The sequence below is a fragment of the Oncorhynchus tshawytscha genome, linkage group LG30 (assembly GCF_018296145.1).
Source record: "Oncorhynchus tshawytscha isolate Ot180627B linkage group LG30, Otsh_v2.0, whole genome shotgun sequence".
NCBI lineage: Eukaryota > Metazoa > Chordata > Actinopteri > Salmoniformes > Salmonidae > Oncorhynchus > Oncorhynchus tshawytscha.
In genome coordinates, this window is record NC_056458.1 from 17,741,708 (window position 1) to 17,802,655 (window position 60,948).

A 60,948-nucleotide genomic window follows, 5' to 3' on the forward strand; every position below is an offset into this window, starting at 1 on the left:
ACTGCAGTGGAGAAGTAAAGAAAAACTCAATGATAATGTTCCCACTCACGCTAGATAAGAACCCAGCAAACATGTATGTTTTTAGAGTGGCACGTGACACCCGCCTGCACGCAGTTACTGCATTTAGTTAGAATTTTACTACTTCGGCTTCAAAGTTTGAAATAAATGGTTAAAGTTATTTTATTTTTAAATGAGCAGTTCCGCATCTCATTATCTACAGGCTTTACAATGATGTCATGATCATCCTTTAATTGTACATTTAGGAATGCGTAGAGTCAATTTGACCAGGCGGAAATGTAGAATTTGTGAACAGATTTTAGCATAGCCTGTAATGCGCAATTTAAAGCTTCTGCCTCACCCGAGCATCAGTTAATAAGATTGGTTGCTGTTGTAACGATTTTCCTCTTCTTCTGACAAGGAGTAAGAGAGGTCGGACCAATGTGCAGCGTGGTAAGTGTCCATTGTAGTTTATTAAACTGAATACAAAGTGAATGATACAAACGGAAACAGTCCTGAAATGTGAAACAAACATTACAACAGGAAACAATCACCGACAACTCAAAAGTGAAACCAGGCTACATTAGTATGGTTCTCAATCAGGGACAACGATTGACAGCTGCCTCTGATTGAGAACCATACCAGGCCAAACACAGAAATCCCAAAACATAGAAAAAGGAACATAGACAACCCACCCAACTCACGCCATGACCATACTAAAACACAGACATAACAAAAGAACTAAGGTCAGAACGTGACAGCTGTCCAGTGCAAGGCTGTGCTGAAGCTCAGATGTGCCATTATGTGTGGTTTGAGCTTGTGTGAGCTCATGAAATTTTGCCTACATTATTATTTGTATTTATTAATTTCACTGAGTTTTATGCGCAATGTGTCTGGACATACAACCTGATCTCATAGACTAGACGAAACATAGTAAATGGTAAATCCCGGACACTTAAATGTGTATAATATGTTACATTTGGTATGGTTGCGTAAGACAAAAGGTTACTGAAGGGTGGATGGGTGGGCTTATAACGCAAACATCTAGCAACCTGAAGGTTGCATGTTCAAATCTCATCTTGCACAATTTTAGCTAATTAGCTACTTTGCAACTACTTATTATTTTTGAGCAACTTCTTAGCATGTTAGCTAACCCTTCCCCTTCCCCCAACCTTAATCCTTTTAGCTAACCCTTCCCCAAACCCTAAAGTTAATCCTTCATTCTAACTCCTAACCTTAACCCCTAGCCTACCTAACATTAGCAACAACAAATTGGAATTCGTAACATATCATACGTTTTTAATATTTGGAACATATTTTACATTTTGCAAATTTGTCACATACATCCACCAATGAATGCATGCCATACGAAACATAACATGTCATACTACAAGGAATTGCAAAAATCACTGAAGCTGGAGTCATATCTCCCTCACTAACTTTAAGCATCAGCTGTCAGAACAGCTTACCGATCATTGACACAGCCCATCTGTAAATAGCCCACCCAACTACCTCATCCCCATATTGTTATTTATTTATTTGCTCCTTTGCACCCCAGTATCTCTACTTTCACATTCATCTTCTGCACATCTATCACTCCAGTGTCAATGCTAAATTTTATTTATTTCGCCACTATGGCCTATTTATTGCCTTACCTCCCTAATCTTACTACATTTGCACACACTGTATATATATTTTTCTATTGTGTTATTGCCTGTATGTTTGTTTATCCCATGTTTAACTTTGTGTTGTTGGTGTCGCACTGCTTTGCTTTATCTTGGCCAGGTTGCAACTGTAAATGAGAACTTGTTCTCAACTGGCCTACATGGTTAAGTAAAGGTGAAATAAATTAAACAAATTAAATGGAGTGTATCAGATTTTTTTTATTTAACCTCTATTTAACTAGGCAAATCAGTTAAGAACAATTTCTTATTTACAACGACAGCCTACGTACATTTATGTACAGAATAATCTGAAATGCTCTGTGACCAGGTTGGGACATAAGGGTTGAGGCAGTGGAACTACACTATATATACAAAAGTATGTGGACACCCCTTCAAATGAGTGGATTTGGCTATTTCAGCCACACCCGTTGCTGACAGGTATATAAAATCGAGCACACAGCTATTCAATCTCCATAGACAAACATTGGCAGTAGAATGACCCATACTGGAAAGCTCAGTGACTTTCAAGGTGGCACCCTGCTAGAGCCCCCCCGGTCAACTGTAAATGTTGTTATTGCGAAGTAGAAACATCTATGAGTAACAACCGCACAGTCGTGAAGTGGTACGCCACACAAGCTCACAGAACGGGACCGCCGAGTGCTGAGGCACGTAGAGTGTAGAAATGGTCTGTTCTCGGTTGCAACACTCACTACCGAGCTCCAAACTGCCTCTGGAAGCAACGTCAGCACAAGAACTGTCAGCTGGAGTGGTGTAAAGCTCGCCACCATTTGACTCTGGAGCCGTGGAAACGCGTTCTCTGGAGTGATGAATCATTCTTCACCATCTGGCAGATGAATCTGGGTTTGGCGGATGCCAGGAGAACGCTTCCTGCCCAAATGCATAGTGACACCTGTAAAGTTTGGTGGAGGAGGAATATTGTCTGGGGCTGATTTTCATGGTCCGGGCTAGATTTTCTCTAGTTCCAGTGAAGGGAAATCTTAACGCTACAGCATACAATGACATTCTAGACAATTCTGTGTTTCCAACTTTGTGGCAACAGTTTGGCGAAGACCTTTTCCTGTTTCAGCATGACAATGCCCCCGTGCACAATGCGAGGTCCATACAGAAATGGTTTGTCGAGATCGGTCTGGAAGAACTTGACTGGCCTGCACAGAGCCCTGACCTCAACACCATCGAACACCTTTAGGATGAATTGGAACACCGACTGCGAGCCCAACATTAGTGCCCGACCTCACTAATCTGAATGGAAGCAAGTCCCTGCAGCAATGTTCCAACATCTAGTGGAAAGCCTTCCCAGAAGAGTGGAGGCTGTTATAGCAGCAAAGGGGGGACCAACTCCATATTAATGCCTATGAGGTGTCCACATACCTTTGGTCATGTAGTGTATTTTAAATTAAATTAATATGCCGTTGACCACCATTTAAAATACTATTCTCTGTTGTACTTTGTAAAGACTACAGTGGGCCTCTTGAGATTGAATACTCATTACTTTAACCTGTCTTCTGGTGCAGAGCGAGATTTGAGGGCCAGTTGCTACTTCAAATAGCCTCAGCATTGATAAGGCCTGTTATTAACCCAAAAAGGCTACACAAAACGCAAAAGTAGTGGGTTTGTGCTATTGATTTCAACTACATGCTATTAGGTTGCAATCAATATTACACAGCAGGTTTTGTTTCAGTGAAGAATTATTTTGATAAGAGAAATTATATCTGCTAAGTGTCAAGATCAGCACGATAATCTGCACAACCAAGATCTGCAATAATATATGGTAATGTATCTAACATGCGAGATTTCAAACGATGACCGCTACGTCATAAACACCCGACCTGAAGCTATTTCAAATGTTCATGAAAATAATTGTGCGCATATCAAGATTCAAGTTTTTAATTTCAAGTGCAGAAGTGTAGTGAAATGCATTTCTTTCTCCAAACCGAACAATGCAGTAATCAATATCAATGTAGTGCTGAACATAACATAAGGTAGAACAAACACACATGAAATAAAAATGAGAAATAAGAAGAACACGAGAAAGTAAGCACACTATATACAGAGTCAGTTCCAATACCATATCACTCAATACCATATCACTCTATATGTATAGGGGTAAGGTGACTAGGCATCAGGATATAGGATAAACAAAGTAGCAGCAGCCTAAATGATGATTGTATGTGAGTGTGTGTGCGTGTGTGTAGAGTCAGTGTCAGTGTGTGGAGTCCTGTGATTATGCATATAATTAAATACATTCTGTTAGCTATTTAGCAGTCTAATGGCATATGGCTCTTTTCTTCCAATTTTTTTTTACCCCCTTTTCACCCCAATTTCGTGGTATCCAATTGTTAGTAGTTACTATCTTGTCTCATCGCTACAACTCCCGTACGGGCTCGGGAGAGATGAAGGTCGAAAGCCATGCGTCCTCCGAAACACAACCCAACCAAGCCGCACTGCTTCTTAACACAGCGCGCATCCAACCCGGAAGCCAGCCGCACTAATGTGTCGGAGGAAACACCGTGCACCTGGCGACCTTGCGTGCACTGCGCCCGGCCTGCCACAGGAGTTGCTGGTTGATGAGTTGATGAGACAAGGATATCCCTACCAGACTAACCTGGACGACGCTAGGCCAATTGTGCATCGCCCCACGTACCTCCCGGTCACGGCTGGGAGGCTGCGACAGAGCCTGGGCGCAAACCCAGAGTCTCTGGTGGCACAGCAGGCGCTGCGATGCAGTACCCTAGACCACTGCGCCACCCAGGAGGCTCTGTTCATCTTTCCCTCAATCCTGACTAGTCTCCCAGTCCCTGCTGATGAAAAACATCCCCACAGCATGATGCTGCCACCACCATGCTTCCTCCAGGCGTGACTCTTGGCATTCAGGCCAAAGAGTTCAATCTTGGTTTCATCAGACCAGAGAATCATGTTTCTCATGGTCGGAATCCTTTAGGTGCCTTTTGGCAAACTCCAGGCGGGCAGTCATGTGCCTTTTACTGAATGTGTGTGTATGTGCACTCTGGACACGTGTGGTCAGAATGCAATTGAGTGAGTGAGACACAGAGGGGAAAGGGAATTTATGGAGAAGAACTGCGTGATGCCTGGCTTGTTTTTTTTTTTTTCTACGCAAATGCGCATGTAGGCCTACAAATGGAACACTAGAGTCAAAGCAATTCAACGTGTCTTGAAGACAATAAAAAATGTTTTTAAAATCGGGACAAAATGTCATTTGCCCATTCGGGTAGCCACAAATCAGATTCCACCAGATAGTTTCAGTATTTGAAACAAATGTGATCTCTGGTTAAAGATCACATGTTGAGGTCTGTCGAGACTCATGCCCATCCACACCTCCGACGTTAACTTTTTTTTTGTTAGAGGCTAAATGCTAACGATCAAAAACAAACATAAACTAATTGCAAAGAAAGACAAATCCGGGTCATTAAGTTAGACAAGCTAGTAGCTACCAAATCTAATTTATGGTAAGTGTAGACATATTCAGTGCATTTGGAAAGTATTCAGACCCCTCATGTTGTTACGTTATAGCCTTATTCTAAAATGTGTGTGTATATATATATATATATATATATATATATCTCTTAATTACATAAGTATTCAGACCCTTTGCTATGAGACTTAAATTGAGCTCAGGTACATCCTGTTTCCATTGATCATTATCCTTGAGATGTTTCTACAACTTGATTGGAGTCCACCTGTGGTAAATGCAATTGATTGGACATGATTTGTAAAGGCACACACCTGTCTATATAAGGTCCCATAGTTGACTGTGCATGTCAGAGTAAAAAACAAGCCATGAGGTCGAAGGAATTGTGCGTAGAGCTCCGACATGACTGTGTTGAGGCACAGATCTGGGGAAGGGTACCAAAAATGTGTGCAGGTCCCCAAGAACACAATGGCCTTCATCATTCTTAAATGGAAGAAGTTTGGAACCCACCAAGACTCCTCCTAGAGCTGGCCGCCTGGCCAAACTGAGCAATCGGGGAGAAGGGCCTTGGTCAAGGTGATGACCAAGAAGCCACTCCTCAGTAAAAGGCGCATGACAGCCTGCTTGGAGTTTGCCATAAGGCACCTAAAGGACTCTCAGACCATGAAAACAAGATTCTCTGGTCTGATCAAATCAAGATTGAATTCTTTGGTCTGAATGCCAAGCATCACATCTGGAGGAAACCTGGCACCATCCCTACAGTGAAGCATAGTGGTGGCAGCATTATGCTGTGGGGATGTTTTTCAGCGGCAGGGACTAGGAGACTAGTCAGGATCGAGGGATAGATGAATGGAGCAAAGTACAGAGATTCTTAATGAAAACCTGCTCTAGATAGCTCAGGACCTCAGATTAGGGCATAGGTTAATCTTCCAACAGGACAACGACCCTATGCACACTGTCACGTCCTGACCGTAGTTCCTTTTTTATGTCTCTATTTTAGTATGGTCAGGGCGTGAGTTGGGGTGGGCATTCTATGTTTTGTGTTCTATGTTTTCTATTTCTATGTGTTTGGCCTGGTATGGTTCCCAATCAGAGGCAGCTGGCAATCGTTGCCATACTTAGGCAGCCTGTTTTCCCACTATGGGTTGTGGGTAGTTATTTTCTGTTTAGTGTGTGTTGCACCTGCCGGAGCTGTTTCGGTTGTGCCTTTTGTTACTTTGTATTTAGTGTTCAGTTATATTTAATAAAATGCCGAACACGTACCATGCTGCACCTTGGTCCTCACCTTCTTCCACCAACGACCTTTACACACACCGCCAAGTCAACGCAGGAGTGGCTTCGGGACAAGTCTCTGAATGTCCTTGAGTGGCTCAGCCAGAGCCCGGACTTGAACCTGATCGAACATCTCTTGAGAGACCTGAAAATAGCTGTGCAGTGATGCTCCCCATCCAACCTGACAGAGCTTGAGAGGATCTGCAGAGAAGAATGGGAGAAACTCCCCAAATACAGGTGTACCAAGTTTGTAGCGTCATACCCAAGAATATTCGAGGCTGTTATCGCTGACAAACGTTTCTCCATTCCAGTGGGTCAGACGTTTACATACAGTAAGTTGACTGTGCCTTTAAACAGCTTGGAAAATTCCAGAAAATTATGTCATGGCTTTAGAAGATTCTGATAGGCTAATTGACATCATTTGAGTCAATTGGAGGTGCACCTGTGGATGTTTTTCAAGGCCTACCTTCAAAGTCAGTGCCTCTTTGCTTGACGTCATGGGAAAATCAAAAGAAATCATCCAAGACCTCATCCTTGGGAGCAATTTTCCAAATGCTTGAAGGTACCATGTTAATCTGTATAAACAATAGTACGCAAGTATAAACACCATGGGACCACGCAGCCTTCATACCGCTCAGGAAGGAAACACGTTCTGTCGCCTAGAGATGAACATACTTTGGTGCGAACAGTGCAAATCCATCCCAGAACAACAGCAAAGGACCCTGTGAAGATGCTGGAGGAAACAGGTACAAAAGTATCTATATCCACAGTAAAACGAGTCCTATATCGACATAACCTTAAAGGCCGCTCAGCAAGGAAGAAGCCACTGCTCCAAAACCGACATAAAAAAGCCAGACTACGGTTTGCAACTGCACATGGAGACAAAGATTTGTACTTTTTTGAGAAATGTCCTTTGGTCTGATGAAACAAAAATAGAACTGTTTGGCCATAATGACCATCGTTGTGTTTGGAAGAACACCATCCCAACCGTGAAGCACTGGGTGGCAGCATCATGTTGTGGAGGTGCTTTGCTGCAGGAGGGACTGGTGCACTTCACAAAATAGATGGCTTCATTATGTGGATATATTGAAGCAACATCTCAAGACATCAGTCAGGAAGTTGAAGCTTGGTCACAAATGGGTCTTCCAAAGGGACAATGACCCCAAGCATACTTCCAAAGTTGTGGCAAAATGGCTTAAGGACAGCAAAGTCAAGTTTTTGGAGTGGCAATCACAAAGCCCTTACCTCAATCCTATAGAAAATGTGTGGGCAGAACTGAAAAAGCGTGTGCGAGCAAGGAGGCTTACAAACCTGACTCAGTTATATCAGCTCTGTCAGGAGGAATGGGACAAAATTCACACAACTTATTGTGGGAAGCTTGTGGAAGGCTACCTGAAACTTTTGACCCAAGTAAAGCAATTTAAAGGCAATGATCCCAAATACTAATTGAGTGTACTGCCCCACTGGGAATGTGATGAAAGAAATAAAAGCTGAAATAAATAATTCTCTCTACTATTATTCTGACATTTCACATTCTTAAAACAAAGTGGTGATCCTAACTGACCTAAGACAGGGAATTTTTACTAGGATTAAATGTCAGGAATTGTGAAACTGAGTTTAAATGTATTTGGCTAAAGCGTTTGTTAACTTCCGACTTCAGCTTTATGTAATGAATTATGGTTTCAGTTTATTTTATTTTATGCATTTGCAAACATTTCCAAAAGCCTGTTTTTCTTTGTCATTATGGGGTATTGTGTGTAGATTGGTGAGGGGGAAAACCATTTAATCCATTTTAGAATAAGACTGTAACGTAACAGTGAAGGGGTCTGAATACTTTCCGAATGCACTGTACAAGTGAAAGTGAATGAGAGAAATTGACTAATCTCATGCACAAAGGACCTTAGTTCATGTAAATGTAATTTTTTCTATGATAGCGCACACTGCTGAAATTAGCTGGGGTAGAAATTCACTACTGTTCCTTGGGGAAATGCAAGTGTGTGTTTGTGTGTTGCACAATTATGGAAATAGTTCTTAGATCCCTTGGCAATTTCAGAAGTACATGAATATTAAAACAGCCACAGCACATACATATTATTTTATCCTTACCATGTTTTCCATTCACAGCCTCTGTTTGATAACCCAGATTCAAAGCAGCGTCCACAGTATTCATTGATGTTTGAATACTATCCTCTTTTCAAAGGCGTCCATGTTGCCATTGTAGGAGGGAAAGCACAGGACGCTGCCGGCCAATTCTGTACCACCATTATATTATTTGCTTTCAACTCTCCCTGTGATGGGGGATGAAAAGAGCAAAGCGGAGGAAGGGTGAAAAATAGAGGGACATGGTGATGAGAGGTCAGGCAGGATAGCTAGTAAACTGGATACCCTCCTGGTGTGGCCAGGGTAAAGGCGACCCTCTCTACACTCCTCCTGACCTGGGTCTGCACACAACACTCAGTCTGTCTCTGGGGGCGCCCACCATGACGCCCCATGAAGTCAAATAAATCATCTCCTACCTGATTGTAGTCCCTCACTGCATTGGTTAGACCAGAGCAATAGTCTCAGCCAGGGCTAGACGCAGGGCCTGTACACTATCTCTGATTACTCAGCAGGGTTTTTCCATCTTGCACTGTGTGCCACAGCAGCCCTTTCCATCTCGCCCCACAGGATGCCGCTCTGCACTCCTCTTTTTTCCTCTTACGCTCCTCTCTATGAGGTTACATTTCAACGTAGATTCCCCACCCTGGGGACTGGCAGACCGTCACACTCAACCATTTACTCTCACTCACCACGAAGGTCCAGTGTTTGTAACCATAACCTGTGGAGAAGCTTCTTCTTGGCATTTGGTTATGTCTGCCCATGGCCCTACGCAGCACTGGGCCTGCTGACAAAGGGAGCCCCCATGGTGTCGACAGGGCCCAGGGGAGGAGCTCCGCAAAGGGGCCCATCCAGCACAGACACAGCAAGCCTACGCTCCAGGACTGGCCTCAGTTGTCCATGCTGAGAGTGCAGAGGAAGGCAAGGAGGGCTATTGATAGGCTCAGTCAACTCACCTGCTTAATTAATTATATTTTACTCTAAATTGTATATCTCACTTGCTGTATGATCATATAACATTTAGCAGCTGAGGTGATTTTATGTTGTCAATCCAAAAGATGATTTAAACAATAGCCTTTCTGGCCTCCCAAGTGGCGCAGCGGTCTAAGGCACTGCATTGCAGTGCAGATCCGGGTGTCGCTACATATCCGGGTTTGATCCCAGGCTGTCACAACCAGCCGTGACCGGGAGTCCCATAGGGGGGTGTACAATTGGCCTGGGTTTGGCTGGGGTGGCTTTACATCACACAGTGACTCCTTGTGGCGGGCCAGGTGCCTGTAAGCTGACTACGGTCATCAGTTGAACGATGTTTCCTCCAACACATTGGTGTGGCTTAAGGAGAGTGGTTTGGTGGGTTATGTTTCAGAGGTTGTATCAATCAACCTTTGCCTCTCCCGAGCCCTTTGGGGAGTTGCAGCAATGAGACAAAATCGCAATTGGATATCACGAAATTGGGGAGAAAAAGGGGGGTAAAATACAACAACAAAAAATAAAAATAGCCTTTCCCTTTGGGCCCTGGCTATACTGGTATGATACACTGTTGGTATTTTCTCTAAAATGTTTGCGTAAGTGGGCTTCTGTACATGGCTCCAAATCCCTTGACCTAATCTCCAGGGGGCTTCTCTCCTCCTCCACTCTTCCCTTCTGTCATCACTCCTTCCTCCCTCTTTTTCACTCTCCCCCTCTTCTCGGCTCTCTCCCCCATTGTTGGAGTTACTTGATAATTAATTTGAACAAAGTCCAGACATTCAATCCTAGATTAATCAGCCCTGTTTAACAATGGGCAAAGGGCGTGTGTTTGTTTGCAGGTTGTGTGTGGTCGGTAGTGTGAGTGCAGACATCAAAGGAGAAGTGTGCATATCCAATTAATGTTTCCACAAATAGTCAATATCCATTAAAAAGAGCAAGATTATGTGCATTTGTCAAACGGCAGCCAAGCATCGATGATCATGTCACCCGAAGACCATCGATATTTATTGGAAAGTAGCATCAAGCTCATCCCCTTGCACGTTCACCACCCAGTGAACTTCATCGTAATTTATTTAATCTGTAGCCTTATAAACTGCATCCTTTCCCGATGAGTCCTAGTGGGATGACCACACAACATGTCATCGCGTGACTTCAAATTTACTTCGATATGATGGTTATAATATTAATATTTGCGCATAATAGAATTTCCACCGATATTTCTCGCATGATTAATTTTACCGACACAAAAAGATCCCACCTTCTCTAGAATATTTTGTTTTGTCGACGTTTGAAAAGTTTACCAAAAAATGTTCTGTTTCCATCAGGCCTGGCATTACATTTTTTTGTACTTTCCTCACAAACAAAGTTTGGATGGAAACCTGGTTACAGACATTTAAAACACACTTCTCTCTAGCCTTTTATAAAAATGAGATGGGATAAGGGATTCTTACTATTATAGAAGCATTGAAACATGTTGAGTACATGGATTGGTTTGCCTTGTTGTTTGGGTAGAAGTAGATTGTTATTGTGGAGATGAAGTGATCATGATTGAAGAGGGAAATACAACCTGACTGTTTGCATATTTGCAATGTAAATATACAGACTTTCTCAAAGTTTCTGCAATTTTATAGCAATATGTTCCCAATGTGGGAGTAACGATGTTAAAGCGTGTCAGCTGGCCAAAACATATCTCAGACTTGAACTCAAAGTCACAGTTAACGTGTCATATCCTGCATGTCATTGATCAGACATACAGTACTGTTTAAAACCACATCAATTAATTGTGAGGAGATGGTCATTTGAGATTTTAACATTATTCTTGAAGATGCCATTATATAACTACATACAACTTGAAAAGTCCTGCTGAAATGTTAAATTGGAGTTGTTTAAAACGATGAAAGTGTTGCTGGGGGAATCATTTAACAATACATTATGACAGATGGCACATTCTGTACACTCAAATGCAATACAAAAGGACACAGATTAATTGTACAAAAACATCACCAGTAAAAGAAAACACCACTGGTCATGTGACTCACTGTTGCATATTGCTGATGAAAACAAAGCACGGACACACCTATCAACACAGACAGTAGAAGAAGCTGCAGTTGATAGGGCTGTGTAACATCATCACACACACACCTCAAACAGAATGCTGGAAGATCCTGCATAAAAACATAGCATAGGCTTACGAGAAACAAAACCCCTATATATTACTGTAAATAGATGTACAACTGTATTGAAAATGTAGCAATTGTTTCCACTTTCATACTTGTAATCAATAAATATAATGTAGCATATAATGTATAAACGTACATTTGTTCAATTGTTTAAAAAAAAGAATTAGTTACTTTATCTGTTGCAATTGGTCTACACACACATTACTGTATGATTCCACCAATAAATGACAAGCCCTCAAGGCGAAGGCAATGTCTCATAATTGTCGTATCATATTTGTGCAATATTCCCTTTATGCAGTACATACAGTTGTTGTATTTATGCCCTTTTCTACATACATTGTATTTATGTACAGGTTTGAACAACTCAGTTTGATCATTGTTTGGACATTTTCTTAAATACTTTGCTGCTATCTCGAACTACTACTACTACTGTTGTTGTTAATTAAACTACAAATACAATTTCAGTATTCATGGCCATATCTAACATGACTACTATTGTGGTTGTTACATACTTGTTTTTATCTACTGAAAAAGCCATGTGAGATGAAGTTTGTACTTTGATGAGTCAATCCCTCTGTACTTATATTCTGGCACTTGAATGTCTCCTGGTTGATGTTGTTGTTTTAATAGTTCGCACCAACCTGTACATTTACAGTTCCACCCCGTGAAAAAGTATCCAAAATGTTGAGGTGACATTGCACCAATGTTACTAAGTCACTGCTTCATGTTTTGCCCACTTCACCAGTCAGTTTTGATGGTCCAGGTTATTATCAGTCATTTGACTATAGTTTAAAACAAACAAACAATGATGAAGACCATCTTGAGGGAGAGAAGGAACTGCAATGCATGCAGGGATTCCTTACATTGAAAACATGTCAGAGTTTGGGTTCTATCCCAAATCCATTGAAAAGTGTGCCCAATTGTATTTCAGATATACCAAGTTATCATATTGTTTTTAATTCATCACAACAATTGATAACTTATGCATCATTTACTAACTAGTTTACAGAAGCTGTCAGCTTTGTGTGTTGACTAAAACAGTGGCCAATATATGAGTGCCATACTATATTGATATGGTAAGATACGGTGTACCTTGGAAATCACTGTAGTGCTATATTCGCATTGATATCGTAATTAAATACATTTTATATAATGAACAGGATTTTTGCATGTTTATGTTTCATGTCATGACATACAAGCGTGCTAACAAACTCTTTGCTTTGCATTATATCTTCACATTTCTTATGTTTTAGGTCTTATATCTGCTATCATTGGTAACATAAGTAGTGGTGAATGTAGAAGATTGTCTCTGGTTTAAACCATTGCAGACAGTCAGAATGCACTCTAACAGGATTCTGCTGCAAGGCCATGGACCCGGTGACACCGCCCAGACACACACGTGTTGTAATGTCTTAGATCTCCGTGTGAGGGCACCATTCTCATCAAATCAAATTTCATTGGTCACATACGCATATTTAGCAGATGTTATTGCTGTTGTAGGGAAATGCTTGTACCAGTTACCAATCTCTGAGATTCATCAATGCAGTATACTGTATGTACACACACACGCACACACACGCGCGTGCGCGCGGATGGATGCCAGCGGCAGAGCAGGCCACGTCATAATATGGCACCGGGACTACTGCAGAGTAATCCATCAGACTTTAGACTTGACCCTGCATTGCCATTAGACTGACTGGGAGACCAGACACCACTGCCACGCAATGCAGGGATCAATTTAACTAAGGCAACTCCCCAAAAGATCTGGACAGGCTTTATACTGACTATGCCTATAATCAGATCACCCTGCTTTTCCTTGTTGGCTAGCCTCTTCTACAGTAAACTACGTTATCATTGACATCCAGTTGCCAGTTGTGTGCAAATAAGCATCACATTGCTATTGTGTGAGTCAGCTCCATATGGCTCTCCTTTCTCTTCCTTCCTTCCCTTGTGACCGCCAGGTTTAGAGGACTGCGGGGGAATTAACCACAAAATAATAAACACATCCTCGGGGGAATCTGCATTATTCACCGTGTGGGTTTCAGGAAGGGGATGTTGAGTGGGGGAGACATTTCATTCAGATGGATGTGACTATGAGCTATGTTCAAGACTTTCATTTAATCCCACCAAATATTTCATATATTTCTGTGGCACCACTGTCTTTAGACACATGTACAGGCTGCAGTTGGAATCTCCAGTGCTTATAATTAGCTGGAATGCTTGTCACTCAAGTCCTTCCTCTGACGTTAACTGAACAACACAGGTTGTAGGGGGCATATGATTGGTTAGAGAGGGATGGGTAGGGGGTGAGGTTTGAGTGACGATGAGCGAGACTGGTAAAGAGAGAGAGAGATGAAGAGAGAGCGCTTTACTGCAGTATCACTACATTTCGGCATCACTCATCAAAACTCTGCGGCATGCGGACGAGAACGGCAGATGCCGGGGTTGTACTGAGTGTAGGGTCAACATGAACTGTAATTAGATACCCTAGCACGGAGCTGCCAGATTTTCATCCTTCTTGCAAAGCAGCTCTTCATTTGTGCACTTGATAGCGTTTTTCTGCTTTCTATCTTAGTAATTGGCACCCGTTTGTTTCCAGAGCAACTCTGTAACAAGTTTTGTAGTGTAGGCCTACCTCACAGCTAGATACTTCACATATCACCCTAACGACTATCTACATTAGGCTATAAAGCCCGGTAATAAAAACATCTAGAAATGGCAAAAGATGCCGAGAAGAGCACTTGGAAGGACACCATATGGAACCCCAGTACGCGGGAATTTTGTGGCAGGACAGCGAGCAGCTGGGGTGAGTCTAGTCGTTGACCTGGTGATGGTCGCCTGCAGCAATGCAGCACATATGGCCCCTCTACCTCTAAAACCATGGAGGAAGACAGGTCTGTCATCAATGACGTGAGGCCCATTGTTTAGTTTTAGCAACAACCACGAAGGGTAAAGAAAGCATCAAAACATCGGGAAATCCAGTTACATGTGTTTTGCTTGAAATTAACATGCTATATTTGTAGGTTTAAAAAGTATTCGTGCGATTTGAAATGTCTGTATAATAGATCATTTACTACAACACTACTAATATTCAACTTGGACTTGAATAATGTATTGTAATGGGTTTCTAAGCTCATGCGGAAATCGACTGCCGCACGAGCATGCTTTTGCGGCACAGTCGATAGCGCGCCGGACCCCTTAAGCTAGCGTGTAACCTTATTTGGGTTATGAAACAAATGCCTAATTCGATAATAGTTAGCTAACTTGTAGTATTTGGGTTGCTTGAAAGTTGTCATGTTCAAAATGCTCAACAGCTAGCAGTTTAATCAGTCACTTTAGACCGCGCAGTCAGTCCCGACCGTAAAAAAACATGTTATTCAAAACAGATTTGTAATTGACAACAACTAGCTGGTTCGGGTTTTTAATTTGCACAGTGGTGATGTCGTTTCCTCATCAATATGTTTTTATTTACGCTGATGAAGAGTGACAGACACTGTTTCTACCTTGCCACAAGCTAATATATATATATATATAGCTAGTTAGGTATGCATAACATGCACGAGTCATGACAATTGACAAACGCTCCTCATTTTAGTTTCGTCTCATCGATATTAGCTAGCTACTAGTACTAACTTTGTCAGCCAGTCATGAAATTGGCTAAGTAATCCAACCCGTTAATGTGCACGATATAGTTCCAGCCCTAGCCTCCAGAAATACACTGCAGTGGAGAAGTAAAGAAAAACTCAATGATAATGTTCCCACTCACGCTAGATAAGAACCCAGCAAACATGTATGTTTTTAGAGTGGCACGTGACACCCGCCTGCACGCAGTTACTGCATTTAGTTAGAATTTTACTACTTCGGCTTCAAAGTTTGAAATAAATGGTTAAAGTTATTTTATTTTTAAATGAGCAGTTCCGCATCTCATTATCTACAGGCTTTACAATGATGTCATGATCATCCTTTAATTGTACACTTAGGAATGCGTAGAGTCAATTTGACCAGGCGGAAATGTAGAATTTGTGAACAGATTTTAGCATAGCCTGTAATGCGCAATTTAAAGCTTCTGCCTCACCCGAGCATCAGTTAATAAGATTGGTTGCTGTTGTAACGATTTTCCTCTTCTTCTGACAAGGAGTAAGAGAGGTCGGACCAATGTGCAGCGTGGTAAGTGTCCATTGTAGTTTATTAAACTGAATACAAAGTGAATGATACAAACGGAAACAGTCCTGAAATGTGAAACAAACATTACAACAGGAAACAATCACCGACAACTCAAAAGTGAAACCAGGCTACATTAGTATGGTTCTCAATCAGGGACAACGATTGACAGCTGCCTCTGATTGAGAACCATACCAGGCCAAACACAGAAATCCCAAAACATAGAAAAAGGAACATAGACAACCCACCCAACTCACGCCATGACCATACTAAAACACAGACATAACAAAAGAACTAAGGTCAGAACGTGACAGCTGTCCAGTGCAAGGCTGTGCTGAAGCTCAGATGTGCCATTATGTGTGGTTTGAGCTTGTGTGAGCTCATGAAATTTTGCCTACATTATTATTTGTATTTATTAATTTCACTGAGTTTTATGCGCAATGTGTCTGGACATACAACCTGATCTCATAGACTAGACGAAACATAGTAAATGGTAAATCCCGGACACTTAAATGTGTATAATATGTTACATTTGGTATGGTTGCGTAAGACAAAAGGTTACTGAAGGGTGGATGGGTGGGCTTATAACGCAAACATCTAGCAACCTGAAGGTTGCATGTTCAAATCTCATCTTGCACAATTTTAGCTAATTAGCTACTTTGCAACTACTTATTATTTTTGAGCAACTTCTTAGCATGTTAGCTAACCCTTCCCCTTCCCCCAACCTTAATCCTTTTAGCTAACCCTTCCCCAAACCCTAAAGTTAATCCTTCATTCTAACTCCTAACCTTAACCCCTAGCCTACCTAACATTAGCAACAACAAATTGGAATTCGTAACATATCATACGTTTTTAATATTTGGAACATATTTTACATTTTGCAAATTTGTCACATACATCCACCAATGAATGCATGCCATACGAAACATAACATGTCATACTACAAGGAATTGCAAAAATCACTGAAGCTGGAGTCATATCTCCCTCACTAACTTTAAGCATCAGCTGTCAGAACAGCTTACCGATCATTGACACAGCCCATCTGTAAATAGCCCACCCAACTACCTCATCCCCATATTGTTATTTATTTATTTGCTCCTTTGCACCCCAGTATCTCTACTTTCACATTCATCTTCTGCACATCTATCACTCCAGTGTCAATGCTAAATTTTATTTATTTCGCCACTATGGCCTATTTATTGCCTTACCTCCCTAATCTTACTACATTTGCACACACTGTATATATATTTTTCTATTGTGTTATTGCCTGTATGTTTGTTTATCCCATGTTTAACTTTGTGTTGTTGGTGTCGCACTGCTTTGCTTTATCTTGGCCAGGTTGCAACTGTAAATGAGAACTTGTTCTCAACTGGCCTACATGGTTAAGTAAAGGTGAAATAAATTAAACAAATTAAATGGAGTGTATCAGATTTTTAAATTTAACCTCTATTTAACTAGGCAAATCAGTTAAGAACAATTTCTTATTTACAACGACAGCCTACGTACATTTATGTACAGAATAATCTGAAATGCTCTGTGACCAGGTTGGGACATAAGGGTTGAGGCAGTGGAACTACACTATATATACAAAAGTATGTGGACACCCCTTCAAATGAGTGGATTTGGCTATTTCAGCCACACCCGTTGCTGACAGGTATATAAAATCGAGCACACAGCTATTCAATCTCCATAGACAAACATTGGCAGTAGAATGACCCATACTGGAAAGCTCAGTGACTTTCAAGGTGGCACCCTGCTAGAGCCCCCGGTCAACTGTAAATGTTGTTATTGCGAAGTAGAAACATCTATGAGTAACAACCGCACAGTCGTGAAGTGGTACGCCACACAAGCTCACAGAACGGGACCGCCGAGTGCTGAGGCACGTAGAGTGTAGAAATGGTCTGTTCTCGGTTGCAACACTCACTACCGAGCTCCAAACTGCCTCTGGAAGCAACGTCAGCACAAGAACTGTCAGCTGGAGTGGTGTAAAGCTCGCCACCATTTGACTCTGGAGCCGTGGAAACGCGTTCTCTGGAGTGATGAATCATTCTTCACCATCTGGCAGATGAATCTGGGTTTGGCGGATGCCAGGAGAACGCTTCCTGCCCAAATGCATAGTGACACCTGTAAAGTTTGGTGGAGGAGGAATATTGTCTGGGGCTGATTTTCATGGTCCGGGCTAGATTTTCTCTAGTTCCAGTGAAGGGAAATCTTAACGCTACAGCATACAATGACATTCTAGACAATTCTGTGTTTCCAACTTTGTGGCAACAGTTTGGCGAAGACCTTTTCCTGTTTCAGCATGACAATGCCCCCGTGCACAATGCGAGGTCCATACAGAAATGGTTTGTCGAGATCGGTCTGGAAGAACTTGACTGGCCTGCACAGAGCCCTGACCTCAACACCATCGAACACCTTTAGGATGAATTGGAACACCGACTGCGAGCCCAACATTAGTGCCCGACCTCACTAATCTGAATGGAAGCAAGTCCCTGCAGCAATGTTCCAACATCTAGTGGAAAGCCTTCCCAGAAGAGTGGAGGCTGTTATAGCAGCAAAGGGGGGACCAACTCCATATTAATGCCTATGAGGTGTCCACATACCTTTGGTCATGTAGTGTATTTTAAATTAAATTAATATGCCGTTGACCACCATTTAAAATACTATTCTCTGTTGTACTTTGTAAAGACTACAGTGGGCCTCTTGAGATTGAATACTCATTACTTTAACCTGTCTTCTGGTGCAGAGCGAGATTTGAGGGCCAGTTGCTACTTCAAATAGCCTCAGCATTGATAAGGCCTGTTATTAACAAGGAGATGCCCCGCCCCTTTCGGAAAAGCTGAGGCTACACAAAACGCAAAAGTAGTGGGTTTGTGCTATTGATTTCAACTACATGCTATTAGGTTGCAATCAATATTACACAGCAGGTTTTGTTTCAGTGAAGAATTATTTTGATAAGAGAAATTATATCTGCTAAGTGTCAAGATCAGCACGATAATCTGCACAACCAAGATCTGCAATAATATATGGTAATGTATCTAACATGCGAGATTTCAAACGATGACCGCTACGTCATAAACACCCGACCTGAAGCTATTTCAAATGTTCATGAAAATAATTGTGCGCATATCAAGATTCAAGTTTTTAATTTCAAGTGCAGAAGTGTAGTGAAATGCATTTCTTTCTCCAAACCGAACAATGCAGTAATCAATATCAATGTAGTGCTGAACATAACATAAGGTAGAACAAACACACATGAAATAAAAATGAGAAATAAGAAGAACACGAGAAAGTAAGCACACTATATACAGAGTCAGTTCCAATACCATATCACTCAATACCATATCACTCTATATGTATAGGGGTAAGGTGACTAGGCATCAGGATATAGGATAAACAAAGTAGCAGCAGCCTAAATGATGATTGTATGTGAGTGTGTGTGCGTGTGTGTAGAGTCAGTGTCAGTGTGTGGAGTCCTGTGATTATGCATATAATTAAATACATTCTGTTAGCTATTTAGCAGTCTAATGGCATATGGCTCTTTTCTTCCAATTTTTTTTTACCCCCTTTTCACCCCAATTTCGTGGTATCCAATTGTTAGTAGTTACTATCTTGTCTCATCGCTACAACTCCCGTACGGGCTCGGGAGAGACGAAGGTCGAAAGCCATGCGTCCTCCGAAACACAACCCAACCAAGCCGCACTGCTTCTTAACACAGCGCGCATCCAACCCGGAAGCCAGCCGCACTAATGTGTCGGAGGAAACACCGTGCACCTGGCGACCTTGCGTGCACTGCGCCCGGCCTGCCACAGGAGTTGCTGGTTGATGAGTTGATGAGACGGGATATCCCTACCAGACTAACCTGGACGACGCTAGGCCAATTGTGCATCGCCCCACGTACCTCCCGGTCACGGCTGGGAGGCTGCGACAGAGCCTGGGCGCAAACCCAGAGTCTCTGGTGGCACAGCAGGCGCTGCGATGCAGTACCCTAGACCACTGCGCCACCCAGGAGGCTCTGTTCATCTTTCCCTCAATCCTGACTAGTCTCCCAGTCCCTGCTGATGAAAAACATCCCCACAGCATGATGCTGCCACCACCATGCTTCCTCCAGGCGTGACTCTTGGCATTCAGGCCAAAGAGTTCAATCTTGGTTTCATCAGACCAGAGAATCATGTTTCTCATGGTCGGAATCCTTTAGGTGCCTTTTGGCAAACTCCAGGCGGGCAGTCATGTGCCTTTTACTGAATGTGTGTGTATGTGCACTCTGGACACGTGTGGTCAGAATGCAATTGAGTGAGTGAGACACAGAGGGGAAAGGGAAATGGAGGAACTTGCGTGATGCCTGGCTTGTTTTTTTTTTTTTTTCTACGCAAATGCGCATGTAGGCCTACAAATGGAACACTAGAGTCAAAGCAATTCAACGTGTCTTGAAGACAATAAAAAATGTTTTTAAAATCGGGACAAAATGTCATTTGCCCATTCGGGTAGCCACAAATCAGATTCCACCAGATAGTTTCAGTATTTGAAACAAATGTGATCTCTGGTTAAAGATCACATGTTGAGGTCTGTCGAGACTCATGCCCATCCACACCTCCGACGTTAACTTTTTTTTTTTTTTTGTTAGAGGCTAAATGCTAACGATCAAAAACAAACATAAACTAATTGCAAAGAAAGACAAATCCGGGTCATTAAGTTAGACAAGCTAGTAGCTACCAAATCTAATTTATGGTAAGTGTAGACATATTCAGTGCATTTGGAAAGTATTCAGACCCCTCATGTTGTTACGTTATAGCCTTATTCTAAAATGTGTGTGTATATATATATATATATATATATATATCTCTTAATTACATAAGTATTCAGACCCTTTGCTATGAGACTTAAATTGAGCTCAGGTACATCCTGTTTCCATTGATCATTATCCTTGAGATGTTTCTACAACTTGATTGGAGTCCACCTGTGGTAAATGCAATTGATTGGACATGATTTGTAAAGGCACACACCTGTCTATATAAGGTCCCATAGTTGACTGTGCATGTCAGAGTAAAAAACAAGCCATGAGGTCGAAGGAATTGTGCGTAGAGCTCCGACATGACTGTGTTGAGGCACAGATCTGGGGAAGGGTACCAAAAATGTGTGCAGGTCCCCAAGAACACAATGGCCTTCATCATTCTTAAATGGAAGAAGTTTGGAACCCACCAAGACTCCTCCTAGAGCTGGCCGCCTGGCCAAACTGAGCAATCGGGGGAGAAGGGCCTTGGTCAAGGTGATGACCAAGAAGCCACTCCTCAGTAAAAGGCGCATGACAGCCTGCTTGGAGTTTGCCATAAGGCACCTAAAGGACTCTCAGACCATGAAAACAAGATTCTCTGGTCTGATCAAATCAAGATTGAATTCTTTGGTCTGAATGCCAAGCATCACATCTGGAGGAAACCTGGCACCATCCCTACAGTGAAGCATAGTGGTGGCAGCATTATGCTGTGGGGATGTTTTTCAGCGGCAGGGACTAGGAGACTAGTCAGGATCGAGGGATAGATGAATGGAGCAAAGTACAGAGATTCTTAATGAAAACCTGCTCTAGATAGCTCAGGACCTCAGATTAGGGCATAGGTTAATCTTCCAACAGGACAACGACCCTATGCACACTGTCACGTCCTGACCGTAGTTCCTTTTTTATGTCTCTATTTTAGTATGGTCAGGGCGTGAGTTGGGGTGGGCATTCTATGTTTTGTGTTCTATGTTTTCTATTTCTAAGTGTTTGGCCTGGTATGGTTCCCAATCAGAGGCAGCTGGCAATCGTTGTCTCTGATTGAGAACCATACTTAGGCAGCCTGTTTTCCCACTATGGGTGTTGGGTAGTTATTTTCTGTTTAGTGTGTGTTGCACCTGCCGGAGCTGTTTCGGTTGTGCCTTTTGTTACTTTGTATTTAGTGTTCAGTTATATTTAATAAAATGCCGAACACGTACCATGCTGCACCTTGGTCCTCACCTTCTTCCACCAACGACCTTTACACACACCGCCAAGTCAACGCAGGAGTGGCTTCGGGACAAGTCTCTGAATGTCCTTGAGTGGCTCAGCCAGAGCCCGGACTTGAACCTGATCGAACATCTCTTGAGAGACCTGAAAATAGCTGTGCAGTGATGCTCCCCATCCAACCTGACAGAGCTTGAGAGGATCTGCAGAGAAGAATGGGAGAAACTCCCCAAATACAGGTGTACCAAGTTTGTAGCGTCATACCCAAGAATATTCGAGGCTGTTATCGCTGACAAACGTTTCTCCATTCCAGTGGGTCAGACGTTTACATACAGTAAGTTGACTGTGCCTTTAAACAGCTTGGAAAAATTCCAGAAAATTATGTCATGGCTTTAGAAGATTCTGATAGGCTAATTGACATCATTTGAGTCAATTGGAGGTGCACCTGTGGATGTTTTTCAAGGCCTACCTTCAAAGTCAGTGCCTCTTTGCTTGACGTCATGGGAAAATCAAAAGAAATCATCCAAGACCTCATCCTTGGGAGCAATTTTCCAAATGCTTGAAGGTACCATGTTAATCTGTATAAACAATAGTACGCAAGTATAAACACCATGGGACCACGCAGCCTTCATACCGCTCAGGAAGGAAACACGTTCTGTCGCCTAGAGATGAACATACTTTGGTGCGAACAGTGCAAATCCATCCCAGAACAACAGCAAAGGACCCTGTGAAGATGCTGGAGGAAACAGGTACAAAAGTATCTATATCCACAGTAAAACGAGTCCTATATCGACATAACCTTAAAGGCCGCTCAGCAAGGAAGAAGCCACTGCTCCAAAACCGACATAAAAAAGCCAGACTACGGTTTGCAACTGCACATGGAGACAAAGATTTGTACTTTTTGAGAAATGTCCTTTGGTCTGATGAAACAAAAATAGAACTGTTTGGCCATAATGACCATCGTTGTGTTTGGAAGAACACCATCCCAACCGTGAAGCACTGGGTGGCAGCATCATGTTGTGGAGGTGCTTTGCTGCAGGAGGGACTGGTGCACTTCACAAAATAGATGGCTTCATTATGTGGATATATTGAAGCAACATCTCAAGACATCAGTCAGGAAGTTGAAGCTTGGTCACAAATGGGTCTTCCAAAGGGACAATGACCCCAAGCATACTTCCAAAGTTGTGGCAAAATGGCTTAAGGACAGCAAAGTCAAGTTTTTGGAGTGGCAATCACAAAGCCCTTACCTCAATCCTATAGAAAATGTGTGGGCAGAACTGAAAAAGCGTGTGCGAGCAAGGAGGCTTACAAACCTGACTCAGTTATATCAGCTCTGTCAGGAGGAATGGGACAAAATTCACACAACTTATTGTGGGAAGCTTGTGGAAGGCTACCTGAAACTTTTGACCCAAGTAAAGCAATTTAAAGGCAATGATCCCAAATACTAATTGAGTGTACTGCCCCACTGGGAATGTGATGAAAGAAATAAAAGCTGAAATAAATAATTCTCTCTACTATTATTCTGACATTTCACATTCTTAAAACAAAGTGGTGATCCTAACTGACCTAAGACAGGGAATTTTTACTAGGATTAAATGTCAGGAATTGTGAAACTGAGTTTAAATGTATTTGGCTAAAGCGTTTGTTAACTTCCGACTTCAGCTTTATGTAATGAATTATGGTTTCAGTTTATTTTATTTTATGCATTTGCAAACATTTCCAAAAGCCTGTTTTTCTTTGTCATTATGGGGTATTGTGTGTAGATTGGTGAGGGGGAAAACCATTTAATCCATTTTAGAATAAGACTGTAACGTAACAGTGAAGGGGTCTGAATACTTTCCGAATGCACTGTACAAGTGAAAGTGAATGAGAGAAATTGACTAATCTCATGCACAAAGGACCTTAGTTCATGTAAATGTAATTTTTCTATGATAGCGCACACTGCTGAAATTAGCTGGGGTAGAAATTCACTACTGTTCCTTGGGGAAATGCAAGTGTGTGTTTGTGTGTTGCACAATTATGGAAATAGTTCTTAGATCCCTTGGCAATTTCAGAAGTACATGAATATTAAAACAGCCACAGCACATACATATTATTTTATCCTTACCATGTTTTCCATTCACAGCCTCTGTTTGATAACCCAGATTCAAAGCAGCGTCCACAGTATTCATTGATGTTTGAATACTATCCTCTTTTCAAAGGCGTCCATGTTGCCATTGTAGGAGGGAAAGCACAGGACGCTGCCGGCCAATTCTGTACCACCATTATATTATTTGCTTTCAACTCTCCCTGTGATGGGGGGATGAAAAGAGCAAAGCGGAGGAAGGGTGAAAAATAGAGGGACATGGTGATGAGAGGTCAGGCAGGATAGCTAGTAAACTGGATACCCTCCTGGTGTGGCCAGGGTAAAGGCGACCCTCTCTACACTCCTCCTGACCTGGGTCTGCACACAACACTCAGTCTGTCTCTGGGGGGGGGGGCGCCCACCATGACGCCCCATGAAGTCAAATAAATCATCTCCTACCTGATTGTAGTCCCTCACTGCATTGGTTAGACCAGAGCAATAGTCTCAGCCAGGGCTAGACGCAGGGCCTGTACACTATCTCTGATTACTCAGCAGGGTTTTTCCATCTTGCACTGTGTGCCACAGCAGCCCTTTCCATCTCGCCCCACAGGATGCCGCTCTGCACTCCTCTTTTTTCCTCTTACGCTCCTCTCTATGAGGTTACATTTCAACGTAGATTCCCCACCCTGGGGACTGGCAGACCGTCACACTCAACCATTTACTCTCACTCACCACGAAGGTCCAGTGTTTGTAACCATAACCTGTGGAGAAGCTTCTTCTTGGCATTTGGTTATGTCTGCCCATGGCCCTACGCAGCACTGGGCCTGCTGACAAAGGGAGCCCCCATGGTGTCGACAGGGCCCAGGGGAGGAGCTCCGCAAAGGGGCCCATCCAGCACAGACACAGCAAGCCTACGCTCCAGGACTGGCCTCAGTTGTCCATGCTGAGAGTGCAGAGGAAGGCAAGGAGGGCTATTGATAGGCTCAGTCAACTCACCTGCTTAATTAATTATATTTTACTCTAAATTGTATATCTCACTTGCTGTATGATCATATAACATTTAGCAGCTGAGGTGATTTTATGTTGTCAATCCAAAAGATGATTTAAACAATAGCCTTTCTGGCCTCCCAAGTGGCGCAGCGGTCTAAGGCACTGCATTGCAGTGCAGATCCGGGTGTCGCTACATATCCGGGTTTGATCCCAGGCTGTCACAACCAGCCGTGACCGGGAGTCCCATAGGGGGGTGTACAATTGGCCTGGGTTTGGCTGGGGTGGCTTTACATCACACAGTGACTCCTTGTGGCGGGCCAGGTGCCTGTAAGCTGACTACGGTCATCAGTTGAACGATGTTTCCTCCAACACATTGGTGTGGCTTAAGGAGAGTGGTTTGGTGGGTTATGTTTCAGAGGTTGTATCAATCAACCTTTGCCTCTCCCGAGCCCTTTGGGGAGTTGCAGCAATGAGACAAAATCGCAATTGGATATCACGAAATTGGGGAGAAAAAGGGGGGTAAAATACAACAACAAAAAATAAAAATAGCCTTTCCCTTTGGGCCCTGGCTATACTGGTATGATACACTGTTGGTATTTTCTCTAAAATGTTTGCGTAAGTGGGCTTCTGTACATGGCTCCAAATCCCTTGACCTAATCTCCAGGGGCTTCTCTCCTCCTCCACTCTTCCCTTCTGTCATCACTCCTTCCTCCCTCTTTTTCACTCTCCCCCTCTTCTCGGCTCTCTCCCCCATTGTTGGAGTTACTTGATAATTAATTTGAACAAAGTCCAGACATTCAATCCTAGATTAATCAGCCCTGTTTAACAATGGGCAAAGGGCGTGTGTTTGTTTGCAGGTTGTGTGTGGTCGGTAGTGTGAGTGCAGACATCAAAGGAGAAGTGTGCATATCCAATTAATGTTTCCACAAATAGTCAATATCCATTAAACATGTTTGTAGATTTCTATTTAGAGAAATGTGTAAGAGAGAGTGTCTTTTCACTTTTAATTGTTAGTACGTTATAGTGTGATAAAGACAGAGAGAGTGGTATAGTGTGATAAAGACAGAGAGAGTGGTATAGTGTGATAAAGACAGAGAGAGTGGTATAGTGTTATAAAGACAGAGAGAGAGTGGTATAGTGTGATAAAGACAGAGAGAGTGGTATAGGGTGATAGACAGAGAGAGTGGTATAGGGTGATAAAGACAGAGAGAGTGGTATAGGGTGGTATAGGGTAATAAAGATAAAGACAGAGAGTGGTATAGGGTAATAAAGACAGAGTGGTATAGGGTAGGGTAATAAAGACAGAGTGGTATAGGGTAATAAAGACAGAGAGAGTGGTATAGGGTGACAGAGTAAGACAGAGAGATAGTGGTAATAAAGACAGAGAGTGGTATAAAAAGACAGAGAGAGAGTGGTATAGGGTAATAAAGACAGAGAGAGTGGTATAGGGTAATAAAGACAGAGAGAGTGGTATAGGGTAATAAAGACAGAGAGAGTGGTATAGGGTAGGGTAATAAAGACAGAGTGGTATAGGGTAATAAAGACAGAGAGAGAGTGGTATAGTGTGATAAAGACAGAGAGAGTGGTATAGTGTGATAAAGACAGAGAGAGAGTGGTATATTGTGATAAAGACAGAGAGAGTGGTACAGGGTGATAAAGACAGAGAGAGTGGTACAGGGTGATAAAGACAGAGAGAGTGGTACAGGGTGATAAAGACAGAGAGAGTGGTACAGGGTGATAAAGACAGAGAGAGTGGTACAGGGTGATAAAGACAGAGAGAGTGGTACAGGGTGATAAAGACAGAGAGAGAGAGTGGTATAGTGTGATAAAGACAGAGAGAGTGGTATGTATAGGGTGATAAAGACAGAGAGAGAGTGGTATAGTGTGATAAAGACAGAGAGAGTGGTATAGGGTGATAAAGACAGAGAGAGAGTGGTATATTGTGATAAAGACAGAGAGAGTGGTACAGGGTGATAAAGACAGAGAGAGTGGTACAGGGTGATAAAGACAGAGAGAGAGAGTGGTATAGTGTGATAAAGACCGAGAGAGAGAGAGTGGTATAGTGTGATAAAGACAGAGAGAGTGGTATGTATAGGGTGATAAAGACAGAGAGAGAGAGAGTGGTATATGGTGATGAAGACAGAGAGAGTGTGATATAGGTGAGAATTGTCTGTTAATTGAATGATTAGAATATTCTGACCCCTGAAACATATAATTGTATGGAATTGATTGGAATGTATAAAATCATAATCAATAAATGTGTCTTCCTAGTCAGAATTAGGGTAAAGACAATATGTCTTTATGGTATTATAAACACAGACTGTCTGAGCTTGGTGCCGACCTGACTAGAGATTGGGAGAGAACAGGGAGTACGTGTCAAGAACAAGGTCACAAAGCTCTGGCGGCTGGGTAGCAGGACGTGTGTGCGTCTGTTTGTGTGCATGTGTATGTGCGTCTGTGTGTGTGCGTGTGAATGTGTGGGTGTGAGAAGTCAGTATAAAATGAATTGTTTTGTATTCTTGACTTTAGAACGTTCTCTGAATAAACTGTGCTAACCTTTTGTATAAGCTGAGTCTTTGACTAATTATTATTATACCCATGGTCTTACAAACCTCGGGGATTGGTCAGAGCTATTGATTGATTGTTATTATCATTGGGATTGGAAATTCTCTTATCAATTGGTCCTTCGAGACGGATTCTATCTCAATGTATTTTCCTGCCCTGTTTGCTTAAAATATGTCCTGTCCAAGCCTCAAAGGACCATGTCTTCCCCTATTTATTATCGATGATGAATAGGATTTCTGTTCCTGTTGTAATACCAAATCAATACGAGCCAATTCGAAACCTTCACAGACAGTGCTTACAGAATCCTGAACCTCTTCCTCACTAGAGTCTATTTCCCCGCTCCCCATAATTTGTCCTGTCTCATTTCCACTTTCTCCTGTGAGACTTGCCTAGTGAACTGCTTATCTCTCTACCTTTCCTAGCTCGGCTCGCCCCCACCCTACTAAGTTCTGTTTAATGGTACGGCTTGTCTCGGGACGCATTCCACTGAAGAAAGCAATTTTTAATAGTTGACTATACGGGGCCTTGAGTCCCTCCACTGACGGGGATTCTTTTAACCAAATATTCTCCCGTAGCGATATATATATATAATATACTACTACTGGTCAAAAGATAAAACTACATTTTCAAATAACATGACCAGATCACAGTTACTTCTCTGGAACCCTCCACCAAGAGAACTTATTGTACCCTTATGGCCATCGGAGGAGAGACACAAGAAAGTCTGCCCTTAGTCCAAGGCTATGCCATTTCTTTCTTCTCATTGGTTCAAATTACAACTATGTCAAGGAACTATAAACTCGTAAATAATTATCAGTTACTCAATTTACCTTAAAATCAGTATCACAAATTACCTTAAATCATTATCCAACTGGCCCTCCCCTGAGGCTGATCAGACCCCAAAGGAAAAAGCCATGATAGAGGTCAAGAGTCATACCACCCTTTTACGGTCGTGTTACTCAATTGATATCTTCCCAGAACATTCCCGTATCAAAATAATTCACGTGTTTCATTAAAACTCAGAAAATAAAACTTATCATACTCCACATGTGTGTACCCCTTTAAGATTTTGTGTCTATAGAAAAATGGAAATCTCCACAAACCCTGAAGCTAAAAACAAACACAACATATCCAGGACTTTTCAATTTTGGTAGAAACATGCCTCTATTTCACTCACTCGCTCCCTTCAAGATTACAACCACCGGAAAACATTTCCACAGAAAGACAATGAAGCATTACTTTTCCCCCCTAAAAACCTTTGTCAAACTACCCCGATGCAGTAACCCTAACGTTAACTACAACCAAAACCTAATGATCATTCCATTTTACTCCTTCCAATCATTAGTTTTAGATTTCCTCAATGGTGATATATGAAACCCATTCAGTCCGTCTGCAGACAGTCTCCCCAAATTCTTAATAGGAATATCCTGCCATTCGATACCCACAACTGTGATTAACGTGCACTGTCCCTTTAAAATAAAATTAACTAACCTGCAATCCCCTTTACCGACCGGACATGGTTCCACGTAATGGAAACACATTATAATGTTTAGAATACGTTAACATCCTGGGGCCTGTTGCACAAAACTAGGATAAGGGATTAAGCCAGGATATCTTGGTCTTGGTGATCCTGGCTCAATTGATCCGTAATCCGGTTGCACTAAAGATGGATAGGGGGCAGGAGGATATGTTATGGTATAAATTACCATGGAGATTTATTCTGTGGAGCTAGCCTGCTCCAGACCAGGCTAAATTCCAGGATCTATTTAATCTCATCCCTAATGTCAGTCAGCAGTCACCACAAATGGAAACCAATAGTTATTTCACTGCTCACTATACATTGTTATCACATATAACTAGACCCACTGTTATTATTTAAACGTTTGTGATCATTAATTTCAATGATTTTGGATAAAAAATGATTTTTAGATGTTGCTATCATTAGATAATTTACAGTTTCCCATAGACTATAAGGCTATATATAAAATTATAGAATATTAGGGCCACAGAGGGGAAAAAACAAGTCATAATATTGTAACCAGTTGTTTTAAAGGAGGACAGTTGTTAAAATGACAGATGTGGGGCATTTCGTGAAATTGTACTTCAGTATGGTTTCATAAACAAAGACATGCTGATGTGCCAGAATATTAAGTATCACATTGTCATAAGTATCAAAACAATATGTAGCTTTTCTGCAGAAAGAACCAGCCTCATAAATTTATGACTTTATCCTTTTTCTTCAGTGTGGCCCTAGTACTCTGTCATATAAACAAACACACATTCCATATGAATATAAAAACAATGTGTAACATTATGTTCCTTTATTGAATAAGGACAAAACAAAGCAGGTAAACCATCAGCTCCTTTCGAAACTGAAGTCACAGTGACTCTACAAGATGGAAAGCACAGAATCAAGCATATTATACAAAATGATACATTTCAAAGGTCTGTATATAACACACCCTGCATGTCTGCACACTAAAATAAATGCAGGACAAATCCATACACATCAACTGAACAGACAAATGAATGGATGCAGTAGCCTCCCTGCAGCCTTGTATTACACACAGTATACCGCACAAACATCAGAGGCCAAATTCGTCAAAAACGAACCCAAAAAACCCAAATTCCTCTGCCACCGCAGGACATATTTAACCAAAATTGAAAGCACACATACTAACTAAAATAATTCAACACATATTGTTCCCTCAGCAGCCGACCACTGTCGTCATCAGGGAAGATTGCCGGATTGTCCCAGTCCATGGCTGGTGGCACTCTGGGGGCCCTCTCCTTCCTCAGGCAGGCCACATTGTGGAGGACAGCACAAGCCACAGTAATATCACATGCCCTAACAGGGCTGACCCTTAATTTGTGAAGGCAGTGAAAGCGTGCCTTCAGGAGGCCAAAGGTAATTTCAACTCTGGCCCTGGTCCTGGCATGGGCATGGTTGTAGGCCTGCTGTGCTTCCTGGGGGTCTGTGAAAGGTGTCAGGAGAAAAGGCTGGCAGCCATACCCACTGTCTCCCAGCAACACACCAGAGAATTCACCTGTCAACACAAAATCTCATCATTACTACCTCATAAACACAGTGATATTCTTGACACAGCCATGATGGTTATAAATAGGGGTTGTGTGGCTTACCTTGTGATAGGCACTGATAGATTTCAGAGGCCCGAAAGATTCTGGAGTCATGGACTGAGCCAGGCCATTTTGCCACAACATTGCTGATCACACAGTCAGCATTGCAGACCATCTGAAATCATAAGATGAGGAATATTACACCAATCAATGCACATCACTGGCAATGCAGAGTGTTCATCAATGGACAATATCAAAAAGTTATGTTCACCTGAACATTAATGCTGTGAAAGAATTTCCTATTCACAAAATCGGCCTCATGGGCACCTGAGGGGGCTTTTATCCTTATGTGTGTGCAGTCCACTGCACCAGTGACATTGGGGAAATGGGGAAACCTGTCACACAAAGTAATGAGTATCCTACTATGTGTTAACAGTTGTCCTGTAATTTGTAGATCCTCTTACCTGCAATCCTATAGAACTCCTCTTTGATGTCACAGAGTCTTCTGTGGCCAGGGAAGGAGATGAAGACATCTGCTAATGCTTTGATAGCCAGACACACACTCCTTATTGTGCGGCAAATTGTGGCCTTGTTCAGCTGTTCTGCATCCCCCACTGAGTACAGGAAGGCTCCACTAGCAAAAAAGCGCAAGGCCACACAAACCATTTGCTCCACACTCAGTGCATGGCTCCGTGCAGTGCGGTGCTTAATCCTGGGACCCAGTAGTCTGCATAGATACCTGATGCCATCTGCAGAAAACCTGTATCTTTCATATAGATGGTCATCAGGGAAGGCCAGTGGGTCCAACCGGTCCCTGAAGACCCTTTCTCGCCTGAAGGCTCTCCTCAGCACAAGTGCTTCTTCATCCACCACATCTCGCACGAATGGGCATGCCATTGTCAGAGCAGAAAGGAACACACAATTTTGGGCCTTCATATAGGCTAGTGGCCACACCTGGTGCTGGGGGGTGGGCAAAAGAGGGCGATGCCTTATAACGATGACTTGGTTGTACTGATTGCTGGGAAAATAAAAAAACCTTAGAAAGATGCCACCGTCCTGTGTGCTCACAATAAGAGCTCATATGTCATGGCTCACTTGACTTTACGAGAATATACCTAATTTTTATTTTGAGCTGTGTCATCTTCTTGGAGCTGGGGGAGGAAAGAAAAATAATGATTAATACATTTGTGTTACAGTTAGCATACAGTGTACATTGAAGGCATATCTCACCTCCCTCTCAAGTTTTTTTATTTCAAGGTCCAGTTTCCTAATTGTCCTCTTTTTTATTTCGAACTCCAGTGCAAGATTTTCCATCTTTTTCTTCTTGTACTGAATGTCTGTCTGCCAGTTCTATTTGGCGCCGGAGGTGGTTGCCATACAACTTTCTGATAGCTTGTGAGCTCTGTGAACACAATACAATTAGCGCAGCTGGAATTTGGCAGGATGTGGTGTCCTTTTATTAATACGCACTATGTTGCCAGGCTGGTTTTCCCACTGTATAGCATCTGGGTCCTGTAAAAGAAATTAGATTTTTTGATTTTGATGAGGACTCCTCACCATTGTAGAGTAAATAGTACTTTCACAGTCTTAACATGATACCTCATGCCTTCTGGAATCCAGAGAGATGGTCTCCTCCTCATCATCGTCTCCATCATGTGCTGTTGCTGCTGCACTGGGGCCTTCACCCTATCACATTTAATCGGATTCATATTGAAGCTAGTAGACAAGACATGCCAGGCCTACAGTATGCCTTTGATGGAGTACTCACTGGATCAGCATCATCTGGTGCTTGTGCTGGTGGCTCTAACAGGAACACATTGCTGCCAGACACTGCAAGGCAATAGGTAAACCAAAGTCAGACAGTCCAAATTGATTCAATATGAATGTGGTTGTATCCCATGTAGAGATGGAAGGACATACCTTGAATGAAGCGGGTGGCATCTTGGGAGGAACCTATGCTCGTCTCTTTCCCCCAGGGATCCCCTCAAAGACGGGCCTGCCTTTATTTAGCTCCAAGGCCATGTCCTCTGCTGGGGTAAGGTCAGCCTTTGGTGACCCACCACCCGTGCCTTGTCTGTGGGTATTCTTTTTCACTGCTAAAACAGTACAGACAATGTGTGAGCAGGTACCTTCTGGGTACAATATATGCTTGTGCTTTGTTAAATATTAGTCAGGGACCATACCATTCTGCAGAATGTTCTTGTATTTGATTTTGACCTGCTGCCATGTCCGTTTTGGCCCGTTCATGTTTAATCTACACACACACACACACACACACACACACACACACACACATTTAATGGAGTCACACTGCAAAAATTACTTGGTATTTTTGTCTTGTTTTCAGTAAAAATATCAAAAAATTATCATAGCTTTATACAGTGTGATGGAGTTACTTTACACAATTTCACTCATATCTGCAGTGCATTTCAATAAAAAATGTAACCGTTTCATAATTACAGTACAACTGCATTTTTGGAGATGTGAATTAAATATTTGAATTGTAATTGTGATGTTACAGCGGAGCGGTGAGTGTGTAATTGTGCACTACTTACGCATTCAGGCGGTCTGCAATACTTTGCCACGCTTTTTCTCTTTGCTTTATCACTGTGGCGGTGTTGCCTTTCTTCTTAATTATATCTTTTACCTCCTCGTATGCCTCCATGAGGATTTGTGCTTCCGACGGGGAAAAGTACGCGGCTCTAGTTGCCATGGTAAATCAGTTAATCTGTGATCTGTGGCGGGGTCTATTTGAGTGAGCCGTGAGCGCGCACCTATCCAGGATTGGTTTCACCTGGCTTAATGAATCCGTGTCTGCTCATCCTGGCTTGGTCTTTGTGCAACCAATTAAGCCTGGACGCACATGTTTTGGCTTCATTGAGCTCAGCTGAGTCATTTATCCCGGATGTCTTAATTCTACTTTTGTGCAACAGGCCCCTGTTCAAATTCACTGGTGTTACCTAAACAATCAAACCAAAAATCAATAACCGGGAACTATCACAAAACTTTTACGATTCAACTATTCTGACCTCCCTCTCTTACAGCCAAATATAGCCCAGTGAGCCCCACCAACCAGTGATGCCCACCTAGCAATTTTGTTGCTAGATTTAGCATGTTTTCAGACTATCCTGACAAATTCAGCTACTTAAAAAAAAAATATTTGGCACTTTTAGCAACTTTTGAAAAGTGACTCAAAAGCTATAATGCACGCATTTCCCCTCTAAATGACACAAACAATTTTCTCTGTCACACCCTCAGTCACATCATTGCCTGGCTGCAAAAGTGCATTGTGAGTGACGTCAGCAGCAGGCGCTCAGCCCGTGCCCAGGCAGCAGCAACTTCAGCGAATTGCAAATCATTGTTGGCTGACTGCAGCAGTAGTAGTACGGGTTCGACAAGCCAAACCCACGTACTTCGCTAAATTTATAACGTATGTCAGTCAATCTATCGCAATTATCTCTCCGCTATTATGTAGAATTCATTAGACTTGGGTAACTGTCTCTTCTATGATTCAGTAATTTAAATACGACTCCATTCCCAATACGTTATTCCAGCGGTCCATTTAGGCAAGACAACGCATTCCATCGAAATCGCCCCTCTATTATTTTGAATGGATTAGTCTTTCAATTTAACCTAAACAAGCTATTAAAACGTTCAGTTTATATCCTAAACAAACACTACACTAACTAACAGTATCTCTCCCGGCAAAACATATCAGTATTTGGATTACAATCAGAATGAATTTTAGTCTATCGGTGCCAAGGCTGAGATACGAACCCGAGTCTCCCGCGTTGGGAGAAAATAGTCATAATTTAAAGGTCCAAGCGTTTCCCCAGCGAGGCTTCTCCTTACTCTCTCTCCCTTGGTTCTCTCCCTTGACCCTTGTCACTCTCTCCATCTCCTACTCATAATTTAGGAATAATTACTATTATGACTTTTGGTAAGTTATTAGGTCTCAAACACACATACTTTTCCCCCCTGCTGATATCCTTCTTGTAACTTTCTCAATAAGGTTGCCAAATCCTGTCCTGGGGTCCCGTCACCTTTTCTTTTTAAAATCTTACTTTACTTTATTTCGCCTTCTATATTACGTTTTCCGGCTACCTAATCTGTATAAATGAAAAATCTGGAATGGCCATATTCTGGAATGGCCCCAGTGTAAAGGTAATAGGGTGCCATTTTGGACATACACAACATTCAACGAAATATGGTTATCCTTTGAACTTGTGTGATATTAATACTGTGTCTGTGTGCTGGCTGTGTCTCCCTCCCAGGCCTCATCCTGCTCTTCTACCTAGTGTTCTACATCTTCCTAGCAGGCATGTTCTGCCTCACCATGTATGTCATGCTGCAGACCTTGGATGACCACAAACCCACCTGGCAAGACAGGCTTAGCACACCAGGTATTATACACTAATACACCAATACCACAATTTAAGAGGTTTTGATACACTTAAACCTCACATTACAAACCAACATTTTTACAATTCCTACTGTATAGTCGTGAACACCCCAGACAATCACACATTGTATTGTAAACATATGATGAAGGCTAAAATCCCTCCCGCTCCTCTTTCTCTCTTTTCACCAGGCATGATGATCAGACCCAGGGGAGACACCATGGAGATCAACACCCACAACACTGAGAGCTGGGACATGTATATCAAGACCCTGGACAACTTCCTCTCCTGTGAGTCTGCCTGCCTGTCTGCCTGCCTCTCTAATGTAATTTCCATTGGGGAAAACAACATGTTAAACTGTATTTCTCTCCCATCCAGCCTACAACAACTCTCTGCAGGCTGAAAAGAATGACAAGTGCCCACCGGACCAGTATTTTATTCAGGCAGACAGCGGTGATGTGAAGAACAACCCCAAGCGCTCCTGTCAGTTCAACCGATCCCTTCTACAAGAGTGCTCTGGCCTCGATGACCATACCTATGGATACCAGGCTGGCAAGCCATGCATCATCATCAAGCTGAACCGGGTATGGTAGAAGCAGGGGGGGGGGGCGTTGCTTGGCGACATAAGGGAGAGGGGAATGGAGCAGGAAATGGTTGGGAGCCTGGAAGAGATCATACCAATTAAATGCAAACAACTTTGGAAAAGTTTAGAATTGTTTGTTTTATTGTTTTCAGAATCACAACATTTCTCAGTTGAATGGATCTGCTTTAAGGAGGAATGAAGTGGGGATGATGGTGGAACTGCCAGGATAACACAGGTCTGTCTGTCCCTCTAGGTCATTGGGATGTTGCCAGGAAAGGATGGCAAGGCTCCATTTGTCACTTGTGGAGCGAAGGTGAGCCTCTCTCTCGCTCTTTCAGTCCCCCCCTCTCAGAATTAATCTATCCTGTATCTTTTAAAATATATATATATATTTTACATTTATTTAACCAAGTAGGCCAGTTGAGAGCAAGTTCTCATTTACAACTGTTACCTGGCCAAGAAAAAGCAAAGCAGTGCGACAAAAACAACAACATAGAGTTACACATAAACAATTGTACAGTCAATAACACAAAAGAAAATAAAGATTTTTCTATTCATGTACAGTGAGTGCAAATGTAGAATAGTAGGGAGGGAGGCAATAAATAGGCCCTAGAGGCAAAAATAATTACAATTTAGCATTTATACTGGAGTGATAGATGTGCAGATGAAGATGTGCAAGTAGAGATTCTGGAGTGCAAAAGAGCAAGAGGGTAAGCAATAATATAGGGATGAGGTAGTTGGGTGTGCTATTTACAGATTGGCTGTGTACAGGTACAGTGATCGGTAAGCTGCTCTGACAGCTGATGCTTAAAGTTAGAGAGGGAGATAGAAGACTCCAGCTTCAGAGATTTTTTCAATTTGTTCCAGTCATTGGCAGCAGAGAACTGGAAGGAAAGGCGGCCAAAGAAAGTGTTGGCTTTGGGGATGACCAGTGCAATATACCTGCTGGAGCGCATGCTACGGGTGGGTGTTGCTATGGTGACCAGTGAGCTGAGATAAGGCGGGGGGATTGGGCAAGTTGCTGCAGGGGGTGCTGAGATGTTGGCCAAGGTAGGGGTAGCCAGGTGAAAAACATGGACAGCCGTGGAAAAATGGTGATTGAAATGATCAATTATCATAGATTTATCGGTGGTGACAGTGTTTCCTAGCCTCAGTGCAGTGGGCAGCTGGGAGTAGGTGCTCTTATTCTCCATGGACTTTATTTAAGATGGAGAGGAAAGCACTTTTGAAGAGCAACCAGGCATCCTCTACTGATGGGATGAGGTCAATATCCTTCCAGGATACCCAGGCCAGGTCGATTAGAAAGGCCTGCTCGATTAAGTGTTTTAGGGAGTGTTTGACAGTGATGAGGGGTGGTCGTTTGACCGCGGACCCAGTACGCACGCAGGCAATGAGGCAGTGATTGCTGAAATCCTGGTTGAAGACAGCAGAGGTGTATTTAGAGGGCAGGTTGGTCAGGATGATATCTAAGAGGGTGCCCATGGTTACGGATTTAGGATTGTACCTGGTAGGTTCCTTGATGATTTGCGTGAGATTGAGGGCATCTAGCTTAGATTGTAGGACGGCCGAGGTGTTAAGCATGTCCCAGTTTTGGTCACCTAACAGTACGAACTCTGAAGATAGATGGGGGGCGATCAATTCACATATGGTGTCCAGGGCACAACTGGGGGCAGAGGGTGGTCTATAACAAGCGGCAACGGTGAGAGACTTGTTTCTGGAAAGGTGGATTTTTAAAAGTATAAGCTCGAATTGTTTGGGCACAGACCTGGATAGCATGACAGAACTCTGCAGCTATCTCTTCAGTAGATTGCAACTCCACACACTTTGGCAGTTCTATCTTTTCGGAAAGTGTAATAGTTAGCGATGGAAATTTCAGGATTTTTGGTGGCCTTCCTAAGCCAGGATTCAGACACGGCTAGGACATCAGGGTTGGCAGTGTGTGCTAAAGCAGTGAATAAAACAAACTTAGGGAGGAGGCTTCTAATGTTAACATGCATGAAACCAATGCTTTTACGGTTACAGAAGTCAACAAATGAGAGTGCCAGGGGAATGGGAGTGGAGCTAGGCACTGCAGGGCCTGGATTAATCTCTACATCACCAGAGGAACAGAGGAGGAGTAGGATAAGGGTACGGCTAAAGTCTATAAGAACTGGTCATCTAGTACGTTCGGAACAGAGAGTAAAAGGAGCAGGTTTCTGGGCGCGGAAGAATAGATTCAAGGCATAATGTACAGACAAGGGTATGGTAGGACGTGAGTACAGTGGAGGTAAGCCTAGGCATTGAGTGACGATGAGAGAGGTTTTGTCTCTAGAGGCACCATTTAAGCTAGGTGCGGTCACTGCATGTGTGGGGGGTGGAGTATAAGGGCTGGAGGAATATTGAGCAGGGCTGGAGGCTCTACAGTGAAATAAGACAAAAATCACTAACCAAAACAGCAATAGACAAGGCATATTGACATTAAGGAAAGGCATGTGTAGCCGAGTGATCATAGGGTCCAGTGAGTAGCTAGGTTAGCTGGAGACACGGCGATTCAGACAGCTAGCAGGCCGGGGCTAGCAGCAGGCTAGCAGATGGGCCTCAGGGGGACGTCACAACAGGAGAGTCTGAAACCCCCTCAGACGGTTACGTCGGCAGACCAGTCGTGATGGATCAAAGGGTCCAGGCCAATTGGCAAAAGAGGTAATTGAAGCCCAAGGATTGCTTTTGATGGAATCTCTTCAGCTAGCGCTTGCTTCGGGACAGAGACGTTAGACAAGAGTAGCCACTCGGATAGCAGCTGCGGTGATCTGGTGTAAAGTTTCAGAGCTTGCGGTGGGAATCCGGAGATGTGGTACAGAAATGCAGGCCGATATGCTCTGGGTAGATATCGCGCTGTGCAGGCTGGCAGGAGTTGCCCAGGCTGAGGCTGGCAATCCGAGTTAACGGTGATGACCGCTAGCAGTGGCTAACTGACTACTAGCTAGTAGCTAGTTAGCTGGCTAGCTTCAGAAGGTGGTTCCAGTTCGAAAGTGTAAAAATAACAGATCCTTACCACATTGGGTGAGGCGGGTTGCAGGAGAGTATGCTCAGTACGCAGATGGAAAAGGAGATGTAAAAAAAAAAAAAAAAAAGCAAATATACAGTGCCTTGCGAAAGTATTCGGCCCCCTTGAACTTTGCGACCTTTTGCCACATTTCAGGCTTCAAACAGAAAGATATAAAACTGTATTTTTTGTGAAGAATCAACAACAAGTGGGACACAATCATGAAGTGGAACGACATTTATTGGATATTTCAAACTTTTTAACAAATCAAAAACTGAAAAATTGGGCGTGCAAAATGATTCAGCCCCTTAAGTTAATACTTTGTAGCGCCACCTTTTGCTGCGATTACAGCTGTAAGTCGCTTGGGGTATGTCTATCAGTTTTGCACAACGAGAGACTGACATTTTTTCCCATTCCTCCTTGCAAAACAGCTCGAGCTCAGTGAGGTAGGATGGAGAGCATTTGTGAACAGCAGTTTTCAGTTCTTTCCACAGTTTCTCGATTGGATTCAGGTCTGGACTTTGACTTGGCCATTCTAACACCTGGATATGTTTATTTTTGAACCATTCCATTGTAGATTTTGCTTTATGTTTTGGATCATTGTCTTGTTGGAAGACAAATCTCCGTCCCAGTCTCAGGTCTTTTGCAGACTCCATCAGGTTTTCTTCCAGAATGGTCCTGTATTTGGCTCCATCCATCTTCCCATCAATTTTAACCATCTTCCCTGTCCCTGCTGAAGAAAAGCAGGCCCAAACCATGATGCTGCCACCACCATGTTTGACAGTGGGGATGGTGTATTCAGCGTGATGAGCTGTGTTGCTTTTACGCCAAACATAACGTTTTGCATTGTTGCCAAAAAGTTCAATTTTGGTTTCATCTGACCAGAGCACCTTCTTCCACATGTTTGGTGTGTCTCCCAAGTGGCTTGTGGCAAACTTTAAACGACACTTTTTATGGATATCTTTAAGAAATGGCTTTCTTCTTGCCACTCTTCCATAAAGGCCAGATTTGTGCAATATACGACTGATTGTTGTCCTATGGACAGAGTCTCCCACCTCAGCTGTAGATCTCTGCAGTTCATCCAGAGTGATCATGGGCCTCTCTGATTAGTCTTCTCCTTGTATGAGCTGAAAGTTTAGAGGGACGGCCAGGTCTTGGTAGATTTGCAGTGGTCTGATACTCCTTCCATTTCAATATTATCGCTTGCACAGTGCTCCTTGGGATGTTTAAAGCTTGGGAAATCTTTTTGTATTCAAATCCGGCTTTAAACTTCTTCACAACAGTATCTCGGACCTGCCTTGTTCTTCATGATGCTCTCTGCGCTTTTAACGGACCTCTGAGACTATCACAGTGCAGGTGCATTTATACGGAGACTTGATTACACACAGGTGGATTGTATTTATCATCATTAGTCATTTAGGTCAACATTGGATCATTCAGAGATCCTCACTGAACTTCTGGAGAGAGTTTGCTGCACTGAAAGTAAAGGGGCTGAATAATTCTGCACGCCCAATTTTTCAGTTTTTGATTTGTTAAAAAAGTTTGAAATATCCAATAAATGTCGTTCCACTTCATGATTGTGTCCCACTTGTTGTTGATTCTTCACAAAAAAATAGTTTTATATCTTTATGTTTGAAGCCTGAAATGTGGCAAAAGGTCGCAAAGTTCAAGGGGGCCGAATACTTTCGCAAGGCACTGTATATGATGAAAAACGATATATACAAAAGGGACGGGACAAGACAATCAAAACAGACATTCCCACTGCTACGCCATCTTGAAATCTTGTTCTCATCTATGTCATCCATTAGCTTCCTTTATGTCTGTGTCTTTCTTTGCTCGTCTGTGTTGCGTGATACAATGTCATTTCATCCTTTCATACCTTATGTGAATGTTGTTCTCTTCTTTTCTGTTACCATCCATTTTGTCCTTCCACTCTCAGAGGTACAAAGTTGGCAAAGATGAGTGGGTAAGGGTGCCACTGTAGTGATCTTAGTGACAGATAGAAATGTATTGTAGTAGATATGTATTGTATAGTTACTAGTGATACACTGGTACCCTCAACTTTTTATATTCCAAGCTAGAGAGATACAATAACGTTCTAGCATAGCATGTACAGGTAGACTCTGTCTAAAATAAATGTCAATAAATAGTAGTTTACTATAGCAAGTCCACAAGGACAGTATAGAGATAGACATGCAGTAAATGCCAAAGATACATTTCCATCAAGTCTACTCTAATTGTCATGGTGTCCTTTCAAAGCTCGTCCACTCCTTCAGATTGGGCAGTCCTTCCCTGCTCGCCCACACACTTTTGACCCAACATTCCCTAACTAATGGCCTTGATCCTCTGCCCCTGCAGAAAGAAGACTCTGATAAGATTGGAGAGGTGGCGTACTACCCTGAAAATGGCGCCTTCAACCTCATGTACTACCCTTACTATGGCAAGAAAGCTCAGGTGAGAATCCCGCGACACCAACCAGGCAACACTCACAAAGCATCCCTTATAATCCTATTTTTATGGTTAGAATAACTAATATTAGTGATCCAATGTCATTACATTGTTATTACGCATTCATCTGCATGTGCTTTCAATACATTATAGATCAAATGTTTCTGGAAAACAGTGCTGAAAGCTTATGTAACAATAACTTACAGATCTATTATCTTGTTTCAGGTGAACTACTCCCAGCCTCTGGTTGCCATTAAGTTCCTCAACATCACCCTCAACGAAGACATCAACATCGAGTGCAGGATCATCTCCAACAACATTCCTCCTGGGAGTGAAAGAGACAAGTTTGCTGGAAAAGTTTCTTTCAAACTGAGGATCAACACTAAACAATAGATGTACATTCTCTTTCTCTCACAAATATTCACACTGACATGCTGTGCACAGGTACACACACACATACAGAAACAGATAACAGAATTAACACCCTCAGTTTGACGAATAGAATATGTTTACAACTTTCATTTACCCTTGATGTCGGGCATTTGTATGCCCAGTTTAGTGATGTCAGATTGGTGCAGTAAAAAGGGGGGTAATTCTGTCTCTGTTTTTGTGTGTGAGATTTGGAACTGATTCTGTTCTGTAAGTTAGTTTGACTTGAAGTCTATTTATCAACACGTCTTACCAGTTTACTGTGGGTCCTTCCTTGCTGCCTCCCTCTAGAGTGCCCCTTTATATACGAATATACACTAAATCCAATACAAAACGTGTATATCTATTTATATATAATATCCTTATATCAGTATGTCTATTTTGTTGCACTTGAATAGTTCAACAGCTAAACATATGATGTAAAAAACATTTTGGTGGATGAATGCAGAGACAGAGTCATTTTTCATGTGTGTATTGTCTTTCGTGTCCTAAGAAAGAGGGAGGCCTCATGTCCCAGCTCTCTGCTCTGCTATGTGGGAATTATTCATTAGGTTATGTTAAACCACTGGCCACCAGCACTCTGCAGTGATCATCCAGTTTAGCCCCCCCCACACAGCCATTGTGTGAATGAAATGTGAGCTATAAGAAGATAGCATCTCCAACATGGGGAGTTATAGAGGTCAACACCTTTGAGTATGTGTATGTGTGCGTGCGTGTATGTTTATGTGTGTGTGTACTGTATGTGTGTGTGTACTGTGTACGTTTGTATGTGTGTGTGTGTGTGTGTGTGTGTACTGTATGTGTATGTTTGTATGTGTGTGTGTGTACTGTATGTGCATGTTTGTATGTGTGTGTGTGTGTACGGTATGTGTGTGTACTGTATGTGTATGTTTGTGTGTGTATGTTTTTATGTGTGTGTGTGTACTGTGTTTGTATGTATGTTTGTGTACTGTATGTATGTTTGCATGTGTGTGTGTGTGTGTGTGTGTACTGTATGTGTATGTTTGTATATATGTTTGTGTGTGTGTACTGTGTTTGTATGTGTACTGTATGTGTATGTTTGTATGTGTGTGTGTACTGTATGTGTATGTTTGTATGTGTGTGTGTACTGTATGTGTATGTTTGTATGTGTGTGTGTACTGTGTTTGTATGTGTGTGTGTACTGTATGTGTATGTGTGTGTGTGTACTGTATGTGAATGTTTGTATGTATGTGTGTGTGTGTGTGAACTGTGTTTGTATGTGTACTGTGTGTGTGTGTACTGTATGTGTATGTTTGTGTGTGTATGTTTTTATGTGTGTGTGTACTGTGTTTGTATGCATGTTTGCATGTGTGTGTGTGTGTATGTTTGTATATATGTTTGTGTGTGTGTACTGTGTTTGTATGTGTACTGTATGTGTATGTTTGTATGTACTGTATGTGTATGTTTGTATGTACTGTATGTGTACTGTGTTTGTATGTGTGTGTGTGTGTACTGTATGTGTATGTTTGTATGTGTGTGTGTGTGTGTACTGTATGTGAATGTTTGTGTGAACTGTGTGTATGTGTGTTTGTATGTGTGTATGTGTGTTTGTATGTGTGTTTGCGTGTGTGTGTACTGTGTTTGTATGTGTATGTGTACTGTATGTGTGTGTGTGTTGTGGTAAACCGTTGGGTGGAGTGTGCAGAGATTGACACAGAGATAGGGAGGCTTTAGTCCGCAAAAACAACTTTACTAAGACATCAAATAAATACATCAAAGAAATAACTTAGGTTTTGCTCGGTCTTCCTTCTCTTTATTAACGAGTGTCCGTCTCTCTCCCTTCTCTACTGTGGCTTGGTGTCGGTCTCTCCCAGTTCTCTCCCGCGGTGTGCCACCGTGCTCCTTTTATTTAGCCTCCACGGCTGGTTGGCACTTTCCCCTAATTACCTCCACTTAGAGCTGTCCATGTCGGGGTGCCCAGCTATTCCCAGCAGAGGGAGCCAACATCGCCTCACGTACCTCCCCTCTATTACCATCCCCGGGGTAGACCTGGGATACCACAGTGTGTACTGTATGTGTATGTGTGTGTGTACTGTGTTTGTATGTGTGTGTGTACAGTATGTGTTTGTATAACAAAATTCAGTTTGCAAGAAAAATGTTATACTGTAGGTTGGGAAGTTGCATATGCAATGTGCAATATTCATTAGAGTGACAAATCATATTCATTCTTCACATTAAACAGGACTCTTTTGTTATAAACACTTGAATTGCACATCAGTCATGAATTGGATCAGTCTTCCATAACATGGATATACATTGTTCTTACAGTGCACACACATGGTTTGTGTTCACAGCTGTGTCCCTCCAGCTCAAGGGTTAGGTCTTTTTGCATGCACATCACATATATATTTGATTTTGTATTGATTTGCGCTGGTTTGTGTTTTTCTTGTGAAGACGAGATGCTTATGGTTCTGTGGAGAAGGACAAATAGAGAGTTTGTTTTTGTTTCTATGTTTGTTTAAACATTTGTACCTGGCTTGTTACTGCTGTGATAGCCTTCAAACTGAGATGTACTGACTCCAACGTTTCTGATTACATTGACCAGAATGTCTATAGGGCTGTTTTGGTAATACCGGTCATTTGTTTGATTTTTGACGGATTCTCTGCCATTCCATTGCTTTAAACAGGGGAGTACAACAGACCAACCAACCTTGGAGTTGGAGGCTGTACTCTAACTATAGACATCTACAATTGAGCGTTTAGGAATTTGCTGTAGCATGGTGGTCAATGTGCTGTTGCACAGATACCCTGGATGTGCTGCTGACTTGATTAGGTACACATAATAAGAAAAGCCCATCCATCAGTTGAGGAATCTGTGGATCTGAGCGAGCGCTGCTGAACCCAGGCACCTCGCCTTGGCTGTGACATTGTGCCAATGTGACTGATCCTGCTACGACATCATAGCAACACTTTCAGAACACTAGCATCTGTTCACTCAAATGAAGGATTGGGTTGACTTTTAGGGCCTATTCTTTTCTGTCAGTATTGTATATCAATACATTCGCCTTCATTTGGATTGAAGTGGTGCCTCGGTAATGTCATCATCAAGACTGACAGTAATACTATGTTTTGTTTGATAGATGTGCTGTATAATACATGTTGAGGTATATAGGAGTGATTGAACAAAGTACATTGACTCCATGCTAAACATGCATGCTGCATGTAGCCTACCAATAGTCCTTGTTTTTGAGCAGTGCTAGTGCTACGTATTCCTTATCATTCCTGCTCCACTCAGTCTGTCACGCTTCATTTCACTGTAATCTCTTAATCTGGTCAAATAATCCAAAACAGGTCCCCTTCTTTATCCTCTCTTTGTAGTTCCACCTTGTGTCAACCCTCTGTCTTTTGCTCTCTCTTTCTCTCTCACTCACTCTCTCACTAACACACACACACACACGAATCATCCATGCTTTCTGTTAAGATATGTAAGGTTAGGAAAGACTATGGTATGTGTTTAGTTCCACAGTTACTTTACACTACAATATTATCAGGGTTTTATCCATGTGACCCACATATTGCCATGTTGTACCACAAGCCATTTTTCCTCATGAGCCCATTCCATTCACAATTCAATCTACAAGTAAATGTGTATACTATCCATGGTGTGTGTAGCCACGGACTTACAGATATGTATATATATATATTCCTGATGGCAAAAGTAATGCTTTTCTTTGCTACATACAAGATTAGTCCTGCCACATTTCCTCCAACCAAAGATATTCATGAGAATTGTATTAGTATGAAAAAAATGTGCTGCAACTGCCAGACCACAGATCTTTCTGAGAGAAAGGATTTTATTTAAACCATGTTTCAGAATGATGTGTGAATGGCATTTCATGAGCAGTCCTATTCTTACATAATGATACAAATAGAAGGAGCATGTTTCACTAAATGACAACAGTGCCTCTTGGTGGACAGATCGTGTTGTTCCCCAGTGTCGCCTGTTATGTAATAATATCTCCATATATCCGTTTTTAAGTGATAATTTGGAAATTTCTTCAAAAAGCAACATATGTATTTGCCTGTGTGGCTGTATGTTTTTATTCTTGGAAAGACTGCAACAAATGTATAGTAACAAAACTAATAAAGAGCTTGATGAAGAAGACAGAAAGAACATGGAAATATTACGTTCACACATAGATATACTTATGTTTGCTAATGCGCGTCTTCAAGATTGAACAATAGAAACATAAATGTTTTGTTTTCAAAAAGGGATAAAGTATTTGTATTGTTATTTTGTTGAAAAGAGGAAATAATGTATTAGCATTGTATTAAGACAGGGGTGCTACATGGTAGGTTTTCGACCTGTAATCTCAGAATTCTGAGTGAGACTGAAGAAAACTTGACAATTAAACACATACCAAGTAGCATTTTTTTTTTCTAAGTCTGACCCCTATTTTCTCTGTCTTGTTTTCAACCTTGCAGTATTGAATGGTTGCCGTGTTGAAACACTTTCTCAGTCATTGTCTACTGGCTCCTCTTTTAGGTGAACAGTGCATGTCTTTATATGGGCACCAAGATGATGAGATGAAGAAGGGCATCCTCTTCTGGTATTGGTTTGATCAGTTACACTGATTCAATAGAAAGCTGCATATTTACAGTAACTGCAAAGGATTTATCCCCAAACAGCACAATACTTGCCTGTGACCACTGCATGTGGAAACTAATGTGAACTAGCAAGACAGCTTTTCACTAAAGGTCCTCCTGGAAAATAATATAAAAACGTTATGTCCCTGAAAATCTTGAATCAGACAGTTTATTAAAAACTTATCTAAGGCAGAACTCCTTTGAAACACTTTGGGATAGTCTCTGACCCAAAATGAATTGGCTGATAATTCTATTCTTCTTTTGCTGGATGTATATTATTGTATGTATGTATATCATTTTTTTGCTTATGTTCATTGTAAAAAAAAAAATAGAGAAATCAATAAATGTGATTGACAGAAACAACCAGACAGGTCTGTTTTTGTTCCCTGGTTTCCGATCATTTCACCTCAGATTATGTTTCACATTTCAGTGTGCCTGTATACGCTCATCCATCCTTTAGTCAGTCAATCAGTCATTCAGACAGACAGACTGAGTCTGAGACCGTCTGAAATAATACCCTCTAGTCTACAGGATGACAACACTGACATAAGAGGAAGTTTATGTATTCTAATTTTTTGACAGTTTGAGTAAAAGGAGACACCTGTAACAGAATCATTCACAAGTCAAATGGACAAATACTTTCACAGTTAGTTTTGTAAACATAAACAGTAATCAAACGAAATGATTGGCTGATACTAACTGGTTTTGTATAAAGTTGAATCTGCCCAATAGAGTGAGGCTCTGGGGAAAGAGGAAGTAAGGGAGTGGTGGAGTCAAGCGGTGCCATCGGGCAGATGGATGTAATCTAATGTAATTTTATTCACCATGACAATCCCTAGGCAGCTACTTCAACACTCATGTATCTTGCTTTCTGCTCTCCTCTGGCAGACTGTGGCCACCTACCAAGCCTGATCTCTGGACTTGACATCTAGCCAAGTACCCCGAGCATAAATACCTTTCATGGAAGACTTTGGCCTGTACTGTAGATCACCTGCGTTACAATGTATAATATTAACCTCGAGACAAATCAACCAAAACCACTACATTTTTGCACTTTCTTCATAAGAACAAGTACAAGATACGTAAATGTGCTAGAGTCCGACTATCTGTTCTATGATTGGACAGCGCTTCATGTTGTTAACATGGCATAGTGGTTCTGACGCATTCACTCTGCTCTGACCACTTTACAAGATTACTACAGAATTTGACTCTCTCTCCCTCCTCCAATCTTTTTGCGATTGGGATCCAGTGGAGGACAATAGGAAGAGAGAGGAATGATTACATAGCATTAGAGGCATTTGTGGGTTTAAACAGTGTGATCAAGTGTAACGCAAGCGACTGATATACCAGGCACGCACCAGCTTTCTCGCTCTCTCACACATTAGGCTTGCATCCACCTGTGCTCATTAACCCCCAGTTAATTTCCTCATAATACTTGCTCTTTCCATTAAAATGTTTATGGAACTCCATACTCAATCTCATGAATAATATATAAATATTGTATCTAACCATAACATTACTGTACGACAGAGGTTCATCTAACTCGTTTTTTAAATTACAGTTTATTAAAAATATATATTTGTAGGTAAAAAAGTCATTGTAGTTTACATTGAAACATCTCTTAAAATGGGGGCATTATGCCATTCGCAGCATGTATGTCCAAGCGAAGGGAGGGTCAATTATTGTGGTGTAGAAGTGATTACGTCACAAATGTTCATATAAATGGCTTTGCCACGAACTGTTATTAGCATTCAGGGTTCAGTGAAACTGATGTGCATGTGTAGTACACTATGTCCTCTGGTGGATATACTGTAGTACTGCAACATAAGATCAAAAGCCCCGGATATAACACGTTTGCCTGATGAATCTTAACAGGATTCTTCCGCTGCACTTGTTCGCTACATAGTTCAGTCAGGCTGCAAACACAGAGTTTCTAAAACCTAGAGGTGCAACATTGCGAGACTTCCGGGAACGCTTGTGAAACAGACCATGTCCGGGGTTTGAGAAGTAAAAAATGATTCCTTAGTTGTTAATTTTCTTGAAATCTGAAGGCACAACCTAGATTTGAGCCAATGTCTTAAGCAGTTGAACACGTGTTTACTCCAACCTCGTGTTAGTGTCAAACTGACATTTAAATTTCTGTAAAAAACAACTGTATCTCGAAGGAGTGCCTTTGATTAGTCGGCCTGAACTTGCGCAGTTCGGCGTGAGACGACCGTTAGGCCCGATGACATTGTCGCCATGACATCTTTGCTGCAATCATTGAAGTCATTTGTGTTGATGTCAAAATGGAGGCTGTTATAAAAAAAACAAAGTCACCAACTAATGGATAATCTCTAAACAATCAGAGTATCAAAGCCAGACAAATTTTCAAAACGTTGCACATGTGTTCCGGCTCTGGCCCAAACCATTGGTTTCTGGGACCAATCACATGGTCTAGAACGGGCCCACAGATCAATTTCCAACCAAATACAATCATCAGTTTCTCTCAATGCACTCAATTAGCCCATGTAAGCTAACATATTTTAGGTTGGTAAATTAATCTAGCCAGCTATCTAAACTTGTAGTAATCATGGTCGAATTACCAACTGGGGGGCCCCACTGGATTTTGTTAGTCACTAAGTCAGCTATCATATATAAAATAAAAAACACTATGACAAAATGTGTAGAATTGCAGGGAATTTGCTTTAAAACAGAATTGTATCTCTGCCCCATGCCAAAATGTGTAGAATTGCAGGGAATTTGCTTCAAAACAGAATTTTATCTCTGCCCCATGGCAAAATGTGTAGAATTGCAGGAAATTAACTCTAAAACAAACTTTCTCTCCTCTAGCTGTTTTGCTCACACACCCTAAGAAGATTTGACCTAGGATCCCCCAAAAGGTTAGGGCTGTTTCTGACTGCATGTTTGGGAATGGATGTCGACACGCACCCCATGTGGCACCCCATGATGAGTTCAGATGTTTTGTTGCCCCCACCCCCATCAAAGTCACCCATCCCTGGTCTAGAACGTATTTCCATTCTCAAAATTGTACGGGAGGTACTCAGATCCAGACTCAAAAATATTACTTCTTGCAGTGTCAATTTTGTAGTAATGCATACGTACTTAAACCATAACTACAACAGTAGCTAAGATCAGTGAATCACTGCATTGTAAATGTGGTTTTGAGAACCCTGAATAAAGTCCATCTGATGTGTCCAGCAGCCCTAGAAGATCTTCACAAATGATCCCATATAAAATTATTACATAATCACGATGTGGGGCATGGACAAAGTCCTTTGCCTTGTGATTGGCTTTTGATTCAATGATGGCAATGCTGAATTACACATCAACATACAACAACACAACAATCACTGACTTATGGAATTACATTGGCAACATCTTCAGAATTTACAACAACACATGATACGTTACTTGTTTTTCAACCAGTCTATGGTCTTCCATCACCATAACAAGTCCAGTGCGTGATCTCACACAGACAAACAGTGACATAACAATGACTTATCAATTGTACAATGAAGACATTTAGCTTCAGTTGATTGTTTTCACCAGCACTTTGGTCATATGGCCTCTAATACAAATTGGCCCTTTTGGTAAACTCTGTTGAGAGCACTCACTCATGATTACTTGAGCAGCTCATTGGTCTTGCACACATGTGAACTTTAGCCTGATAAAAGATAGTACAGCATATGGAACAAGGCACCAGGGGATAGACTGTAAGACCTAATTCATGCTATTATGCAAACCCGAACAGTAATGTGCTGGTTTTGCTATTCTATTTTCACATTGTCCTTACCAGTATAATTCCAACCATGATGGATGCGTAACCTGGCCAGCGCAGTACAGCTCAGCTCAGCCTGGTTCGGCTCAGTAGTGTGAAAAGAGTGTTACTGTAATGTCCAGATGTGGCTGGTCCCTCAGAAACAGAACCCCCCCCCCGCTCTTCTCCTACGGCAGGTCCAGCATGCCATGCTCCTCCAGGACCCCCTGACATCTGTCATACACCTCTTCGATGGCCCGGACCACCCTGTTCAGCACCACGCTGGCCTCTTCCTGGTTCGTCACACACACCAGCCTGTAGAAGAAGCTCCGCTCAGGCATGGCGATGAAGGCTATCTCCGCTGCCCTGCGTACAAACCAGGAGTGGTGGTGGGCCAGGGTGTGCTGATAGGCCTCACGGCAGAGCTCCGAGGGGCTCCGCAGCCGGCCGCCCACAGGCCCCTCCCCCAGCTTTTCCAGGAAGACCTGCAGCCACAACAGGGCCCGGTGCAGCCGGAGCAGAGTACGACACCCAGATTCTGTCATCTGCTGGAAATCTACCAGGCCCCGGCTCAACTCAGTGTGGATCATAGAGCGCAAAGACAGGTAGGTACTGCTGGGTGCTGCCACTGAGGCCTCTGTCTCCTCCTGTCCACCACCATGCACTCTGGTACCAGACACCAACCCCAAGGCTAGGCCCACTTCTCCCTCATCACTGCTACCTGCCTCCCGCAGGGTCAGGTCACGGATTATGGAAGTTTTGGCTTCAATCTCCTGAGATATGAGTCCAACCATCGGTCCAAGAGCCTCCATGAACCTGTCACAGAGGATGGAGCAGGAGGAGGAGAGAAGCAATCAACAACCACACAGAGCCCAAATAATCCACATCTCTGTTTAGAGTTCATTCAGCCTGGTTCATTCAAGCGGATGTGAATGTCCCTTCTATTCAGCCAGTGAGTGTATTGACTGGCTGGAGTCTGGTCTCTGTGTCTGCATGTCCTGTCTGATGGGCTTACTTGATAAGCTCGTCCCAACTAGCCAGATAAGGCTGCAGCAGCACGTCGTTGGTGGGTGCTGGCGCAGCCAGCAGGTGAGACAACAGCTCCGACACCTGGAACTTCTGACCGGGACACACCTCCAGTATGGCCCCGTCCTCATCACTATCAGCCTCACTGCCATTGGACAGATGGTGAGGCTGGGCACGGGGGAAGAGGAGTGGGAAAGGGAGAGGAGAGGTTCATGTGAGTAAATTTGGTGGTCTCTATTAAGTTCATTCCAATAAAATCCAGCTGTGAAAATAGGTTTAGAATAAGGTTGTAGTTGCATTTTACCATAGTTCTATCTCTTGTTGACTTACACTGTTTATCTGAATGTAACCTTTAAGACAAGAGTCCCACTGGTAATCCAAACTTCCTTCTGTAAAGAGAAAGAAAACTGCTAAGATTAAGATACAATGTTTTCAAAGATCAGGGGAAAATGTGTTAACTCATCTCTATGTCAATAAAGTGGGAGGAGAGGTAGCTATGGTCTGCTAAAGAACGCACTCAGAAACATTACCAGCACTTTATTCTACTGCACTGTATCCACTGGCATGTACTTGGTATTTGTAACCAACTAGTACAAAATTGTGCCAATTTGTACATGTTTTGAATCCCAAAGAATCAAACATTTAATGTACATGTGTAGGTTATTACACGATAATGATCATTAATCATGTCATTTCTAAGTTAATACCTGGTCATTTTTTTACTGTAAAATAAAGTGCAACCAAAACATGTAATCCTTCAGAATAGTGACAAAACCTCACTCGGCTCTGTTAGACAGACATCATTTATAATCATTAAGTTATATGACGGGTCCTTCTTTTAGAACATTCTACCAAGCTGTCACACACGGTCATGACCTCAGGGGCAAGGTGCGCCCAATGGGAGTAATAAAGGCTAATTAGATCACTCATGCATTCCATCTCATATCATGAGACTGACATCTATGATAATGGGAGATGCATGACAATAGGCTACCCTGTTGATCTAAATAACATACATCATACAATTGATTATTGCAAACTTGTGAATAACAAATGTTGAATTCACATACATCCTTGCAGCATAAACAGCAGTCAACTTCTTGTAAACGGAATGTTTCTTTGTGGTTCCCTCCTCTCTTTCTCTATTTCAATACCTTTGTTGAGTGCATGTTTTCCTCACTGCAACTAAAGGTATGGTTCTTTATGAAGTTAGAAGAGAAGACAATCTTGCCCTGATTATGGTGTAGAGTAGCAAGATGTGTTGGTATGTGGTATAGAGAGCAGCAGGGCCGGCTCCAGGCATAAGCAACATAAGCGGCCGCTTAGGGACCTGGCCACTAGGGGGCCCCCGCCCCAAAAACGTATAATATAGTGCCTTCAGAAACTAGTCACACCCACTTTTCATTTTACACATTTTGTTGCCTTACAGCCTGAATTTCAAATGGATTACATTTAGATTGTGTCACTGATCTACACACAATAACCCATAATGTCTAAGTGGAATTGTTTTTAGAAATGTTTACAAATTAATAAAAAATGAAAAGCTGAAATTTCTTGTGTCAATAAGTATTCAACCCCTTTGTTATGGCAAGCCTAAATAAGTTCAGGAGTAAGAATGTGCTTAACACGTCACATTGCATGGACTCACTCTGTGTGCAAAAATAGTGTCTGTACCACACACAAACAATTATCTGTACCTCAGTCAAGCAGTGAATTTCAAACACAGATTCAACCACAAAGACCAGGGAGGTTTTCCAATGGAAGGGCTATTGGTAGATGGGTAAAAAAAAGCTGATATTGAATATCCCTTTAAGCATGGTGAAGTTATTTTATTTATAAATTTTTAATTTTACCCCCTTTTTCGTGGTATCCAATTGTTAGTAGCTACTGTCTTGTCTCATTGCTACAACTCCCGTACGGGATCGGGAGAGATGACAGTTGAAAGTCCTCCGATACACAACCCAACCAAGCCGCACTGTTTCTTAACACAGCACGCAACCAACCCGGAAGCCAGCCGCACCAATGTGTCGGAGGAAACACCGTGCACCTGGCGACCTTGGCTAGCGTGCACTGCGCCCGGCCTGCCACAGGAGTCGCTGGTGCACAATGAGACAAGGATATCCCTACCCTCCCTAACGACACTATGCCAATTGTGCGTCGCCCCACGGACCTCCCGGTCGCGGCCGGTTACGACAGAGCCTGGGCGCGAACCCAGGGTCTCTGGTGGCACAGCCCTTAACCACTGCGCCACCCGGGAGGCCTCATGGTGAAGTTATTAATTACACTTTGAATGGTGTAGCAATACCCAGTCACTACAAAGATGCAGGAGCCCTTCCCAATTCAGTTGCCAGAGAGGAAGGAAACCACTCAGGGATTTTACCATGAGGCCAATGGTGATTTTAAAACGGTTACAGAGTTTAATGGCTGTGATGGAAGAGAACGGAGGATGGATCAACAACATTGTAGTTACTCCACAATACTAACATAAATTATTTCAAACCTGCATCCTGTTTGCAATAAGGCACCAAAGTAATACTGCAAAGAATTGTCCTGCCATCAAAGCGTTATGTTTGGTGCAAATCCAAAACTACGTCACTGAGTACCACTTAATATTTTCACGGATGGTGGTGGCTGCATCATGTTATGGGTATGCTCGTGATTGTTTGGATATAAATAAACAGAATAGAGTTAAGCACAGGCAAAATCATTGAGGAAAACTTGGTTCAGGCTGCTTTCCAGACACAGGGAGACAAATTCACCTTTCATCAGGACAATAACCTCATACACAAGGCATAATAGACACTGGAGTTGCTTACCAAGACGAAATTTAATGTTCCTGAGTGGCTTACAGTTTTGACTTAAATCTGTTTGAAAATCTATGGTAATGATCAACAACCAACTTAACAGAGCTTGAATCATTTTTTATAAAAATGGGCAAATATTGTACAATTCAAGTGTGCAAAGCTCTTAGAGACCAAGAAAGACTCACAGCTGTGATCACTGCCAAAGGTGATTGTAACATTTATTGACTCGAGGGGTTGAATACTTACCTAATCAAGATACATTCGTTTTTTTTCCATTAATAAAAAAAATATACATTCTTCCACTTCGGCATTAGAGTATTTTATGTAGATCGTTGTCAAAAATGACAATTCAAATCAATTTTCATCTCACTTTGTAACACAACAAAATGTGGAAAAAGTCAAGGGGTGTGAATACTTTCTGAAGTTAGGAACTTGGTCGGGGTCTCAAACTTACTTTTGAGAGAATAATAGTTTTTATCTGGTTTTGTCAGTCGCTGACAGTCACTCAATCAGCTTACAATTTTTAGATTGGGAAATTAATCTAACCAGCTATTATGGTCATAAACCGAATGGGCACGCAGGGCATGAGCCCAGGGGCCCTGACCTCCATTGATTTTGTTAGTTGCTCATCATTAACATGGTATACTTCTTGGCAAAATGTGTAGAATTGCAGACAATTTGCTGTAGAACTGGACATTCTCTCTGTCCCATGGCAAAATGAGTAGAATTGCAAGAAAGTTTTTATAAAATTGTTAAACGTCTCTCACCCCATGACAAAATGTGCAGAATTGCTGCAAACTTGATTTTAAACTGCAACAACATGTCTACTCCCCATGGCAAAATGTGTAAAATTGAAGGAAATGTACTTTAAAACAAAACAAATCTATCTCCGCAGTCAAGAGGGGGACCACTCAAATGTTAGGAGGGCCACTCAAATGTTTTTCCCGTGAGGTGGGGGGCCCCCAACCAAATCACACTTAGGGCTAGGGCCGGCCCTGGACCCGTAGCCTAACCACCACAAGAGGAAAATAAACTTCTATATATTCCCAGGTCAGCAGACACCGTGTGATATTATTCTATATATTCAAATAAATGAGGCACGTGTAAATCAACAAAGCTACACTATATGGCTAACACATGGAATGTTTACTGTACAGGCCACATGCTCAGCCACTTAAAGACAGTCATATGCTGCTAGCTCGAGTCAGAGTAACACACATTCTCTAAAACACACACACAGCCTCCCCTCAGTGTTAGCTTGAGACAAATATGTTACTCACGGAGCCACATGGAGCCGAGGAAGAACAGTAGAACCACGATGGCCAAAGCCGCCTTGCCCTTTATCCCCATGCCGACTGCCTGTATGTGACTCAGCCTAGCCCTCTCTGTCCCCTCTCCCCCTTGATAAACTACTATGTCTGCCAGCTTCTATCTATCCATACCGTTGCCTCTGCCTCGTGAGTGAGTTCTCTCGCCTTCTCTTCTTGAACGGCTCCCACTGTGTCTTTCTCAGTCTTTCTATTGACCTCTTTACCTCTGACCCACCCTGTCTTCCTAAGTCTGTCACCCTCCCCCTCTAACCACCAGACAAAAGTTGCTTTTGTCTCTGCTGTTGTGCCTCACTGCTTTAAGTGGCCACACCCATGACACTAATTCTATCAATCTTTAACTTTTAATCTTAAATTTTTGCTGTTGCAGTTTTCTCTCCTCTATTTCAAATTCAACTCTCTTGCTCCTGCTCTGCTCTGTCCGCTCTGTCTTTCTTTGACTTTGTTCCAGTCCTTCTCTCCTGGCTCCCTCTCTTTTGTTTACCAAACTGTTGATCTCTCTGTGTCAGGCTCCAACCTTGTTGCTTAATGGAAGGGTCCAGAGGTTAGCTGTGTTCAGTCAGCCACTGGCTGATTAAGCAAGCTGGTCTGTCCCACCGACCAACCCGACCGACAGTAACCCCCTCACTCTCTCCAAACTCATAATATGTTCATTTCGAAGCAATACCCATACTCCACACCATCTTATACAAACAAGACTTCTCTCATCACCCCCTTGTAAAAAAAATACAATCCCACTTCCAGGCTTGCCAAATTTCTAACAGCATACCAGTTAGCAATGAGCAATTGGCAAGCCTGCGGCCCTCCAAATTAATAACGGTGTGCGGTCAGGAGATTTACTCAGCTGCTTTACTGGCGCGGTGTCAGCTACTAGATGCAAATGAACCCATCAGAGATGAAAATCCATCCATCAGAGATGCAAATCAGGTCATAAGTGGCAAACTCTGTTCAACTGCTGGTGGTAGGACTTGATGGTCATCTGCTTTAAGGCAAATCAGGTAGTCTAGCAGTTAGAGCATTGGGGCAGTAACCGAAAGGTCGTTCTTTTGAATACCCAAGCCGACATCTGTCGAAGGCACTTAACCCTAGTTTTCTCCAGGGGCGCCGTACTACTACGGCTGACCCTGTAAAACAACATTTCACCGCACATTTTGTTTTTTATTATTATTTATTTATTTTACCTTCATTTAACCAGGTTGGCAAGTTAAGAACAAGTTCTCATTTACAATTGTGACCTGGCCAAGATAAAGCAAAGCAGTTCGACAAATACAACGACACAGAGTTACACATGGAATAAAACAAACATACAGTCAATAATACAGTAGAAACAAGTCTATATACGATGTGAGCAAATGAGGTGAGATAAGGGAGGTAAAGGCAAAAAAAGGCCATGGTGGCAAAGTAAATAAAATATAGCAAGTAAAACACTGGAATGGTAGATTTGCAGTGGAAGAATGTGCAAAGTAGAAATAAAAATAATGGGGTGCAAAGGAGCAAAATAAATACATAAAATAAATACAGTAGGGAAAGAGGTAGTTGTTTGGGCTAAATTATAGGTGGGCTATGTACAGGTGCAGTAATCTGTGAGCTGCTCTGACAGCTGGTGCTTAAAGCTAGTGAGGGAGATAAGTGTTTCCAGTTTCAGGTGGTGGTGCTTTAAGGTGGTGCTTTACCTAGCAAAGACTTATAGACGAACTGGAGCCAGAGGGTTTGGTGACGAATATGTAGTGCAAACGAGAGCAGCCAACGACAGCATACAGGTCGCAATGGTGGGTAGTATATGGGGCTTTGGTGACAAAACGGATGGCACTGTGATAGACTGCATCCAATTTGTTGAGTAGGGTATTGGAGGCTATTTTGTAAATGACATCGCCGAAGTCGAGGATTGGTAGGATGGTCAGTTTTACAAGGGTATGTTTGGCAGCATGAGTGAAGGATGCTTTGTTGCGAAATAGGAAGCCAATTCTAGATTTAACTTTGGATTGGAGATGTTTGATGTGGGTCTGGAAGGAGAGTTTACAGTCTTACCAGACACCTAGGTATTTGTAGTTGTCCATGTATTCTAAGTCAGAGCCGTCAAGAGTAGTGATGTTGGACGGGCGGGCGGGCAGGTGCAGGATCGGTTGAAGAGCATGCATTTAGTTGTACTTGTATTTAAGAGCAATTGGAGGCCACGGAAGGAGAGTTGTAAGGCATTGAAGCTCGCCTGGAGGGTTGTTAACAGTGTCCAAAGAAGGGCCTGAAGTATACAGAATGGTATCGTCTGCGTAGAGGTGGATCAGAGACTCACCAGCAGCAAGATCGACATCAATTATGTACACAGAGAAGAGATTCGGTCCAAGAATTGAACCCTGTGACACCCCCATAGAGACTGCCAGAGGTCCGGACAGCAGACCCTCCGATTTGACACACTGAACTCTATCAGAGAAGAAGTTGGAGAACCAGGCGAGGCAATCATTTGAGAAACCAAGGCTGCCGAGTCTGCCGATGAGGATGTGGTGATTGACAGAGTCGAAAGCCTTGGCCAGATCAATGATTACGGCTGCACAGTAATGTTTCTTATCGATGGCAGTTAAGATATCGTTTAGGACCTTGAGCGTGGCTGAGGTGCACCCATGACCAGCTCTGAAACCAGATTGCATAGCAGAGAAGGTATGGTGAGATTCGAAATGGTCGGTAATCTGTTTGTTGACTTGGCTTTCGAAGACCTTAGAAAGGCAGGGTAGGATAGATATAGGTCTGTAGCAGTTTGGGTCAAGAGTGTCCCCCCCTTTGAAGAGGGAGATGACGGCAGCTGCTTTCCAATCTTTGGGAATCTCAAACGACACGAAAGAGAGGTTGAACAGGCTAGTAATAGGGGTGGCAACAATTTCGGCAGATCATTTTAGAAAGAAAGGGTCCAGATTGTCTAGCCCGGCTGATTTGTAGGGGTCCAGATTTTGCAGCTCTTTCAGAACATCAGCTGACTGGATTTGGGAGAAGGAGAAATGGGGAAGGCTTGGGCGAGTTGCTGTGGGGGGTGCAGTGCTGTTGACCGGGATAGGGGTAGCCAGGTGGAAAGCATGGCCAGCCGTAGAAAAATGCTTATTGAAATTCTCCATTATAGTGGATTTATCAGTGGTGACAGTGTTTCCTACCTTCAGTGCGATGGGCAGCTGGGAGGAGGTGTTCTTATTCTCCATGGACTTTACAGTGTCCCAGAACTTTTTTGAGTTAGTGTTGCAGGAAGCAAATTTCTGCTTGAAAAAGCTAGCCTTGGCTTTTCTAACTGCCTGTGTATAATGGTTTCTAGCTTCCCTGAAAAGCTGCATATCACGGGGGCTGTTCGATGCTAATGCAGAACGCCATAGGATGTTTTTGTGTTGGTTAAGGGCAGTCAGGTCTGGGGAGAACCAAAGGCTATATCTGTTCTTGGTTCTACATTTCTTGAATGGGGCATGCTGATTTAAGATGGTTAGGAAGGCATTTAAATAAAATAACCAGGCATCCTCTACTGACGGGATGAGATCAATATCCTTCCAGGATACCCCGGCCAGGTCGATTAGAAAGGCCTGCTCGCTGAAGTGTTTCAGGGAGCGTTTGACAGTGATGAGTGGAGGTCGTTTGACCGCTGACTCATTACGGATGCAGGCAATAAGGCAGTGATCGCTGAGATCTTGGTTGAAGACAGCAGAGGTGTATTTAGAGGGCAAGTTGGTTAGGATGATATCTATGAGGGTGCCCGTGTTTACGGCTTTGGAGAGGTACCTGGTAGGTTCATTGATAATTTGTGTGAGATTGAGGGCATCAAGCTTAGATTGTAGGAAGGCTGGGGTGTTAAGCATGTTCCAGTTCCTGTTTTAGGTCAAATCAAATCAAATGTATTTATATAGCCCTTCGTACATCAGCTGATATCTCAAAGTGCTGTACAGAAACCCAACCATAAAACCCCAAACAGCAAGCAATGCAGGTGTAGAAGCACGGTGGCTAGGAAAAACTCCCTAGAAAGGCCAAAACCTAGGAAGAAACCTAGAGAGGAACCAGGCTATGTGGGGTGGCCAGTCCTCTTCTGGCTGTGCCGGTTGGAGATTATAACAGAACATGGCCAAGATGTTCAAATGTTCATAAATGACCAGCATGGTCGTATAATAATAACAGAACAGTTGAAACTGGAGCAGCAGCACGGTCAGGTGGACTGGGGACAGCAAGGAGTCATCATGTCAGGTAGTCCTGGGGCATGGTCCTAGGGCTCAGGTCCTCCGAGAGAGAGAAAGAAAGAGAGAATTAGAGAGAGCATATGTGGGGTGGCCAGTCCTCTTCTGGCTGTGCCGGGTGGAGATTATAACAGAACATGGCCAAGATGTTCAAATGTTCATAAATGACCAGCATGGTTGAATAATAATAAGGCAGAACAGTTGAAACTGGAGCAGCAGCACGGCCAGGTGGACTGGGGACAGCAAGGAGTCATCATGTCAGGTAGTCCTGGGTTATGGTCCTAGGGCTCAGGTCCTCCGAGAGAGAGAGAGAGAGAGAGAGAGAGAGAGAGAAAGAGAGAATTAGAGAACGCACACAGGACACCGAATAGGACAGGAGAGGTACTCCAGATATAACAAACTGACCCTAGCCCCCCGACACATTAACTACTGCAGCATAAGTAATGGAGGCTGAGACAGGAGGGGTCAGGAGACACTGTGGCCCCATCCGAGGACACCCCCAGACAGGGCCAAACAGGAAGGATATAACCCCACCCACTTTGCCAAAGCACAGCCCCCACACCACTAGAGGGATATCTTCAACCACCAACTTACCATCCTGAGACAAGGCTGAGTATAGCCCACAAAGAACTCCGCCATGGCACAACCCAAGGGGGGGCGCCATCCCAGACAGGATGACCACATCAGTGAATCAACCCACTCAGGTGACGCACTCCTTCCAGGGACGGCAAGAGAGAGCCCCAGTAAGCCAGTGACTCAGCCCCTGTAATAGGGTTAGAGGCAGAGAATCCCAGTGGGAAGAGGGGAACCGGCCAGGCAGAGACAGCAAGGGCGGTTCGTTGTACAACCATTAAGATTAATTGTCAGATTCAACAGAAGATCTCTTTGTTTCTTGGGACCTAGAACAAGCATCTCTGTTTTGTCCGAGTTTAAAAGTAGAAAGTTTGCAGCCATCCACTTCCTTATGTCTGAAACACATGCTTCTAGCAAGGGCAATTTTGGGGCTTCACCATGTTTCATTGAAATGTACAGCTGTGTGTCATCCGCATAGCAGTGAAAGTTAACATTATGTTTTTGAATAACATCCCCAAGAGGTAAAATATATAGTGAAAACAATAGTGGTCCCAAAACAGAACCTTGAGGAACACCGACATTTACAGTTGGTCGCCTAGCAGCACGAGCTCAGAAGATAGATGGGGGGCAATCAGTTCACATATGGTGTCCAGAGCACAGCTGGGGGCAGAGGGTGTTCTATAGCAGGCGGCAACGGCGAGAGACTTGTTTTTAGAGAGGTGGATTTTTAAAAGTAGAAGTTCAAATTGTTTGGGTACAGACCTGGATAGCAGGACATAACTCTGCAGGCTATCTTTGCAGTAGATTGCAACACCGCCCCCTTTGGCAGTTCTATCTTGTCTGAAAATGTTGTAGTTTGGGATGAACATTTCTGAATTTTTGGTGGTCTTCCTAAGCCAGGATTCAGACACAGCTAGAACATCCGGGTTGGCAGAGTGTGCTAAAGCAGTGAATAAAACAAACTTAGGGAGGAGGCTTCTAATGTTAACATGCATGAAACCAAGGCTATTACGGTTACAGAAGTCATCAAAAGAGAGCGTCTGGGGAATAAGAGTGGAGCTAGGCAGAGGAAAAGAGGAGGAGTAGGATAAGGGTACGGCTAAAAGCATGAGAATTGGTCGTCTAGAACGTCTGGAACGGAGAGTAAAAGGAGGTTTCTGGGGGCGATAATATAGTTTCAAGGCATAATGTACAGACAAAGGTATGGTAGGAGGTAAACCTAGGTATTGAGTGATGATGAGAGAGATATTGTCTCTAGAAACATCATTGAAACCAGGAGATGTCATCGCATGTGTGGGTGTTGGAACTAATAGG

The 60,948-nt window shown here is 42.7% G+C and overlaps 2 protein-coding genes and 1 long non-coding RNA gene across 5 annotated transcripts; 1 reads left to right on the forward strand and 2 right to left on the reverse strand.

Moving 5' to 3' along the window:
- Nucleotides 1-13,951: 13,951 nt before the first annotated feature.
- On the forward strand, nucleotides 13,952-42,131 carry LOC112228636 (sodium/potassium-transporting ATPase subunit beta-2). Of its 3 annotated transcripts, none has more exons than XM_024394115.2 (7): nucleotides 13,952-14,433; nucleotides 34,735-34,863; nucleotides 35,052-35,150; nucleotides 35,239-35,444; nucleotides 35,697-35,756; nucleotides 40,824-40,919; nucleotides 41,139-42,131. In XM_024394115.2, exons 1-7 carry the CDS (start codon nucleotides 14,343-14,345, stop codon nucleotides 41,304-41,306), a joined length of 849 nt encoding a protein of 282 aa, XP_024249883.2. In that variant the 5' UTR covers nucleotides 13,952-14,342; the 3' UTR covers nucleotides 41,307-42,131. The 3 variants fall into 3 exon arrangements, with proteins under 3 accessions (XP_024249883.2, XP_024249886.1, XP_024249884.2); XM_024394118.2 differs by lacking the exon at nucleotides 13,952-14,433 and adding an exon at nucleotides 33,757-33,890; XM_024394116.2 differs by lacking the exon at nucleotides 13,952-14,433 and adding an exon at nucleotides 33,909-34,400.
- LOC121841413 lies at nucleotides 30,382-30,996 on the reverse strand. Its single transcript, XR_006080435.1, has 3 exons — nucleotides 30,925-30,996; nucleotides 30,524-30,635; nucleotides 30,382-30,429 (listed from the first exon to the last, which is right to left on the reverse strand). It is a non-coding gene; the product is annotated as an uncharacterized LOC121841413 (long non-coding RNA).
- A 3,195-nt stretch (nucleotides 42,132-45,326) lies between the features above and the next one.
- Nucleotides 45,327-55,410, reverse strand: gltpd2b (glycolipid transfer protein domain containing 2b). The gene is made up of 4 exons (XM_024394114.2): nucleotides 54,821-55,410; nucleotides 51,067-51,125; nucleotides 50,726-50,904; nucleotides 45,327-50,526 (listed from the first exon to the last, which is right to left on the reverse strand). Exons 1-4 carry the CDS (start codon nucleotides 54,888-54,890, stop codon nucleotides 49,899-49,901), a joined length of 936 nt encoding a protein of 311 aa, XP_024249882.1. The 5' UTR covers nucleotides 54,891-55,410; the 3' UTR covers nucleotides 45,327-49,898.
- Nucleotides 55,411-60,948: the final 5,538 nt, after the last annotated feature.

Bases quoted from the DNA above. Each gene is read 5' to 3' on its own strand.
- LOC112228636 (XM_024394115.2), top strand. From the start codon at position 14,343: ATGGCAAAAGATGCCGAGAAGAGCACTTGGAAGGACACCATATGGAAC. The intron at 35,151-35,238 runs GTGAGTCTGCCT...TCTCCCATCCAG, and splicing joins CCTGGACAACTTCCTCTCCT to CCTACAACAACTCTCTGCAG. The intron at 40,920-41,138 runs GTGAGAATCCCG...ATCTTGTTTCAG, and splicing joins ACTATGGCAAGAAAGCTCAG to GTGAACTACTCCCAGCCTCT.
- gltpd2b (XM_024394114.2), bottom strand. From the start codon at position 54,890: ATGGGGATAAAGGGCAAGGCGGCTTTGGCCATCGTGGTTCTACTGTTC. The intron at 51,126-54,820 runs GTGAGTAACATA...TTCTCTTTACAG, and splicing joins CCTCGGCTCCATGTGGCTCC to AAGGAAGTTTGGATTACCAG. The intron at 50,905-51,066 runs GTAAGTCAACAA...CCCCGTGCCCAG, and splicing joins GTTACATTCAGATAAACAGT to CCTCACCATCTGTCCAATGG.